At 47.9% G+C, this 69,343-nt stretch overlaps 6 protein-coding genes across 7 annotated transcripts in view; 4 read left to right on the forward strand and 2 right to left on the reverse strand.

Moving 5' to 3' along the window:
* Nucleotides 1–232: 232 nt before the first annotated feature.
* LOC120690258 (nucleolar complex protein 2 homolog) lies at nucleotides 233–5,406 on the forward strand. Its single transcript, XM_039972853.1, has 12 exons — nucleotides 233–627; nucleotides 751–860; nucleotides 2,026–2,097; nucleotides 2,173–2,688; nucleotides 2,798–3,112; nucleotides 3,207–3,263; nucleotides 3,485–3,814; nucleotides 3,892–4,098; nucleotides 4,181–4,267; nucleotides 4,366–4,460; nucleotides 4,684–4,818; nucleotides 4,926–5,406. Exons 1-12 carry the CDS (start codon nucleotides 606–608, stop codon nucleotides 5,227–5,229), a joined length of 2,250 nt encoding a protein of 749 aa, XP_039828787.1. The 5' UTR covers nucleotides 233–605; the 3' UTR covers nucleotides 5,230–5,406.
* Nucleotides 5,407–5,794: 388 nt separating this feature from the next.
* Nucleotides 5,795–7,707, forward strand: LOC120692425 (pH-response regulator protein palA/RIM20-like). Its single transcript, XM_039975713.1, has 2 exons — nucleotides 5,795–6,664; nucleotides 6,958–7,707. The coding sequence occupies exons 1-2, from the start codon at nucleotides 5,990–5,992 to the stop codon at nucleotides 7,474–7,476; spliced, it is 1,194 nt and encodes a 397-aa protein (XP_039831647.1). The 5' UTR covers nucleotides 5,795–5,989; the 3' UTR covers nucleotides 7,477–7,707.
* Nucleotides 7,708–16,776: 9,069 nt separating this feature from the next.
* On the reverse strand, nucleotides 16,777–17,774 carry LOC120688843 (protein FAR1-RELATED SEQUENCE 11-like). Its single transcript, XM_039971205.1, has 2 exons — nucleotides 17,309–17,774; nucleotides 16,777–17,213 (listed from the first exon to the last, which is right to left on the reverse strand). The coding sequence occupies exons 1-2, from the start codon at nucleotides 17,772–17,774 to the stop codon at nucleotides 16,777–16,779; spliced, it is 903 nt and encodes a 300-aa protein (XP_039827139.1).
* A 456-nt stretch (nucleotides 17,775–18,230) lies between these two features.
* On the reverse strand, nucleotides 18,231–20,393 carry LOC120691912. 2 transcript variants are annotated; one of them, XM_039975116.1, is made up of 4 exons: nucleotides 20,288–20,393; nucleotides 19,990–20,176; nucleotides 19,194–19,470; nucleotides 18,231–19,117 (listed from the first exon to the last, which is right to left on the reverse strand). In XM_039975116.1, exons 1-4 carry the CDS (start codon nucleotides 20,316–20,318, stop codon nucleotides 19,103–19,105), a joined length of 510 nt encoding a protein of 169 aa, XP_039831050.1. In that variant the 5' UTR covers nucleotides 20,319–20,393; the 3' UTR covers nucleotides 18,231–19,102. The 2 variants fall into 2 exon arrangements, with proteins under 2 accessions (XP_039831050.1, XP_039831049.1); XM_039975115.1 differs by having other exon boundaries at nucleotides 19,194–19,473.
* Nucleotides 20,394–58,667: 38,274 nt separating this feature from the next.
* LOC120688844 lies at nucleotides 58,668–62,323 on the forward strand. Its single transcript, XM_039971206.1, has 4 exons — nucleotides 58,668–59,213; nucleotides 60,393–60,464; nucleotides 60,881–61,171; nucleotides 61,447–62,323. Exons 1-4 carry the CDS (start codon nucleotides 58,668–58,670, stop codon nucleotides 62,290–62,292), a joined length of 1,755 nt encoding a protein of 584 aa, XP_039827140.1. The 3' UTR covers nucleotides 62,293–62,323.
* A 904-nt stretch (nucleotides 62,324–63,227) lies between these two features.
* LOC120687978 (vacuolar-sorting protein BRO1-like) overlaps nucleotides 63,228–69,343 on the forward strand; it is a 6,532-nt gene continuing 416 nt past the window's right edge. The window contains exons 1-8 of the mRNA XM_039970094.1: nucleotides 63,228–64,049; nucleotides 64,706–65,656; nucleotides 65,829–65,918; nucleotides 66,008–66,076; nucleotides 66,497–66,637; nucleotides 66,900–66,948; nucleotides 68,693–68,796; nucleotides 68,898–69,343. The exon at nucleotides 68,898–69,343 is cut by the window's right edge and continues 416 nt beyond it. Of these exons, the coding sequence (XP_039826028.1) occupies nucleotides 63,369–64,049; nucleotides 64,706–65,656; nucleotides 65,829–65,918; nucleotides 66,008–66,076; nucleotides 66,497–66,637; nucleotides 66,900–66,948; nucleotides 68,693–68,796; nucleotides 68,898–69,343 (2,531 nt within the window). The 5' untranslated portion in view covers nucleotides 63,228–63,368. The remainder of the gene's footprint in view (nucleotides 64,050–64,705; nucleotides 65,657–65,828; nucleotides 65,919–66,007; nucleotides 66,077–66,496; nucleotides 66,638–66,899; nucleotides 66,949–68,692; nucleotides 68,797–68,897) is intronic.

Raw genomic sequence — 69,343 nt, forward strand, 5'->3', positions numbered from 1 at the left:
CTATACTAAATGAACAAATTTTTGAGAAAATTTGACACCATTAGATTCGTTGCACCTTGAAGTATTTTTAAGAATTTTTTTGAAATTTTTCTATTTTTTGGAATTCAAATTTAAAATTTGAATTTGTACCGGTTTCTAACCGGCCGGAACCGGAACCGGAACCGGACCGGGCCGGTAAGACCGGTAACCGCGGTAACCGGACCGGTTCCGGCCGGTTTTTTTAACCCTGGCCCCGCCGCCCGCCCGCCCTCCACCCCTACCTCCCGCTGCGCCGGCCAGCGCCACCGCCCGCGCTGACCCGCGCCGCCGCCCGCCGGTACGCCCTCCAGCGTCGCCGCACCCGTCGGCGTGTGCCCCCAGCCGCCCGCCGCGCCACCGCCTCCCGCTACTCGCCGCCGGCGTCGGAGAAGAACGTAGTTTGGGCCTTCGTGGGCTTTAAAGGTAGATGGCTTGACCATCTTGTGGAGGGTATATAGGAGCCCCCGTCGGCGGCCCTCTCGCCTCTCTCGAGTGCCCGCTGCTCCTGCTGAGCCGCCTCCCTAGTCCCTCCTCCTTCCCCGCCTCCACAAGAGTATAGCCGCCCACCGCCGCCGCCGCCGCTCACCATGTCTGATTCCGACGACTTCGGTGAGTTCCCGACCCCACACAACCTCAATTCGGTATGCCACTCCTCTCTACGCTTCCGTCCGATTTGTCCAGATGTTTGATCGGTTTGGCCATTGTTTCGGTGTGGTTTTGGTGGGGGTTTAGTGGACTTGCCCGTCTCGGACGACGATGAGGAGGATGAAGACTTGGAGGATGCAATGGACGACGAGGAGGATGAGCAGCACGTGGCAGAGCTCAAGCGTATATTGGAAAAGGTTTTAATTCCGTTCCTTCCGATATCTGCTCTGTGTTTCCCGCGAACTTAAAATCTTTATATCCATTGTTTCTAGTTATTAAACATCAATTTCTAGTAGCGTAAGTGGATGGTTGATCGTTACTGGTTCTGGGCACTAAGCTTATCCATCTTTTAATGCTTTACTGATTGCCTGGATATGTGAGTGCTAGGCTAGATTGAGCCTTCGTCCTGTTTTTCCTTTGGATGCTTTTAAATTGACTCCACAAGCTGGTGTGGTTTTTGCCTAATAGCTGGCAGTTATTGGGTCTGTATGCATTCACATTAAAATTGTGTGGTCGACCTATTGATTCAGAAATGAATTATTGGACTGCAATATGATGAGCTATTCGAAGAAAAAGGGTGATACTAGGTATCACAGAAAAGAGTAAAAACTGACTCCATGGTAGCAAACTACTATTATATAGGAAGAAGCTCCTCCATAGGTGCATAACAGATTAACAGAGATTGATGTTTAGTTATGTTGGTACCGTAAGTGAGTTAATAATAATCATTTTCTATGTTTTGTTCTCATTTTTTCTGTACTGTAGCAGCAGTTATGCCACCTGGCCACAACTTTGTGCAAGGAATGCCTCATATTCAATGTTTTGACCTACACTGCAGTTGCATTAGATTTATGCATATCCATCCTCGAATGAGTGATCCCTTGAAGTTACACTTCCACCCTTGCTGTTGGTTGTATCTTATATGTGAGCTCTCTTTTTTTCTATCTTTATTTTTCTTTGTTCTTCCAGTTTGCTTCCCCTCTAGGAGCTTTGTAAATTGACTGGCATTTCTTTTGCTTTCTCTAATACAGTATAATGACAGAGCTCCCCTGGACACGAAAGCTTTTGCCTTCCCAGTTTCTTAGTTGCTCAAGTTAATCTGGTTGATTAAGTGCAAAACATATTCTTTATGGTAGATAGTTTTTGGCTAGTATTAGTGGTCTGCTTGATATTGACCGCTTAAATCCTGAACTGCGTTAACTTTAGTTGCACAGTTAGCCTCAGGCCCAGAACTAGATGCTCAATTTTGTTCTTCAAATTAACCATTTCTTTCTTTCCTAGTTTTCCCCTTTTTTTTTCTTTCCTGCACGCCACCATATCACTGTAGGCTGTTTTTAAGGCTTATTTACTTATTTGTTGTAGGATCCTGACTTCTATAAATATTTAGAAGAGAACGATAAAGGCTTGCTGGAATTCAAGGATGATGAAATCGAGGTAAGCTGATCCTTTTTTGTAAATTTTGTATAATAGAAGCATGAGAGTGGACTCATCATTGAATATTACCTTTAGGATGACCAGGAAACTGGGATTTCTGTTGATGAGGAACCTGTCCCCAAAGACGAACCAAAGCAAAGTGTGAAGCCTATTACAATGGAAATGGTTGATTCCTGGTGCGATGGAGTGCAGAATGAGAGGATAGGTTCTATTCGTTCTATTCTTCAAGCTTTTCGGCGAGCCTGCCATTATGGTGAAGATCAAGGGGACAATTCAGCTCCAAAGTTCAGTGTCATGTCTGGTAGTGTACTTGATAAAGTAATGCACTTTGTTTTGAAACACATGGATAGAGTCCTCCGACAATTACTTGGTGCCCCAAGCTTTGGAGGGAAGAAAGAGACAATCAGTGAACTGATGCTGAGTAAGCCATGGAAGAGGCATGGCAACCTTATGAGGATCTATCTTGCCAATGCACTTCATATGATAACAGAGATGACTGATGAGAAAATGATAGCATTTACTATTCACCGTGCCAGAGCATCTGCTGTTTTTCTGGCAGCTTTCCCATCACTCCTGAGGAAGTATGTTAAGGTGTGTAGCTTGTGATTCTGTTATGCCTATGTGGTTGCTTTCGGCATTGCCTCTGGTGTCCGTCTACAAAGTTTGTTATTTACTTCTCTTTTGCATGCTTCAATTATAGGCTCTGCTTCATACATGGGCTAGAGGACGCGGTGCAATGCCTCTTGTTTCTTTTATGTTCCTTCGAGACTTGTGCATTCAATTAGGTTCAGATTGCCTTGACACATGCCTCAAGGGTATATACAAGGCTTATTTGGTAAACTGCAAATTGTCCAAATCTATCAGTGTATCAAAACTACAACACATTCAATTCCTTGGGAATTGTGTCAGAGAATTATATAGTCTGGATCCACAAAATGCATACCAGCATGCTTTTGTTTTCATCCGTCAACTGGGGGTTATCTTAAGAGGAGCTCTTACTGAAAAAGGCCCAAAGGTATATGCTACTGAACTCATTGCCATCCACTGGAACTTAATTGTTTACCTATGATCTGACAGAGAGTTACGCGCCTCTTGTTTTATTTTGTAAGTCAGCGAAGGACAAAAGGCAGAAAGAAAGTAGCAAATCGACAAAAAAACAAATGGAGGTATTACTCGTATTTTATTCCTCAACTACCTTTCTGATATTGTTCAAGTCATTCTAATACTTGTTGCATTCGTAACCCCTTATTCTTGCACCTTGTTTATTGAGATCTCACTTTTCTGAATGTTATTTTATTCCCCCTCCCTCTGTTGATTAGAAACTATTTGTTGTACAGCACTAAAGCAGTATTCTGTTGCTGGCTGCTGATGAGTGCTTCTTGTGCAGAAATCTTACCAAAAGGTTTATGATTGGCAATACATATTCTGCCTTGAGCTTTGGACCAGTGTTGTGTGCGGATGTAGTTCTGAGGAAGAATTCCGACCTCTGGCTTATCCATTGACCCAAATAATTCACGGCATGGCATGTCTTGTACCTAGCGCGCGTTACTTCCCTGTACGCCTTAGGTGTGTAAAGATGCTTAATTGCATCGCTGAAGCCACTGGTACCTTCATTCCTGTGTCCTCTCTGCTGCTTGATATGCTTGAAATGAAAGAACTCAGAGGACGTCCAGATGGAGGTGTAGGCAAAGCAGTGAATCTGTTCAGTGTTAAACAGGTGTGTTTTCTTATATAATGTTATGTCATGGAACATGCCTTTTTGAAGAAGCTTGTAACAGTTATCTTGTCATGCAGGTTGACAAGAAAACGGTTAAGACACGTGCCTTTCAGGAAGCATGCATTTATTCTGTGGTTGATGAGCTTGCTAAACATCTGGCCCATTGGAGCTACTCCATTGCTTTCTTTGAGATGTCCTTCATTCCACTTGTTCGGCTCCGAAGCTTTTGCAAAACCATTAAAGCTGACAGGTTTAGGAAGGAAATGAAGGATCTTATTCATCAGGTTTGCCAAGCATGTGTAGAAGACTTAGATTTATAGTATTTGATCCATTGCACACATAGCTTATCATCATGTCTGATTTCAGATAGAGGCCAATGTTGAGTTCATTAAGTCAAAACGTGCGGGGATTGCATTTTCACCCAATGATCCAGGTGTAGAGTCATTTCTACAGGCATGAATCCTTCTACTGGCTTTGGCTTTTTGTGCATTATTATTTTTTACTACCATTCTTCTGTCATTGTGTGACCTTGTAATGTGCACTCCCAACAGACCGAAAAGGAAGAGCGTTGCAGCCCTCTCTCGAAATATGTTGCCACTCTACACCAGAGAGCACAGGACAGGATGGATGCTCTGGATGAGACGAGGTTGGTTCCCTCCATGTGACTATGTTTAGCTATGTTAATATAACAAACAAGTACCCTCTGCATTTTAGCTTGGAGCAACTTCTGTCATATTATCTGATAGAACATATTTCATTTAAGTGCTCTGTACAAACCACTAGAACATATGTGCCATGGTCACGTTGTAAGTACGGAGCTGCATACTGATTACTGGCCTTGGGTTTACTAATTTCTTCTTCCCATCCAGTGTTATCGTGGGGGCGGAGTCGTCAACCTTCTCAAGGAGGTTAAGTGAAGCACAGAAGCAACAGGATGAGCAGGATGATGATGAAGCCACCATTGCTTTCAGTAAGAACTGGCTGACTGAAGAGAAGAAACCCAAGTATGCTCTGCCTTCCTCCTTGTACTTTGTTTTTCTTCCTCATACTTTGTTTTTTCCCATTGTTACTTGGCATGAAAAACACATTAAACCTTTAGTTTGGTGTGCAGAACCGCGAAGGAGAAGAAAAAGAAGCGACCCCGGGAGCATGATGATGTTGCTGGTGAGGAGGATCGGGTTGAAGATTTAGTCTTGAGCTCAGATGATGATGAGGATGGTAACAACCAGGAATCGGATGAGGATGTCTCTGTTCCGGTTGAAGATGATAGTGATGATGACTTCGTAGATCCTGACAGCGAGTATAAGAAACAAAAGAAGGCAAAATTGAAGAAGAGGAACAAGCGCCAACCATTGTCGAACACGGCACCTTCTAAAACGAAAAGGAAGGCACATGCCAAGAAGGCCAAGCATTAGTTATGCTAGATAGGATTCATGGAATACGTTGCTGTTTGTAATATGCTTCCAGTTGAGATAAACATTTTGCAAGTGAACAATCTTGTTTTTATTTTCCCAGAAAACTTCAACTGCTGTGTCAACCATTTCCTGGAAAAAATACTTGTAGCTAGTGTTTGTGTCCATCTGTTCGTTCTACATGGGCGATATTGTTTTTGTTTGATCCATGGATTCCTTCTTGTTGGAGGATCTGTTCTCTGAGTGAACTGCCAAGTGCTTTCCAGGGAAATTTACCTGGGACTTCTCGTCGCAGACGATGCTGAACAAGAAACATATATGGCTGTATCTGATGATTAAAGTGTCTTATTTCCTGCGGTTTCAAAATTAAACGATCCCCTAATATTATTTATGTATTATTTTTTCTGCTAAGATGTGCGACAAAATAAAGGAAAACTCCAGCAACACCAGTTGACATTGCACTAAGCGGACATACGCGCCAAGCCGAACCGTGTGGGCCCAGCCCGCCTCCGCCCGTCGCCTTGACTCCGACGGCTTGATGATACTGTCTCGCGTCCGGACTCATCCTGCTCTCCTTAATCCGCCTCCATCTCTTGCTTAGCAATTAGCATCTTAATCCACCTCCGAATCGCAAAGCTTAAACCCAACTCCTTTCCTTTATCAATCCTCCCCCCTCGATCAGCTAGGAGGAGCATAGCTGCAAACGCCGCCGAACTTCTCGCCACGGACGCGCACCTCTCGCGCGACGTGGCCACGTAACGCCATGCACTCGCTGTTCCGACGAGCCAAGGCGCCGGCGGCGGCGTCCCCGCCGGCGCCGATGCCGATGCTGTCCTTCCCGGGCAAGAAGGCGCTGCGCTTCGAGGGGGACACCTCGGCGGCCGAGAGGGACGCGGAGCTCGCCGTCCTGATGCACGCCCGCGCGCACGTCGTGCGCGCCTCGGAGAGCGCCAGGACCGGCGCCGCCGAGACCGCCGCCGCGCTCCGCGCGTACCTCCGCGTCATCTACGCGTCGAACATGCTGGCCGGGCCCAGCCAGCAGAAGCTCTGCTTCGCGTGGCGCGACGACGCTGTCGCTGGGGACGAGGGCGACGGGAAGAAGGCCAGGAACAAGGCGGCGACGGGGCAGGGGCAGGGCCAGACCCAGCGGCACACGTCGCTGGTGACGGAGTGGGCGGCGGCGCTGGCCGCGCTGGCCGCGGAGCTGGCGCGCGCCGCGGCGGCCGAGGACAGGCGCGGGGCCGACGGGATACGGCGCGCGTGCGGCGCGCTCTGCGACGCGGCGGGCGCGCTGCGGGCGGCGGCGGGGCCCCGCACGACGGACGCCTGCCTCGCCGCGTTCGAGCGCCTCATGCTCGTGCAGGCGCTCGAGTGCTACTTCGAGCTTGCCGTCGCCGGTGGCAAGCCGCCAGCGTTGTGCTCCAAGATTGCGCAGCAGGTGGGTACTCATGCCAACGGAAATCGCTTCTGACTTCTGGCTAGTCGTCGTATAATGCAAGAAAAAAAAATATTTGCACTGTTCAAATCAAAATCACATTTTAATGAGCATTTAATAAATCCAGAAAGCCATGTGCTTGGAGTATTAGTTTACGACAAAGATATGTTAAGGAGATCCCTTTGCAAGTGAAGTTCGCTGCCAAAGTCTTGACCGACTTATTTTTTGAATTGAAGAAAAAGAAATAGTTATGCCAAATGATTTTCCTAACGATCTTCCGTTGCCTCGTTTTGCAGGTCAGCCATGACTACCATGAAGTGTTCATCAGTTTGGGCAGCCTCGAGCAGCAGCAGCAGCCGATCGACAAGTCGTGGGGGCCGCATGTGCAGGCCAAGGCCGCCTACTTCCAAGCCGAGGCCAATCTCCAGCGCGCGCGGGCGCTGCGCGAGCAGGGCCCCGGCTCCGTCGGCGAGGCGGTGGCGCGGCTCCGGCTCGCGGTGGCGGTCCTGGACGCCGCCGCCGGCAAGACGGGCCCGCTGGGCAAGAAGTCGTTGTCGTCGTCCACCGCGGCAGCGCTGGCGCCCGTGCGGGACGCCGTGGCGCGCCTCCGGAAGGAGGTCGAGGCCGAGCTGGCCGCCGCGGAGAACGACAACTGCCATGTGTACTTCGACCGCGTATCGGCCGCCGACGCGCTCAAGGAGCTGCCTGCGCTGCCGGAGCCGCTCGTGCGGGCTACCGCAGTGGAGAAGGTCCTCAGGGAAGCCGACGGCGAGGCGGCCTTGGCCAACGGCGGGGCGCCGACGATTCGCCATTGACCCTTTTTTTGTGGAGGAGATGGTTGGGTTTTTCTTTTTTCTTTTGGGTTTCTTGTTGCATGCGTTCGCGTGTTTGTTCGTTGGTTTGTTCGAATCCAATCATGTGCTCGTCGAGGAAATTCGCGCGGCCATGATTTGTGATTGACTCCTTCGTTTATTCTTCTGAGGTGATCCCCCCGTATTCCTCGTTTCAACTAGAAGCACGATAACTGTATTCGTTTTAACTTTTAAATAGAGAATGTGCAATTGTTCAAAAAGGTTTCAATTCAAAGATAAGAAATTTGCTTCAACTGTTCATCGGCGTTGGATATCGCTACTCTCTCCGTCTTAAAATACAAGTCATTCTAAAAATTTTAATTTAGCTCAAATCAACAAAAAAGTAAAATGATTATATCTTCCTCTATTTATTACCCCTATTTAGGGGTAACTGATGCTTACATGTACATGTATTTTTTAAATAGAGTTAAATAATTTGTTTTAGGATAAATTTTGAATCCTACAATATTAGGTATCGTGACCGTTTGCCTCCCATCTGACATTCAAAGGTTTTTTTCCTTCTCGCACCTCAATTTTAAATCTTTATTAGATCTATAATCGATAGGCCTGATCAACCTTTTCTATATCTACCTATCTCCTACCAACCCGATACCCACCCGATACTGTTGCTTTGCAAACCATAGGATTGAGACAGGTTGAGATCTACCTTTTGCTTTCTAATACCTACTCATTGTGTAACCCAATATTTTATTCCACAATGTCAAAAATGAAAGACACCTGGCTTCAAGTACATGGTCAAACTGACAGGCATGTGGTCATTTACAATCATAGGACAACCGTTTGCATATATTGAAGTGAGAAACAAAAGCCACCTACGGTCCAAGCATGCCCATCATCCATTTTGTAACCACACCATGACTTGATACATTTAGTTCATTGTAGTGCAATAAAGTTGTGCACCATCCATTCAACTCAAGCTCATAGCTTGCCGATAGATCAACATCCATAGGCCATACAGTACATGAATTAGTACCATACATTAACATAAACTAGGAGCAGCAAAATAAGACTACTGGTAATTGGGATGGGCTACCAGTACCATACTACAGAAACTAAAAATATATAAAATAGTTAATACAACCATCCACTTCAATCAGAGATCATATATTCAAATGGTTTAGAGCCCTCCAGCTTCAGCTACCACACTCAGACTTGCACAATTCACCCTTGCGTGCCCTGTCATCCTGCAGCGAGTGCATCAGCTTGGTGCTTTTACCTTGTCTAGAGCTGGATCGCATTCTGTGCATTGATCAGCTCTGTGACTAGGCTGACGGCATCTCTTGCAGCGCTTGGTCCTACTTGCACTCTTGGGACGCTCATATCTTGGACGGTCTCGTGCATTAGATGGCCTACCAAGTCCCTTCATTCTTTCAGGTAGCTTAACTTGAGCATGTAACTAGCTACTTCCTGTCGCACCACTTGTCTCTAGTGCAAGTGCCTTTTCTACCTGAGCCTCATGTCCGAGTCCATCCGGTTTGGGTCTCTTACTCTTCACTTCCTCTATTATCTCGCACATTGCTTTATAGCACATGTCATTGCATTCGATGTTCAAGTCACCCAAGTCAACCAACTCTCTTGCTTTGGCTGTCAGTGAGACATTCCGAAAAGTTCTCGAGATCTGCAACGAACTTGCAGTGGTGGGGCGACTTGGCTTGCCTGAATCAAATCTCCTTCCATTTCGCGACCACCTCTGCATCAGGTGTGCCTCTGGTATTTTTACGTACCATCAGCTGCATCATCACCTGCAAGGTATAAACCATAAATAATGCTTTATTCGTCATCATCTCCTGCCTGGTATTAATGTCAACTAGCACAATATTACCTCAACTTACCCTGATAGAATGGCAGCATAACATGCCCATATGCTCCCACAATCCGCACTCACAATGGTAGTACCCTCCATTCTCCCTTATTTCTACTTCATATGTACCACGACACCACTTCTCACGGTTTATACCATCGATATGAACCAACCTGTATTTACTCCTTGGCACGATCTCCTCTACAATATAGGATGCAGCCGCTTTAATGTGTTCGACAAACTTTCTGAGCATTGTCTTTGTATAGAATTCTGCTGCATGTGCCTCAAATGGCCAACCTGTGCAACTCTCATTCAAAGGCTGAAACAAGAGAAGTGCATTAGAAATGTGCAAAAATGTAGTTACAAAAAGACTGATGCTTCTATTATCAAACTTGCAGCAGCACTGCAACTTCATTAGTCATATAATATAGTGCAACAATATTTGCATTTCTGACAAAAAGAAATGAGACAGGAACAATGATGTTTATCCATACCCACACAGTCATTAAGTTTACAACTAGAGATTGTGTGCTTGGTTTCTAATGCTTATATAGCTTACAAATTAAGACACAAGACAACATGTGCCAAAAAATTGAATATCATACATACAAACTTTTATAGTTTACCAGATTATAAATAACCATCTCTATTCTTCTGAAGGTAACTCATTGGTTTAGATAATTGATTTTTTATGCAAACGATATAAACCACATCATCATCATTTCACCAATACAAATAGTGCATTTCACATTACCATTTTGTCCAAGTGAACCATACGGTCCTCCCGTTAGATATCTAGGCAATTTTCGGTATATTTTAATTCCAAATATTAATATCAATTTCATGATATAGATGAGTGATAATGTGTGTACAAGATATGTGCATGTGTTCATGTTATTCTCACTAATAAGCATGAACAAAGAATTAAACCAGAGTAGGTTTAGTAAGTACCCCAAGGCGGGACCAGTGCCGGAGACACCGGTTGCGCCGTTACCAGCTGGAATAGACATGCTATTCGACTGGTCTTGCTCGAAGTAGCCGAACTATGTCGATGCAGGAAGATGTTCGCAGTGCAGTCCCACGAACGGTTACGCCGGGAAGTAGACGAAGTAGTCGTTCGCACGAGCGGTTACGCCGGGAAGTAGACGAAGGAGTCGTTCAGGAAGCGAGCAGTCGCATCAAGACGCTTCCCAAAAACCTAATTGCCCGCGTCCCGTGCAGGACCTTCAGCGAGCAGAGGTTCCGGAGGCCCTGCTCTCGCTAGACCTGTGCGCGCAGTGCTAGCGGTGGGGAAGGCAGAAAGCAGCTGAGGGAGAAGGGAGAGGTCTCCTGAAGAGGAGTACCTGGATGAGTGCTTGAGATGAGTGAGGATGAGAGGAGAGGGTGCTGGTTTATATAGGCACGATATGCCTCAGGTTCAACGAACCTGGACATCATGAATGGCTTTGATGAGCGGCAGTTAATGTGCCTCAGGTTCAACGAACCTGGACGTCGTAAAGAGCCTTCAATATCCGGTCATTAGTGACGACATTAACCCTCTGTTTTAATACTCTTTACTGCAAAACATCCTTCTCATCTCAGCACATCACGTCGCACCGCACCGCACCGCACCGCACCGGCACCTGCACGTCACGTCCGGCCGCGCACGCGCATGCGCACCGCACCGCCCGTCCGGCCGCACCTCGCCTCGCCTCGCCTCGTCTCGGCCTCGGCCACGGCCACGGCCACGGCCACGGCCACGGCCCGGCCCGGCCCGGCCCGGCCCGGCCCGGCTCGGCGAGGCGAGCAAGCGCGCGCGCGTGTGTGGTTCACCGTCCTCCTCTTACCGGCTTCACAAGTGGTGTACACGAAGTCCACCTTTTAAGTCGGTTGAGATCCTCCTCAATTCCCGGTACGGAATTAAGCATTGATTCCATAGCATTAATAGTGGGCTTTAAATTCTTTTAATGCTTTAGAAGTAAGGGGCCAAGCCCATTACTCCAACAATCCCCACCAAGAAATTCAAGCCACACTAGAAATGCCCTCATTCCCTCATTGATATACCAGTATTCGACAGAGACTGTTAAGTTGAACTTCCATCTAGGACAAAGGCTACACTTATTTACAACTGTGCAATGGACTATGCCTTGAATTGCCGGTTTTGTGCAAACAAGTTTGACCAGAGCCCTACACCGGTACTAGGCTGCAAAAGCATCCCCGCGGTTTGGAGCTTATAAGTCATACTCCAGGCCCTTCATGAGTTTCTAGAGAATACCCAATTCTCATAGACCATGACCAGTGGTCAAACTCATATAGGTGTGTTCCTTTCAGATGTTCTGTAGGACAACATCTTTGTTTCAAGAAAACAACTCATTTGTTTAAAAGAAACCACCTGGCACACATTAAGGTATAGACCAACCTGCCATACATATTAGAAGAGAAATGCACCTTATACACGGAATGAGCCCTTTTCACAAAGGTTCTCTTCTCACAGTCAGACTTTAGTTTGTTTCACCATCCTAATTCACGGGATCTCCGATCACATAGGACAGGTTTCCACTATAGAATGACTCACGTGGGTCTCAAGCCCAATTCCATAGATGCATTGTCTATCACATTTCGTGAAAGACCATTTGTAAACTGATCTGCCAGATTTTTAGCCGTTTGAACATAGTCCAGGGCTATAACTCCGGAGTTTCTCAATTTTCTGACAGATTTCAACCGCCTTTTCACATGTCTAGATGACTTCATGTTATCCTTTGAACTATTCACCTTGACAATTACCGTTTGATTGTCACAGTTCATTAGGATTGCCGGTAACGGTTTTTCAACTATCGGCAAGTCCATAAGGAGCTCACGAAGCCACTCAGCCTCAACAGTGGCGGTATCTAATGCTGTGAGTTCTGCTTCCATAGTTGACCTCGTTAAGATGGTCTGCTTGCAAGACTTCCAAGAAACAGCTCCACCACCAAGTGTAAACACATATCCACTTGTGGCCTTTATCTCATCAGCATCAGAAATCCAATTTGAATCACTATACCCTTCTAGTACCCTTGGGTACCCGGTGTAGTGAATTCCATAGTTCATTGTCCCCTTCAGATAGCGCATTACTCTTTCAAGAGCCTTCCAATGATCATCTCCCGGGTTTGAAACAAACCGGCTCAGTTTGCTTACAGCAAACGAGATGTCAGGTCTTGTAGCGCTCGCTAAATACATTAATGAACCAATGATCTGAGAATATCTCAGCTGATCTCGCATTATCCTTTTGTTCTTTCTAAGAATTAAACTGGCATCATATGGTGTTGAGACAGGTTTATAGTCGCTATAACCAAAGCGACTTAACACCTTCTCCATATAGTGAGACTGTGTAAGAATCACCCCACCATTGATCTCTTTTACCAGTTTTATATTAAGGATAACATCAGCTTCTCCCAGATCCTTCATCTCAAAATTTTGAGATAAAAACTCTTTGACTTCCTTAATCACATTAAGGCTAGTGCCAAAGATCAGTATGTCATCCACATACAAGCACAAAATCACTCCTACAGCCCCACCATAGCGATAGTACACACATCTGTCAGCTTCGTTCACAACAAAGCCGACAGAGGTCAAAGTTCTATCAAACTTTTCATGCCACTGCTTAGGCGCTTGCTTGAGACCATATAAAGATTTTAACAACTTACAAACCATTCCTTCTTGACCCTTTGATACAAACCCATCCGGCTGATCCATATAGATCTCCTCTTCTAACTCTCCATTGAGGAAAGCCGTCTTAACGTCCATCTGATGAACGAGAAGACCATAAGAGGCTGCCAGGGAAAGTAACACTCGAATTGTGGTCAATCGAGCAACTGGTGAATAAGTGTCAAAGAAATCTTCTCCTTCTTTTTGGGTATAACCCTTGGCCACAAGCCTAGCCTTGTACTTTTCAATAGTACCATCTGGCCTAAGCTTTTTATTGAACACCCACTTGCATCCAACCAGTTTACATCCATAAGGACGTTCAACGACCTCCCAGGTTCCATTAGAAATAATAGAATCCATCTCACTCCTTACTGCTTCCTTCCAATAGTCAGCATCAGGAGATGAATATGCCTCTTCAATGGTTCTGGGTGTATCATCTATGAGGTATACAATGAAATCATCACCAAAAGACTTTACAGTCCTTTGTCTCTTGCTCTTTCTCGGAGCATCATTGTTATCCTCCTCAGGATTTTCTACAAGTGTATGTTCATTGTGTTCTATCGGCTCAGCAGAGCCATCATCCTCGATGAACTCTTGCCTAGATGAACTTGTTTCATCTCTCATGGGAAAAATGTTTTCAAAAAATGTAGCATCTCTGGACTCTATTATAGTACCAACATGCATGTCAGGTACTCCAGATTTCACTATTAAAAATCTATATCCAACGCTGTGAATAGCATAACCTAGAAAGATACAATCCACAGTTTTAGGTCCAAGCTTACGTTTCTTGGTTATTGGCACACTCACTTTTGCCAAACAACCCCATGTACGTAAGTATGACAGTGTTGGCCTTTTCTTCTCCCATTCCTCGAATGGAATTATCTCTTTATTCTTTGTAGGAACACGGTTTAGGACATGACATGCAGTCAATATAGCCTCACCCCACCATTCCTTGGAAAGTCCCACTGTATCTAACATGGCGTTAACGAAATCCGTTAGAGTGCGGTTCTTTCTTTCGGCAACCCCATTTGACTGAGGTGAATAGGGAGGCGTCCTTTCATGAATAATACCATGTTCCTCGCAGAATAAAGTAAATAAATTTGAGAAATACTCGCCACTACGATCTGACCTAACTCTTTTGATCTTTCTCTCAAGTTGGTTTTCTACTTCAGCTTTATAGATTTTAAAGTAGTGTAAAGCTTCATCTTTTGACTTCAACAAATAGATGTAACAAAATCTAGTACTATCATCAATCAAAGTCATGAAATATTTTTTACCACCTTTTGTCAACACTCCATTCATTTCGCACAAATCGGAATGAATTAATTCTAAGGGTGCCAAGCTCCTTGCCTCCGCGGTCTTACGAGGCTTACGAGTTTGTTTTGATTCAACACATACATGACACTTAGAATTTTTGACAAAAGTGAACTTTGGAATTAAGCTCAAATTAGCTAAGCGCATCATACAACCAAAATTAACGTGACAAAGCCTCGAATGCCAAACATTTGTTTCATCAATGTTAATAACATTGTATGCAATTTTATTACAAACATCTGACAAAGAAAGACGGAACAAGCCTCCGCTTTCATAACCTTTTCCAACAAAAGTACCAAATTTAGACAAGATATATTTATTGGACTCAAAGACTAATTTGAAACCATCTCTACACAGTAGAGAGCCGCTGACTAAATTCTTCTTGATGGTGGGGACATGCTGCACGTTCTTCAGCTGCACGGTCTTCCTCGAAGTAAACTTCAGATTTACCGTACCAACACCAAGAACACGCGTATGTGATCCGTTCCCCATCAGCAAGGAGGAAGTCCCGCCGGTTTGGTAAGAAGAGAACAAAGAAGCATCAGCACAAACATGAATATTAGCACCAGTGTCAACCCACCACTCGGGTGAACCAAAGACTGAAAGAACAGTAGGTAATAAATTACCGTACCCCGAAGTTCCTCCAGGCTCGCTAATAACCATGTTGGCGGAGTCGTTGCCTTTGCGGTTCGGACACTTTGCAGCAAAGTGATCCGTACTAGCGCACACATAGCAAGCTCCCGTCTTCTTCTTCTTCTTAAAAGTGGTTGTCTTCTTAGTCTTTGGTTGGTTCTGCGGTGGCTTTTTCTTGTTCTTGTGGGAGTTGTTCTTCTGAACAAGATTGGCACTTGAAGCACCAACAACTCCTTTCCCACGTATGTCCTTTGCTCTCGCCTTCTCCTCAACATCAAGAGTCCCTATGAGTCCATCTATTGTGAACTCCTGTCTCTTGTGTTTTAGAGAAGTAGCAAAGTCCCTCCAAGAAGGTGGCAGTTTAGAGATTATACCTCCGGCCACAAACTTATTGGGTAACACACATAGGGACTCTTTGCTGCAATTTTTGAGATCTTTTGCCAGAGTATGTATTTCATGAGCCTGTTCCACTACAGAACGGTCTTCGACCATCCTGTACTCAAGGAACTGCTCCATGATATACAACTCACTCCCGGCGTCAGATACTCCATATTGAGCCTCAAGAGCATCCCACAATGCTTTGCCAGTTGGCAGCCGGATATAAGAATCCACCAGGTTATCACCGAGAACACTAATGATCAAGCCTCGAAAGAAAATATCAGCCTCATCGAACGCACTCCCTTCCTCTGGAGAGAATTGTTCAGGCTTACCCTCTTTCACATGGATCACTCTCGATAGTGTTAACCATAGTATAAGCCGCTCTTGCCAACGTTTGTAATTTGAACCATCAAAAGGTGGTGGTTTGATTGATGCAGCAAAGCTAGATACCGAAAGCATATTAACACAATTAGGTTTTTGGATTGTTAGATATCTAGGCAATTTTCGGTATATTTTAATTCCAAATATTAATATCAATTTCATGATATAGATGAGTGATAATGTGTGTACAAGATATGTGCATGTGTTCATGTTATTCTCACTAATAAGCATGAACAAAGAATTAAACCATAGTAGGTTCAGTAAGTACCCCAAGGCGGGACCAGTGCCGGAGGCACCGGTTGCGCCGTTACCAGCTGGAATAGACATGCTATTCGACTGGTCTTGCTCGAAGTAGCCGAACTATGTCGATGCAGGAAGATGTTCGCAGTGCAGTCCCACGAACGGTTACGCCGGGAAGTAGACGAAGTAGTCGTTCGCACGAGCGGTTACGCCGGGAAGTAGACGAAGGAGTCGTTCAGGGAGCGAGCAGTCGCATCAAGACGCTTCCCAAAAACCTAATTGCCAGCGTCCCGTGCAGGACCTTCAGCGAGCAGAGGTTCCGGAGGCCCTGCTCTCGCTAGACCTGTGCGCGCAGTGCTAGTGGTGGGGAAGGCAGAAAGCAGCTGAGGGAGAAGGGAGAGGTCTCCTGAAGAGGAGTACCTGGATGAGTGCTTGAGATGAGTGAGGATGAGAGGAGAGGGTGCTGGTTTATATAGGCACGATATGCCTCAGGTTCAACGAACCTGGACATCATGAATGGCTTTAATGAGCGGCAGTTAATGTGCCTCAGGTATCATCTCAGCACATCACGTCGCACCGCACCTGCACGGCCGCGCCGCGCCGCGCCTCGCCACGGCCACGGCCACGTTCCGGCCCGGCGAGGCGAGCGAGCGCGCGCGCGTGTGGTTCACCGTCCTCCTCTTACCGGCTTCACAAGTGGTGTACACGAAGTCCACCTTTTAAGTCGGTTGAGATCCTCCTCAATTCCCGGTACGGAATTAAGCATTGATTCCCTAGCATTAATAGTGGACTTTAAATTCTTTTAATGCTTTAGAAGTAATGGGCCAAGCCCATTACTCCAACACCTCCTTCTCATTCCAGTCACACAACAACTTATGATACTGCTCCACAAATACATGCATCGGTGCCGCTGGCGGAACAAAAATTTTAAGCACATGGTTCGCACTTTCACTGCATTGAGTGCTTGTTTGCTTAGCACAAAACTTTCCTCTGAAGTATGCCTTTGCCCACATATGCCTGTTGTCATATCTATTTGACAAGTACACATTATCCTTAAGTCCATGCTTCTTGATCAGCTCGGCCCATCCAGCTTCAAACTCTTCATGTGTCAGCATATGATTGCATACCTTGTTCAATTCCTGCTTGAACTCCTTGGTATATGCCGGACCTAACTCTGACTTGATTGTCTGAAATACATGCCACTTGCACCATCTGTGTGTTACATCTGGAAATTTATTTGCTAGTGCAACTTCCATAGAACGAAAGTGATCTGCAAGTAACAGAGTAAAAACTTAATTGTTTTTCTCAATCTAAGTATAACCAGCCACAGTTTCATTAATTCATTTGCAATTTTAGCCCACATACCTGTTAGGATTGTCTTTGGTGCTTTTCCTCCCATTAGAGCCACGAACTGCGTGAAAACCCACTCAAAACTCTCAATGGTTTCATCCCTCATCAGCACACCAGCAAATATTACAGACTGAAAATGGTTGTTTACCCCAACAAATAAACCAAAGGGCATGTTATACTTGTTTGTCTTGTACGTGGTGTCAAAAGTGATCGCATCTCCAAAGCATAAATAATCGTGCCTGCTTTTACCATTGCTCCACATCATTGTTTTGATCTTTCCATCGTGATCCAAATCAACCACATTGGCAAATCCTGGATCCTCTTCTTGCAAACGGTTGAAAACAGCCACAGTCTTCTTTACATCTTCTTCTGCATTCTCTTTATTCAGTTGACCACACAGGTTACGTAATGCTCCTTTTGTCACCGGAGATGCAGAATTGTTGCCAAATGCACTCTTGAGAATGCAATACACCTTCGTCATGCTGACATTGTTTGCTCGTAATATCTTGATGAGTTCTTTAGTATGCGGATCAATCTGACGGTGTAATTTCCAGCATTTTTTTTCACCGCATGTTTCAGATAACTTATGGTTGTGATCTGCACAAAAATCCTTAATATACCAGCCATCATCATAAGTCCGGAGCAGGCGCATGAATGACGGGCACCCCTATTTAATTGAGTTACTAACCCCTGCATCTGGCACGCCCTGCGCATAAAGCAGCTTTTAGGCTGATTCCTGTGGCCCTGTTTGTTTCTCGCTTTTCTGAGAATCAGGATTCTGAGATAAGCTAGGTGCCTGGAGAATCAGCTGTCTGAATAAGCAGGGTGTTTGGCAATCCTGATTATTTTGACCTGATTATCTGAGTTGAGTGGTAAAATGTCTGAAATGCCCTTGAGCATGATGATATCTCATTTTTTTGCTGAGTTCGAGCACAATTCAATAATTCTTATATTTTTTAGTATCTTGACTACATAATTATATTACTATTACATCAAATATATTTTAAAGTTAAATACACTCATCCTATTTTTTTCCTACTAATCTTTGTCGAAACATATTTCTTCTATTCCTCCTTTTTTTCCCTACTCTATCATCCTTATCTCTTCTTCAATCTTCACGATCCACCACTCGTAGTGGTTCTGGTGGCTGGCTCACCACCTCCGCTTTTGGAGCTCCGGCGCCGGCCGGCCGCCTTCGGCCCCCCGCCTTGAAGATGAGACGAGCCTTGAAGACGAGCGCCCCCCCTGCCTCAAGGTCCCATCGCCCACGGCAGGGGAGGGCAGCGGCACGGCAGCAAGGGCGAGCGGGAGGAGCGGCAGCAGCAGGGGAAGGCGACGATGGCGTGATTCCGGGCGGCGACGGCGCGGTTCCGGACGGCTGCGGGCCGAGGAGCAGTGCGCGGATCAGGGAGGCGGCGCCGCGCGGATCCGGGCTCGGGTCCCCATGCGGGAGCCGCACTGTCTCCCCCGACGGCGGCCGGCGGCGTAGTTGGGGGCCTGACGACGGTAGAGTGGGGGCGTAGGAGGGGGGGCGCCGCAGGTAGTGGGGCGGCGGCGGCGTTAGGGGCGGAGGGGTGGAACGGGGAGAGGAGGGGTATCGGGAGACGGAGCAGGGGCAGTCAGTGGAAAATCCACTCGCTTCTCCCGTGCGCGAGTTCTGGGCCGTGGTGGGAAAAATCAGGATCCACGTTGTATCGGAGATCACTGGAGAAGCGGCGGCGGAGAGAAGCAACAAATAATCGATCTGTTTGGGTGGGATTCTCGCTTATTTCCATCCAGAATCCGCTTATAAGCGGAAACAAACACGGCCTATATATAAGGTACCTACATATAGAGAAGATACAGTAAGTTATATAGATTATCAGTTTAGTAAAATGTAGCCGCTGTTGTATTTACTTACCGCGCATGCGCAAACAAACAATTGCATGTTTGTATTGGTCTCTCCATTCTTCTTGTATGTCCGATTTGTTGAATACTGTATGCCAAAACCCATCTCCCATGATAACAGATTATAATACTCAAATGCCTCCTCACATGAATCAAACTCAAGTCCAACTCGGGGGACGATAATAGCACCAGAACCCCTATTGCTGTAATGTTGAAGAGCTTCCTCCAGAGGGCTTACACGGCCGGGTGCATATGCTCGTGAATCTGATCCAACTCCAGACTTCCAGCCCCTGCTATACAAAAGGATTCATTGGATCGTAAGAAGAATTATCTAAGACAACAAAATATGTTGGAAGCATGACAACTTGAAATTTACATGATAACTAAGCATTCCCGATGAAGCTATGGTAATTGCTCTCCATATAAATAGAACAACAAACTGGCTACCCTGCTGTCCTAATGCAATAGAAACAAAGCAATATTCACTAAGAAATCTCAATCTCAATTACTCCACAACCCCATTGCCACCTAACTAATACAGTTATACTGATTCAACAAATATTGTGTCAGGACTAGAAAATAATCTTTATTGGATTAATGTACCCTCATGAATTTTAAACATGAGCAAAAGCAGCTCAATTTCTGTTTAGAATAATCACCATGACAAGAAAGATGGCTATTTTGATCTCCGAATGAGCTGCTTCCCTTTTCTAGTTAACTGATTTTTTTTTCTCGTCATGTATTAACAGCCTACACTTCTAATTTGATTCTTCTCAAGAACTGAACAAAATAGAGTGCAGTAATCCTACCTCTTCACTCCCCATTTCCTTTTCCCTCCCGAGCTACTAGTTGTGTCCCCTTCCATGGAGGATGCTTCATCAGTACTGCTACCTTGAACTCCTGAAACGGCTGACTGAGATTCGCAGCTTGCCATGACGATTGTTGGTGGAGCTGTCGCCGAGGATTTGCTCCACCCATCACTCCAATCACCAGTACCTACGAATTGTGCAGCTCTGCGGTTAGGGATTTCACCCCTCGATCCCACAGAAAGTTCGTGACCATTGGAACAACAGATGGGTGCTAGCTACACGAGATATGGGTACATACCTTCAGAGAGGCTCCCCTGTAAAGCCATCATCGGTGTGGGCAGTGTCAATGGAGCCACCGGCCGGCGGCATATTGCAGCTGAACCGATCGGATCTCCCTGACCCCCCCCCCCCCACCCCCCCCAAGCATCTGCCGTTGGTAGAGGCTGAATGCGGCGTGCACGCCGTCCATACTGTTCTTTAGCGTGCATTAAAAAAAGAAGCTAATAAGAAGAAACTAGTTGCTACCTGACCGGCGTCTGCCCTGCTCTAGATAATTCGCAAGATTCGAACTTTCCATATGCGCAGCACGTTAACCGAAACATGTGATTGCTCCTGGTCTCGGTGTGAAATTATGCTGTTGTAGGTTGGGTTCCTCCGTTCCTGTAGTCAAGTGTAGTTGGGTTGGGGGCAGAGAGGGTGCCGTCAGGCCACCGTGTGAGGAGCTTCGATCCTGGCCTTATTTGCAGTACAAAAGCTTTCTTGCGGTAATTATTAGAAGAAAAAAACTTTCTTGAGGTTGACATAGTTGTGAGAAAAGACCGGGCTAACAAGTCGCACAACTAAATGAGCGTTTTTAGGTTGACATATGTAAATAAAAACAAAGAGAGTAAACAAACATCTTTAGGTGGACGAGCTCCCAGTCGCATTAAATAAACATCATAGGGCAAAGACTGTGACGTACAAATGGGCTAAAATCAAAGTTGAGCTCATGTAATGGCCTTATTTGATTTTCCAGAATTCTAGAAATAGTAACACTTTGACCGCTAATTACTGTATTAAATAAAAGTAGTTTATAAAACCAACTCCAGAACTCTGCGCTAGAAACTCTGACGAATCTAATGAGACATTTGATCGCGTAACTAGAAGACGTACTGTTTCTAGAATTCTAGGAAACCAAACAAGACCAATTTCAGAAAGAAATGTAACGAGTACTCCGTGCACTAGCTTCTCAGTTTGGTTTCCTAGAATTCTAGGAAATCAACACTTTGACAGCTAATTATTATATTAAATAAAGGCAATTCACAAAACTAACTCCAGAACCCCTGCGCTAGGAACCCTGATGAATCTAATGAGACTTTTGACCGCATGATTAGATGATGGTTACTGTAGTATTACTGTAGCCAATCATCGATTAATTACCGTCATTAGATTCGTCGCGAAAAGTTATACACATTTCTGAAGAGGTTTTGCAAATAGACTACATTCTTGACTTCATATATGATTCTTTTCTCGGCTTGCATTTTTTAGGATTCCTAGAAGGAACTAAACAAGGCGAGCGTATCCGTGTAGCCGTAGCAAATTTCTGTTGTCCCAGATGTCACCCTGCTAATGGTTTGGGTTGGAATGGGTTTAATGGATTGGATTTTGATATGAATTATGTTTGGGTGGATTCAAATAGGTTATATTATCTAATAGGGTGGGGTGGAGTGTGTTCTATGTAAATATGGATTGGAGTGGATTGGTATGGGCTGAAATGAATTCTTGATGCAAAACAGTATGATTATATATAAAAGTCGGTCCCATAAGAGCCGGACCTTAAAAATAAAACCTCACGTTCACATTCTAAAATTTTATCAAAATTGATTGAAATTTGTTGGTGATGGCTCAGTATGTGTTGATGCAAAAATCAACATATTGGAATCCGAGGACAAGTGTTCGCCGAGTCACGGAAAGTCAACCAAGCGTGCCAGTCAATTTGACCTGAAATTGACAAGAGAGAAAACAAAGTCAAATTCGAGAGCGTATCGGCTGGGATTCCGAATATCTCTTAGATGGGCGTATCGGCAAGCTTTGCCGATACTATAGACGACAAAAGGATATTGAAAAGACGAAGTCGCCGAAAAAGTGCAAAGGAATTGTAAAGTTGTGTTGTATTGGATGTGTATCAAGTTTTTCCGGTTCCTTACAACTGATATATATAGCCTAGCGCTATCAAGTCCTAGCCGATTACGACAAACATTACTTGACCCTAAAGAAAAGACTATCCAAAAGATAAACTACTTAAAATATTACAACCGAATCATCAAGATTCTCGTAGAGTCCGGATCCTCTTCTCTTTCCTTGACTTCATCGGCAACTCTCCATCGGCCGAGCACCAGAGCTAGTGGACCAGCATCTTCACAGAATATTCTCCTGGCCCATCGGACGGACTTCCATCGGCCGATTCCAACCCTGTGTATCTTTTGGTTTCTTCCAAATCGACCATCTTCCCTTCACAAGAATCAGCTTCCTTGACACGTGTCAAAAAACGGTGTCAACACATGCCCCCCCCAGTTTTGGAGTAATAGATCTATTGCTCCGAAATTAATGTTAATCATTATTGCTAATGTTCAAATTTATCCTCATCTCCCAATCAGACGGTGTATCGAATCCCCATTTTGCCCTCGAGCAAAGGTTATAAATATCTCCGTCTTCCCTTCTGCTGGTACATTTCCTGTAGCACCTCTGTCTTCTCCCTTACTCAAGAACACATCTGACCTGCCGCCGCCATCGCAGCCTCCTAGGGTTTCAAGGACCCAAGTCCAAGAACCACTCTCCTGGTAATGGCGTCCATCTCCGAGATTCCAGAGGTACGTCTCCTTTCTTCACCCACAGCATTTGCTTTTCATTCTCTTGCGTTCCTCATTTCCGCCTTTATTTTCAGAATCTTAGGGGTAATATGATTATTCTGCTAGAGAATCAACCCAGCATGATCTGTTTAGGCCCCATGGGTAATCCAGACCCCACCAGTATCATCAATCTGGAGACCAATAGAATACCCCTTAAATCTTCCGATATGAACCAAGATTGTTCTCAGGTCTTTAGATCTTGGCCGAGCGTCACTCCCAGATGGAGGAATTGGTTCCGTAGGATAGCCAATTCTCAGAGAACCAATTGGGAACAATACGATATCAGCCAATGTCTGAACTTATCTTTATCGGAGATGATCAGAAATGAGCCGATGCTAATATCGGCTTCTCACTTTTGGTCTGACGCCATCAATGCGTTTATGTTCAATCATGGGCCAATGAAACCTACCCTGATAGATGTTGTGATGCTCACTGGCCTGAATATTTATGTTGCCGATAGACCTTTTCGGTTGCTAGAAAAAGCATCTTTCAAGATTGAAACTAAAAGCATTGGCGGATGGAAAGGAAATATCGGCAAGAATATGAAGACCGGATCAGTATCTGTCAGAGAGCACACTACCTTTCTCAACATGTGCCTTGAGAAATTCATCTTCTGTGGCAAAGCAGTTGGTCCAACAAGCAATAATCTCAAGCTGGCAGAAAATCTGGCTACTGGCAATCCTGTCCCTCTCGGCAAACATCTTCTTGGGTCAGTTTACCACTTGCTTCATCAAGTATCATCCAGACTCAGAAAGAACCAGTCGATCACCAACTTGGGAGGCCCCTGGTGGTTCATTCAGTTGTGGCTGCACATGTACATGCACAAAACTATGATAGTTGAATTGTCAGAGATAGAATTCCCATCAGAAAACTTCTCTGAAGAAGAAGAAACCGTTACTCGCCGATGCACATCATTCGGTGAAGCAGCTATCATGATTGCCAATGATCCCAAGACCCTTGGCATTACTGATTTTTTCAAGTCCTTCTACAATGGTTTCCCAGAGATCTCCACTACTTGGTTTGCATACCAGGATGAAAAGGTCATATATGAAAACCCTTTCAAATTCCAGCTTGACTCGTGGAAAACTGATGAAGAAGCCACCAAGATTATGAAAGAGATAATCTCCCCAAGAATTCTGCCGGTCAACTTCACAGCTGGCAAAGATGTCCCCAGCTATGAGTTTTATAATCCATCAGTGACGGCCAGACAACTGGGATTTGGCCAAGTGCCACTTTTTTTCTTCGTTGGCAAAGTTCAGTTCAGAGGAGCTCTTGACAACGCTCTCTCTTATGGTCGACTAAAAGATTTGGAGCCTGATGTAAATATGACACTTCTAGCCGATTGGCAGATTGCACCTTTTGCCACTACTCCTTTCATCCAATGGTGGTCTGAATGGCAAGAGCATCTCTTTTGCAAATCGGCCAATCTATATTGCATGGCTCTGGACAACAATTACCAATCAGGCGAGAATGAGGTACAAGTCAAATTACCTCCCACAACATTTCTTAACATTTTTCAATTGCAACCTTTGACTTTTACTCTTTGCAGGATGATAATCGGAATCCTCCAACAATCAGCAGGAGTGGGCAGCTGATCAACTACGCCTTGCCAGCCGATAAACCAAATATCGGCTATGGTGCTCCAACTCTGATAGATGTGGCCACTGGGAGAAAACGCAAAGTATCTTACACCAAGGTGACAACTCGTAAGAAAAAGAAATCTCCAGGCCAATCTTCAGCAGCAACAACACTTTAAACAGATGTTCCAGTCAATCTTCCTTCTTCCTCTTCAGAAGATAAGAAAACTTGAATCTTTTATGACTTCACTTTATCTAAATGCTGATCATACTTTCGCCTCACAATCAAGATACCCTTGAACACCAATCCGAAGAAGAAGAAAATCTTCAGAACACGCCTCCTCCTCCATCACCCATCATTCAGGTATGATTCTGTTTACCCAGTAAGTATCTAAATTTTTTCATGATTCTAAATCTAGTATTATTTCCTTTTGGTTTCATCAGATACAACATTCACCTCCAACTCCCAGGAAATTCAGGGCGGACTCTCCATTGATACAGGTACGATTTCAGAACTTGCTCATGAACATATTCTGTATATTTCTGACAATCATCCTTCAGCTTGCCGACCATGCACTATCTGAATTACTTGGCCAGCCAAACACTGCAATCCCGAGCTCTTCATCGCAACCCTCATCCCTGCTGGCTCTAATCTAGAAGAAATACGCTTGAAGCAGGTAAACAACCTTTCTTTCTGTTGGCCGATCCCATCACTGTCGGTGTCCTGACCCGGCGGGCCGGACCCAACTAGTGATGATGCTGCGTGTTCCTCGTCCCAAATGTTGATGCAAGAGGCAATACAGTAACGCACGGGTTTATCCTGGTTCCGGCCGTGAGGCCGTACGTCCAGCAAAGGGGTGTGCGAGAGCACTGTACTAGCACTGTACTATCTTGCACCGGGAGTGCCTGTAGTAGGGGGTACAAGCGAGGCGAGAGAGGGAGGGAAGCTCCCAAGTCTTCTGCTAGAGGAGGAGTTGATTAAGGCGAGTGCCAATATCGGGGCTCAGAAGAGCGTATGTGCTCTGTGAGTAGTACTGAGCGTTGTGTTCTACCGAATGGGCCGACCCCCTTAAGGGAAAGCCTGCCTCCTCCTTTTATAGACACAAGGAGGGACGGTGTACATGCACAGGGGATCGTGGAAGTCGTCGTCCTCTCCCCGAATCGCGGGGGTGCAGTGGTCGAGCACTGTGGGAAGTACACTGTGGGGGTATGGCGCCGGGCATGGCAGTCGTCCTGGGCATCGTCCTTGGTCTTGCAGAGATCATACCGGCATCCTGGCGGCTCCAGCAGGCGGTGTGGTCGTTGCTGTGGGGGTACCGTCCTCCAGGCGTGGCGTGGCGGCGTTCCGAGGGTCCTACAGGCCAGGGTCTTGTCCTGGTCAAGGCCGGAGCCGCTTCCGAGGGTCGTGCCCATGCCGTTCGAGGGCTCCGCGGAAGGGAAAGTACGAAGGAGGTATGGGAAGTTGGCAGTATTGTAGCTGGAGTAGTGCCGAGCACGTCTTGCACTGCGTCGCAGGTTCCCACAGTGTCGCCACAGTATCCGGAATGGCGGGGCAGTGACCGGAGTTGGCGGACGAGACTTCGGTCACAGCCACTGTGGGGAATGGCGGCCTGACGCCGTCTGACACGGGCGCTGTGGAGGAGTGGTTGGCATTAATGCCTCCATACGACGGGCGGGTGAGCGGAAGGGCCGTTTGTCCTTTCCGTCGAGGGGTGGCCTCGAGCGAGGCGGAGATGTTCTGCTTTCTTGAGGGCAGGCTCGCTACCCTCGATCGAGGCGGAGACGATCTGCCTCCCCGAGGGTAGGCTCGCTACCCTCGAGCGAGGCGGAGGCGCGGGGCGCGGTCGAGGGCTTCGGCGGGGAGCCCTCGAGCGAGGCGGAGATCACCCCGCGGGTCCGAGGGGGGTACGGATGGGCCGTACTGCGTTCGTGGGCCGCGTGTTGGGCTTCTTTGAGTCCTTTCCTTTCTTCCAGATTGGAAGGAGGCTGTAGGCCTTCGTGGGCCCGGTTGCCAAACACGTGTTTGCGTTTTTAGGGCAATTTTAGTCCCCTGATTAGGGTGCCCCTAATTATGGTACCCGATAGTAGCCCCCGAGCCTTTGGTCGAGTCAGGGGATTCGGCCAAAGGGTATTTCGGCAATTTTACCCCTAGGATGTAATCGATCGGCGTTGCGCTCCCGCCAGGCGCATCCGGGTGCTGGCCTGGCGGACTCGACAACTCGTCGGTCGGGGTAGTGCGCCTGCGGAAAAAAGTACTCCGAGGCGCGCGCCCCTTCTTGTTTTGTTCTGGGGACGAGATGCGTCTGCGTGCTGAGCAGGTCAGGGTCGTGATGGCGCATGCTGCTCTGCAGCTGGTGCTATTGCCGCCCTGTCCCGCGTTCAGGGTCTCAGCCCTACTTTCCCTGGTCGCCTTGCGACGCGCCGTTCGAGGGCAGTCGGCCAGCGCCGATGCTGCGCTGCTCAGCGTCCAGGGGCTCGGCTTTGCATTGTTTGGTCACATCTCGTCACGGTAACCGAGGGCATCTTTCACTCGTGGGGTGCCGCACCGTCACGGGCGGTCCAAGCCTTCCCCCTGCGACAGGCTTAAGGCTTGGCACCCGACGCCGCTATAAAATAGGGGTCGTGGGACTTCTTTTCCTCTCCAACTTCCCCGCTCTTACTTCTAACTTCGTCTAAGTCTCGTAATGTGTCCCTTTGCCTTTCCCGGGCATCCCCCGGATGGGGTGGCCTGGTTTCTTTAGGCTCTGATGCTAGAAGAATGCTTGCGAGCGGCGGGGGAGAGCTGGAGAGGGCGTGCTCACTGTCCCTCAGCTTCAGTGGGATTAGCAGAAGAACATTGGGCCTGTGGGGTCCTGCTTCTGCGATGTCCCTCAGCCTGAAGGGGTGTTGAGACGCCTGATCATGGCGTCAGCGCCAGGTTTGGTGGCCGTTCTTCGCATCGTCCCCCTGGTGTTGACGCTCCTTAGTTCCCCAATTTGTATACCTCAAGTGCACGGATCGGGTAGCTTTTCCCTTAGAGTATCCCCCCAAGGTTTATCAATCCACGGAACCAAAGGTACAAGAAACAATCTACTAACATAGAGAATACTTTGTGTTGAGATGGTGTAAAATGAATCTAATCTACTAAAATCGGCAAACACCGAAGGTAGCAAAAGAAAGTTAGAGATAACCAATCTAGATCACCTAGATCATGCATATGTTGTAGTTCAAAGCTAAATGTAGTGAAGCAAGATAGATGTGAATCTCAATGAAAAGCATCTTTAAACCAAAATCTCCAATCCAATCCTTCGATAACCCGTCTTACTGAAGCAACGCCCTATCACAACTCCCCCTTTTGGACTAAGCTACCCCGAAGCATGATAAACAAGTCGAACCCCCTTTGGTAGTTCTGCCATGAACCTCCAGCTACCACGACTACAAGATCATGCTACGCGATCTACCTCGATAATAGATCTAGGATGAAGCAAACCCAAAGAAAAGAACGAAATCGAAAGAGAGAACATGATCGCTAAAGATTCGGAATCACAGGTAACTTCACCATGAATGATTGTACATCACAAGATCACAACCGGGGCCCTACCTTGATCTTGATGATCCTAGCTCCAGAACTCCGACGTGGTCTTCCTTGCAAGGTTCCCATGTCGGCTAGGGAAACCCCTAGACAACTAGCACGATCGTCGGCTCTCCGAAAGGTGTTTCTCTATCTTTTCTGCTCCTTGGCGTTGTCTCCCGAATGACTTGATGCATGAGCCTCGGGGAGGGGGCTTTAAATAGCCCCAAGAAACCCTAGGTCGAAGGGGAGGCCGAGGTCCCCTGGAAAGGCCCTAGGCCGGCCGGCCTAATGGGCCCAGGCCGGCTGGCCTGGCCCATTCTTTCGCCGCTTCGCGTTCTCCTTTCTCCGCAAGTCTTCTGGAGTCTTCTGGAGTTTATCCCTTTCACGATTGCACCCCGTTGGACGTCGTTATCTTCGAGATATCTTCGTGGGAAAGGATAGGACGGAGAATCCTTCCTTAAATTTCTATTTGCTTTGCTTAGCCTCGAAGTATCTTGATTTCATCTTGTGGGCTTTGTCCTTTGGGCTTCATTGGAGGGTGGATGTGCATGAACGGGCTTCTAGTCATCATGGACTTTGGTCCTTTGTTTGGGCTTTGGCCTTCGTCTTCCTTCGTGTTACCGCGTGATCATGGGCCTCGCCATTTCATACTCCAAAATAGGCCAAAAACCTGCAAAAATGAAGTACCTCCAAAATATATGTGCAAATGTGAAAACGACCAATAATTGGGCCGAGATTAGGATGGTTAGTGATTTTGATATTAAATTCATGCCATTATCAAAGTTAAATAGGGGATAAAATGGATATTTAAGGAGCGCCAACATTCCCCCCATGCTTAAACCTTGCTCGTCCTCGAGTAAGTCTTTGATAAAAAAATCAGTGTTGCCTTTCGGTGTCCAATCCCTGCACTTGATCATACACGAGAAAACACAATGCTCCCAAAATATTTTGCAGTTAATAGTTCAAGTTGTAACCAGCTTTTTCAATGTGAAGGTAGATACAAGTTAAATGCTTCCCCACAATTATTAAGCACATGCTCTCAAAATTAAACAAGTCTCAGAATTAAGAAAGTAAGTTCCATAAGTAATACTAAACTAAGATCAATAATTTAAACCTCATTGCAATTTGCTCATGGAAACTCTTAGCTCATCTTGTCTCTCAATCTTGCTAGAACTTTCTCCTTTCTTTCTCTCATATGTATGTGTGAGGTTTTATCTGGAGCTCTGGAAAGGTTAGTCCTAACAAAAGATATTATAATCAAGATATTATCAAAACAAGAAATACTTCTTATGGGTTTACCGAGACTCGTCAAAAAGACCATTGGAAAATAATTTCCTTGTGGAGAGGGAGAGAATGGAACACACACTTTAGATGGTGGACATGTGCAAATGGCAACGGTTGATCCCAAGGCACAGCTGAAGTCCTTGTTATCGGATTGCACATGGTTGGAATAATTGAGTATAGAATAATCTTCAAAGTACCTGGAGTTTAATGAAGCTAAAGGAACCGAGGAGCTTTTCATCATCATTCCTTTTTTTTCTTTCTTTTTGCTCCTCAGAACTATTGGCAACACAACGCACTTACTCCACCTCCCCCCATGCTTGAACGTTTGCTTGTCCTCAAGCAATGAAGTGATGATAACCTGATGGAGTGAGTGCACAAAACTCGTATCAATTCTCTGGACTCAACTTTGGAATTCAAGGGGGCATCTCCTCATAAAATATTGAAGCCAACAGAGGAGGAGAAAGGCCAGGCCGGCCGGCCTAGGGGTGTTGGGCCGGCCGGCCTACTGCCTGTAGGCCTCCACTTCTTCGGATTTTTCTGCTGCGAACTCTTTGATGCTTCCCAAGCTTATGTTTTACTGAAATTTGCTCTTGATTCCACCGTTTTGCCGTCGAAATAATAATACAAACTCAATATATAGGTTGTGGTCAAGGAGGTGTTTCACAAAAAGATGTTTTTGGTTAAGGGTGGATATCCAGCGAGGTTTGTGATATTCCTGGTGTAGAAACTCACAATGCATGGATAGAATGTCTAGCAAAAGAGAGGTACCCAAAAATATGGAATGGTCAGCTTCTTAGTCATGTACCAAAGAAGATAAATCTTGAATTAATTCACCTGAAAATAAATCTTGCACTATGGTTTGTCATGATATATCATTTAGGCTTTTAGAAGGATAGAGCAATTGCAAAAGGTATCATTGACAAGGTTAGTTCAAAATTAAATCCAAATTAAATTTTCCTTGATAAGCTTAAGTAAGAGAGCAAGAATAAAAAGATATGGGTCTTAATTTATCATAACCTCCACAAAAGAATTAGCCGGCATTTAATTAATTTTTCAGATCATGTTAGAGAGAGCATTAGTTTAATCTTGCATAAACCAAGCACAAGAAAGTAGACAAGGCAGCAACGATCATCATATTTTAACATGGTACAAACTTTCTATCATCATTACTAACCATAATATTAAAGCGTGGGTGATGCATTTATTTATCATGGTGATGAAAGCAAAAGAAAACAAAGTGCACACATGCTGAAAAATAAAACAAAAAATTGCTACGCACACACAAGCTTGCACACATGCTGAAAATAAATGAAAAGAAATAGAAAAATCCAAACCACACGTGCGAGTATTTTATTCATGGTCTTGTCGTCGATCACTCTCCTTGATTGCCTCTTGCGTTATATCCTTGGTCATAATATTGTTGAAATGCTACTCCATCAAATTGTTCCGGTGGCGCTAGGCCTAGTAGTCCCATTTGATATGCAATTCCCGCGGTTCCATCTTCTAGTTGGCTTGTGTGCCTCCGGATGGCATCTATGTCTAACATGTTTCTTCTTGCATAGGCACCCATGATTCTCATTCTTTGTTCCGGTTGAGGGAGGTCAAAAAATTGTGCTCCAAATGACGGGCTGGGCATCTCTCCTTGGTATGATGGGGTGGGTAGCCATAGTTGCTAAATGGTGGGGGTGCCGCCGTACCATGCCCCCATGCTTGATCTTGGTTTCCTTCCCATTGACTCGTCCATCCTTGCGGGTGTCCTTGTCCACTTGATGCACCTTGAAATTCATTCCTCCAATAAGCGGAACTTGGTGGTGGAAGCTTTACCTCCAAATCTTCTTGTCGTGCCAATGCCGATGTTCCTTCAATCAACTTTCCTCTTTTTGTTTTCTTCACCTTTGCTCCAATGTTTTCAACTCGCCAATCGGTCCTTCCTCTTGTGAATAATTTTAGCCTTTGATCGGGGAGGGAAATATCAGTCTCAGAAATAATGAATCCCTTCTTTTCATCCCCTCCGATATAATGGCCTTGCCTCAAATGTTCAATCCCTATATCCGTTCCCGGGACATAATATTTTTGGATCACCCCTAACTCCGGATTCATGGCTCGGGCTATTAGTGTGAGATAACACTCCGAACCAACTTCTCCCGTTCCAGATGATGCTTCACAAACCCATCTATCAACCATGATGTAGGTGGGATAAATCTCTTGCTTTTTCACCAATGCTGCATACATCCAATTTAATTCTTGGTCGGTGACCTTTGATTCTCTCATCCTCCCGAGGATTCTTTTCTCACCCAAGAGTGGAATATTTGGAGGATCACATTACTTATGTTCTTCCTTTGGCGATTGACATCTTTTGCTATCTTCGTCCAAAACTCATCGAGCTCTCCATCTTCAACTTCCACCATTTCACTTGCATTGCTTTTGAACCCGAGAAAACTCCCTATTGCTTCATAAGTGATGATTTTTTCTTCATTCTTGAGCCGAAATTTCAGACATGACACTTCTTCATCATCCACCACCTCTGTTATTTTCTTTAGTGTCATGAAAATCTCCAAAGCCACTTCTTCTTGCATGTCTACCGTAACACCGTTGGAAAATAGTTTCCAACCGATGTTCTCCAAGAGCTTGTAGATGTCATGATGGAATCCCAACTTTTCCAATGCTTCATCATCGAAATCATAGTTTGCTCGCAGCCTTCCCTTCATGAACTTGAGCCTTTCTTCTTCTTCCTTTGACAAGATGGTAAACCCGTATTCGGATTTCTTGGGCTTGTATGGCGGTGGTGCGGATGACCTTGTCGAACGATGTGGAGGAGGTGGCGCGCCTTCGGTGAATCTCATGGAGGAACTTCTTGGGTCTCTCATCCCACCAAGGAGTAACATGTCGCTCCTCGGTGCGGGGTTGTCTACCTCCATGCCCCGCGGAGATTCAGCGACCGAGTGCCTCCGCGAAGAACTTTCTGATGCGTCGGATGTTGATGAACACGTCCTTCTCCTCCCGGTGACGAACTTCATGAAGCCACTCATGGTGACTCTTTACTGCACACACTCAAAAACAAACACACCGGGGGTTTCTTGCCGGTGGGAGAACAATATATCGAAGAGTGGAGCAAACTAGGATTTGTGGCGAATTTTCGGAGATTTTTGGAGTTGATTTTGGTGGACGAATTTTTTCATAGCTCTAGCTTAAGTTTCTGGGTGATGAACTTGAAGAACACGAACAAGGAATTTAGTGAGGAGCATACCTGTGAAACGGAAGCACCAGAGGGAATAAAAAGAGGCCAGGCCGGCCGGCCTAGGGTCATGGGGCTGGCCGGCCTAGGGTGTTCCTGGCCCTCCTCGACTTCATCTTTCTCTGGTGACTTCCTGGTGCAATTCCTTGCCTCTGTCCAGTACATCTTTTATGCTTTGCACCATCCAAAACCCGTGCACCACTCCTTCCTTGTCTTTGTTGTCCACTTGCAATATTATTTCTTCACTTTGTGTCATTCACCTTGTCCCATACTTCATCATTCATCACATGGTGTCATCTTTGCTGAAAATTTCAAGTCCTTCCCATGCATGGCTGCTCCCTTCTTTGGATTATTTGCATGTGGTGGTAGGTAGAGAGCACAATCTCTTCCCGTGAACTCACTTTGATCAATATATGTTAATCAAGCACATAAACCTTCTCCAAATCATGCTTAGATGTTGAATCTTCCTCTAACTTCGAAATTTTAGAATTAACTCGAAGCATGCAATGAGCTTAAATAAATAATTAGAGTGGAATCAAAACATCTTTACATTTGTGAGTTGAAAAAAATATATTTTCCAACTACATTAATTTTGGTTGCACCGGAACCGTTCACTTTCATGAATTGATAGCGAACAATCTCGAATTCAACCGTGGCTCTTGGGTTTAGGTTCTAATTTTGCCAAAATGAGAGAGAAATTTTGAAAAAGGGAACAAATAAAGTTAGGAAAATTCTAGTCCTATGGTTATGAAACTGAAAATTCTCTCTATGTTTGCGCGAACCTACGCATCAAGAATTTAAATAATATACACAAAGCGCGGCTCTACTCATGTCTTTTTATCTCAACTTGGTCCGGCCATCATGGAGAGGACGGTCGCCAAAAATAGGTATGGAAATTAGGATGTGGCTTTCTCAAGAAGAGGCAAATAAATCACAGGATGGCTCATGTCATTGGTTTAAAAAAAGAGACAAAATCGAAATGACCGAGCGAATAAAATCCAAATCAAATTGTTCGACCGAACGACCAATTGTTCAAAAGTTTATCATGTTCTTGCGTCGCAAAATTCACGACTCACTTACCCAAACCTCTCGCGAGTTGTCCTCCTGACAGCTTATTCTTGACTCGACGAATGGGTTGAACTCCCGGCAGCTTTATTCTTGACTCGACGAACGGGTTGACTCCCGCAAAGCGCTTCGTTTATAGTTTATAGCTAGACTTTCTTCTTCTTCACTTCGGACCAACGCTCGGTGATGGCGCTGCAGTTTTGGGTATCTACTTCCGCACACCCCTTGGTGCGGGTTTGTCCTCCGGCTTAGTCATATTTTTGGTCTTCACAGGCGGGCTTCTAGCTTTTATCTTGACGGTTGCAGCGATCTTCTTCGTCGCGATAGACGCGACGACTTCTTTCTCCTTCTTCGCTTCCTTCTTGTTCGGCTCCTCCTCTTTCTTTGGCTTCTCCTCTGTGACACGGCGGTGAGGCGGAACATATTTGACATTGACCATGTTGCATACCTCGAGGCGTGGATGAAACTTGAACTCGCTTGTGGTGCCATTGATGTCGAACTTGATCTCCCCCTTGCCAACGTCGATGTTCGCCCTTGCGGTCTTGAGGAAAGGCCTCCCAAGTATGAGAGGCACCTTGCCCCCTTCTCCCATATCGAGAATCACAAAGTCAACGGGGACTAAGTGTTCTCCAATCTTTACGGGCACGTCTTCAGCGATTCCCAAAGGATAGCGAACGGAATTGTCCGCTAACTCTAGGCACATGGCAGTGGGCTCTGGCTCCGGTAAGCGTAGCTTCTTGAACACGTTCTTTGGCATGATGCTCACACTTGCGCCGGGATCACAAAGTTCTCTTTCGAACATAAGAGATCCAATGGAACACGGGATGGTTGGACATCCGGGGTCCCTCTTCTTCTCAGGAACTTCATTAATGATTGCCGCGCTACACTCCTCGGTTAGCTTGACGGTGCTTGGCGGTATCTCGCGCTTGTTTCCCATGATGTCTTTGAAGTAGCGAGAATATGTTGGAACTTGTAGAGCGTCCAAGAGTGGCATGTTGATGCTCAACCTGCGTACCACGTCAACAAATTTGTCGAAATGCTCATCTTCATGTTTACCTTTGCGGTATCGTGGCCTTGGCGGAAGAATCTTGGTGTCTTTATCATCTAGCTCAAACTCCGGCTCTTCGGTGACTATCTCCGGCGTAGGAGTTGGTGCCTTCTCCTTGATGATTGTCTCCACTTCAACTCTTGGCTTAGGTTTCCTTGCTCCCGCCACGTGTTTGGGTTCTTCGGTCTATTTTCCCGAGCGAGTTTGAATTGCCTTTGCCGTCTCCAGACTTTGAGGTTGCCCGGGCAATTTCCCTTCGTTGCTAGATAAGCGTCCGGTTAGCTGGGCTACTTGCGTCTCTAGCATCTTCATCATGTTGAGTACTTGAAGGTTAGAGCTCCCGACCTCCGTCATCTTGCCATCAATGTTCTCCAAGACCTTGTCCATAGCCTTGAACTTGGTGACGGTGTCCTTGTTGATCTTGCCTTGCTCCTCCATGAACTCCTTCAATTGTATACGAAGAGGCACCAAGTTTTGAATGGAAGAGCTTGCATTAAATTGAGGTCTACCTTGCCCGTAGCGGAAGTTGGATTGCGGGATCCATTCTCCCTTCTTCATGTAGGCGAGCATCTTGGCTTCCTCCGGGCAATTCTTTTGGACATGGTCGTACTCTCCACATTCTTCACATGTAGACCTTGCTTCGGCCGCCTTCAAATCAATAGCTTGGGCTTCTCTCTTTTCCACCTCCATCTTCTCCAACCTCCTCATAAGCAAGTCGATCTTCCCTTCTAGCACTTCTTCATGTTCCACTTGCAATACACTCTTCGTGGCGCCCAAGGCTTGGAGTGGTTGTAGGCGCCCCGATGATGCCCATGCGTCATTGTCCGCCACCTTCTTGAATAGCTTGAAAACTTGAGTCGGCGTGAGCTCAATGATCGAACCTCTGGCCGATGCGTCAATGATCCCCCTTGATGCAGTAGTGAGGCCTTGATAGAACTTCTGGACCACATCCTCCCTTGAGAACTTGTGATGAGGTACGGCGCGGATGTAGTCGTTGAAGCGCTCATAGGCATCCGCAATAGTCTCCGTCGGGGCTTGCGTGAATGTAGCAATCTTGTTGCGCAAATCTTGGGTCTTGCCCGGCGAGTAGAACTCCGTCATGAACTCCTTCATCAAGGACTCCCAATTTTGCACCGTGTGCGGCGGTAGAGAATGAAACTATTGCAACGCTCTCCCAAGTAGAGAGAATGGAAAGAGCCTCGCTCTCATTTGATCTTGAGTCATCCCTTGCATGTCGAAGGTGCGGCACAGTTGGAGGAACGCTTGAAGATGAAGGTTAGCTTCTTCTTTTCCAGTGAAGGGCGAGCTTTGCACCATCCTTATGATTGAAGTCTTGATCTCGAACGGAACTCCGATGTCTTCGAGGTTTTGAATCGGCAAGTCCCGAACGTCCGGAGTGCATAGCTCTCAGATCATACGCTCCGGCTCCGGTAGCGCCATCCCTTGGTGAAGTGGCGCCTCCCTTGGACTTGTTGGTGGAGTCACTTGAGGTGAAGATGATGAACCGTCGGCTTCGTCTTTTGGATCTACTAGTTCCAACATCCTTGATCGTGCTTCGCGTCTCCTTTGCCTGTAAAGTTTTTCTGGATCATCCACAAAATTTTCGGGTTTGTTGGAGAGGCTCCCATCCATCTCCTGTTAGGGGTTAGTGAAAAAAAAAGAAAAATATATACGAGATCTAAAAGATGAATATACAAGATCTAAAACATAAAAGAAAAATAAAGCAAACTCTAGATTAGATTGGTTTTCGTGGAGTAGATCAGTTTTTGTTTTTTAGTTAGCACAAAAAATAAGAGATCTACAAAAAAAGGTCAAAAAGAAAAATCAAGAAAAAGAAATATTTACGAATGCAAGTAAGATTGGATCTTAAATCGATGGTTCCCCGGCAATGGCGCCAGAAAAGCTTGTTGACGCTCCTTAGTGCCCCAATTTGTATACCGCAAGCGCACGGATCGTGTAGCTTTTCCCTTAGAGTATTACCCCAAGGTTTATCAATCCACGGAACCAAAGATATAAGAAACAATCTACTAACATAGAGAATCCTTTGTGTTGAGATGGTGTAAAACGAATCTAATCTACTAAAATCGGCAAACACCGAAGGTAGCAAGAGAAAGTTAGAGATAACCAATCTAGATCACCTAGATCATGCATATGTTGTAGTTCAGGCAAACACCGAAGGTAGCAAGAGAAAGTTAGAGATAACCAATCTAGATCACCTAGATCATGCATATGTTGTAGTTCAAAGCTAAATGTAGTGAAGCAAGATAGATGTGAATCTCAATGAAAAGCATCTTTAAACCAAAATCTCCAATCCAATCCTTCGATAACCCATCTTACAGAAGCAACGCCCTGTCACGACGCCCCCTTTTGGACTAAGCTACCCCGAAGCATGATAAACAAGTCGAACCCCCTTTGGTAGTTCCGCCATGAACCTCTAGCCACCACGACTACAAGATCATGCTAAGCGATCTATCTTGATAATAGATCTAGGATGAAGCAAACCCAAAGAAAAGAACGAAATCAAAAGAGAGAACATGGTCGCTAAAGATTCGGAATCACAGGTAACTTCACCATGAATGATTGTACATCACAAGATCACAACCGGGGCCCTACCTGGATCTTGATGATCCTAGCTCCAGAACTCCGACGTGATCTTCCTTGCAAGGTTCCCATGTTGGCTAGGGAAGCCCCTAGACAACTAGCACGACCCTCGGCTCTCCGAAAGGTGTTTCTCTATCTTCTCTGCTCCTTGGCGTCGTCTCCCAAATGACTTGATGCATGAGCCTCGGGGAGGGGGATTTAAATAGCCCCAAGAAACCCTAGGTCGAAGGGGAGGCCGAAGCGCCCTAGAAAGGCCCTAGGCCGGCCGGCTTAATGGGCCCAGGCCGGCCGGCTTGGCCCATTCTTTCGCCGCCTCGCGTTCTCCTTTCTCCGCAAGTCTTCTGGAGTTTATCCCTTTCACGATTGCACCCCATTGGACGTCGTTATCTTCGAGATATCATTGTGGGAAAGGATAGGATGGAGAATCTCTATTTGCTTTGCTTAGCCCCGAAGTATCTTGATCTCATCTTGTGGGCTTTGTCCTTTGGGCTTCATTGGAGGGTGGATGTGCATGAACGGGCTTCTAGTCATCATGGCCTTTGGTCCTTTGTTTGGGCTTTGACCTTCGTCTTTCTTCGTGTTACCGCATGATCATGGGCCTTGTCATTTCATGCTCCAAAATTGGCAAAAAAACCTGCAAAAATGAAGTACCTCCAAAATATATGTGCAAATGTGAAAACGACCAATAATTGGGCCGAGGTTTGGATTGTTAGTGATTTTGATATTAAATTCATGCCATTATCAAAGTTAAATAGGGGATAAAATGGATACTTAAGGAGCGCCAACACCTGGCGACAACGCCGCTCTCGGGGAGATGGTGCAGAGGGTGCTGCCCGCCAGCTTGACCCCCCGCAAGGTCTTCGGTGGAGGAGACGCTAGAAGAAAGCTTGCGAGGAGGGCATCCCACCGGACCCCCACGCGAGGAGGGCAATCCCGAGCAGCTTGGTCGTCATGCCGGCCAAGGACTCGGTGCTCTTCATCGGCGCTTGCTCCTCCCCAAGACAGGGAAAATTGCCACGCAGGTGCAATGCGTTTGTACTTTTCGACGGCTTCGAGCCGGTAACCCTTTGTAATCTTTGTTTGTAAAGAGCAATGAAGTCTCCTTCTCCTCGCGAAGAGGATGACCGAGGGTGTAAAGGTGTGCATCAGCCCCGCAGAAGCTTAACCCTTCGAGGGTGTAGCTCGAGTACTGACCGCGGTGGCCTTAGTTTGCCCGGCGAGGGCACAACGGTGTTCCGGGGAGCATTGTTGGAGGAGTTTGATCCAGAGTCGGGGTTTGTCACTGGAGAAGCAGTGAGGTGGCCTCTCCGAGTTGTCTATGCAGATCATAGTCGCCTCGAGTACCATGGTGCCGCCGCTGGGCATGTCGACGTCGTGCTGCTGAGGGCGTTCGAGCAAGCCTGCAGAGGATTTTGGTCCTCGAATGTGTGAAGTTTCCTCCATGGGGGCGTGCCAGCGCACCTGCGGGTGTAGCCCCCGAGGCCTTGGAGGAGTGTTTGCACTCGTCCAAGGGCTATATGCGTCACCCTGCTTGGTTGCTTTACTGGGGTGGCTGTCCAGGGTCTTTTTCAGCCGGCATCGGCATTTCTTTCAGCCGGCCTCGGAGTTTTTTGTGCTGGCGCAGCGACTCAGAGTCCTGCTGAACCATCTGGCAGGCACGCGTTAAGAGTGGGGGTTTTGGTTAAACACGTGGAACTTCATAATCGACGGTTGTCGATCCATTCGAGGGTGCGGCCTGAGCCGCGGTGTGCGAGGAGCCCCCGAGCCCCGGCCTGCGTTAAGGCGTTCAGGGGACCCTCGACTTTTATTATGATCCTCGTCGCCCTTCCGCAGGGAGGAGGGGTTAAGCGCACCATACTACCCATGCCCGGGCCGCGAGCTATGGCTGCTTCAGTGAGCTACTAGCAGGTGGTTCAAGTGGATGTCCGTGCCATATTCGATAAGGGTCGGCTCATGGTCCGTGGACACATCACATAAAGTGCTCGCAAAGGTTCGCTAGGCGGGGCTTGGACCCGTTCGATAGGGTCCGAGGGCTCGATGCTCTCCCTCGAAGGGATCCCCCTTCTAGGCACCCTCGACTGGCCTTGAACACTACGTAGTATGTCTCGAACTCCGCGTTCGAGGGTAGCTTGTACGACACATCCATGCAGTCCCCGACTCTGGTGATCTGGGGCGCTTTTCGAACCCTTGACGGGCCAGGCTTCGAACCCCTGATCAGTAAGGCCTCGGAATAAGGTTCCTTCGAGGGTGAAGAGCCCCCGAAAGGAATATTCCGTCACGGTTCACAAACGGCGCGGAGTCGCAGGTCGTGCGCGTGGGTCTTTCGCTGGTTGTGGGCGACGTGGCCCGGTACATGCGGTGCAGTGCGGGCGCACCTTTTCAGGCTGCTGCCTTGGGTAGACGAAGCGGCATGGGCGGAGGCTAACGGATGGAACAGTGCTACAGTTGTGCCGCGCCCGTCGGTTACCGCGCCGTAATTATTGCCGAGTGCGTGCGTGGGGGACTCCGCGGTCATGGGGCCCAGCCGTCAGCGACGACAAAATCTACTGCATTCAATGCGGTGGATTCGGGCTGTGGCGGCAAATCCGCCCATCTTGATGGATAAAAGCAGGAAAGGGGGATTGTTTGGGCTCACCTGGCCACTTTGCCTTCGTCTCCCCTGCCTTCTCCGCCTCCCCTGCATCCTGAGCCCATAGCGGAGAGCGAGAGGAGGAAGAAGGAGAGAGCGAGAGCGCACCTTAGCCACCATAGAGCTTAGCCCATAACCTTCGAAGCGATGTCGGATGTCCAGGAGCCGTTGTCGTGAGGGAAGTCCACCGCCACCGCGGCGGTTTTGGAGCAGCTGGTCGCCGACAGGCTGCTGCCGGTGAATATCAACTCGGAGCGGCCGGCGTGGATTCCCCCGCGGCCGGAGGAGACCGAGCCGAATCCCCCCGAGGGCTATGTCATGAGCCTCGTGCGACTCCACGAGCGGGGATTCGGCGTCCCCGTCGGCAGATTCATGCGGGCGCTATGCGAGTACTACGGGGTGGAGCTGCACAACTTCGGCCCCAACTCCATCTCGCTGGCGGCGGTCTTCGTCGCTGTCTGCGAGGGGTATCTGGGGAACGAGGTGCACTGGGATCTATGGATCCATTTGTTCCGCGGTGAGCTCTTCATCGAGAACGTGCGGGGCCAGCCGAAGAGGTTCACCCGCGTCGGCGGTCTGATGCTTCACTTGTGCCCAACCCGGAGGAATTTGTACATCCCCAACAGAATGACGACGAACAACGCCGGGTGGTCCCGAGGGTGGTTTTACCTACGCAACTTCGGCAACCGGCTCCCGGCGTTCACCAACAAGGTGCTCTGGGAGAGGCTGGAGAAGTGGGACTGGGGGGGTATCACCCCCACCGCATCAGGATAGGCTCGAGGTGCTCACCAATGCGTTGCGGCATCTAGCGAGGAGGGGGTTGACGGCGGCAGCCATCATCGCGAACTTTCACCGGCAGAGGGTGATTCCTCTCACGGAGAGGAGCCTGCCAATTCTCGACCTCACCCCCGAGGCCCCGGACTCAGGCTCGAGGACGTCACTCGTGCTGCTCCCCTATGACGTCGCTGCCCGGAGGGCGAAGAACGTGGTGGCGGAGTTCCCCGACAACCCGAACGATCTCTGGGAGATCAAGATGCGCCCCGAGACGGGGTACCTTTCTGTGGTAAATTCCAGTTTCAATTCATTGCCGATTTGTGCTTCTCCTCTCCCCACTCCCTGATTCTGACTTGGTTGCGTTTCGCAGGGGGTGAGCCACAGGAGCTACACCTCGAGGCCTCCGGTCCCGGAGGAACGCGCAGTCAACCGCCTGCACACAGAGGAAGTGAAGAAGAAGAAGGATGCGGCGGAGGCAGCCACCGCCAGGAAGAGGAAGAGGAAGGAAAAGCACGGGAAGGCGTGCAAGAATGCACACGTGGAGGGAAAGCCCCGGCCCGCCACGCCCGAGTCCACCAAGGAGGAGGGGGAGGACTCCTCGGACACCGAGCTCAACTTCTCGGATGATGACGAGGCGGCGACAGGCGCGAGTTCCCCGCCGGTCTATCGAGGGGCTGGCGACATGGATGTGCCAGTGACACTGGGTGAGGCAAGGCTCACATCGGGGTTGTTGGTGGATCCGCCCCTCATAGGGGCGGGGCGGAGGTCGCCCACGCCAGCGGCGGGACGAAGGTCGCCCATGCCGACAGCGGGAGGGAGATCGTCTACGCCTGTGACAGGACAGAGGTCGTCTCCACCAGCGACGGGTAGGAGGACACCCGCGCCCGCGGTGTCGACGGGTGGAGGCGGGTCCGTGGCGAGCGCGGAGACGTCCGCGCAGACGGCCTCGAGGCTCCAGGCCGATCCGAGGACAATGCCCTTGGGTCAGTCGTCGAGAGGTGTCAGTGTACCGCGGGCCCGAAGGAGCGGCTCGGGCAAGCGCAGCATGAGCGCCCGATTAGGGTAAGTGATTTTGATTTTATTCTTCGCATTCGTTTAATCGACCCCTCAATCCTGCTGACTTCAGCTCTTCTTCCCCGATTACCAGCTCCGGGGCCATCACCAGGGATGCAGCCTAGCTTGTGCCGACCAAGGCCCTCAAGACCGGGGCGCGCGCCACGGCGCACATGGCACCGCATCCTCTGCCCGTCGTGGACAATGTGGCGGAGGCCGCGAAGCTCCAGGAGGCGATGGCTCGAGGGGCCCAGAAGGCCCAACAGGCTCAAGCGCCGGAGAGCAGGGGCGACGCCAGCCAGGGCGGGGCTGTAATGGCCGCTCAGGCTGACGCCGAGGGGGAGGTCGATCGGGGCGGCGCAAATGACACCACCTGGACGGACGTCGAAGTCGAGGCCGATCGGGGCGACGCGGATAGCGCCGCTCGGCCGGTCGCAGGAGAAAGAGCTGGTGGGGACGCCCAGGAGGGCCGCGCCAGCCAAATAGAGGTGGAGACCCTCATCCTCGAGCCCCCGAGGGCTGGGGTCGAGGGCGTCACGGAGGAGGAGGCGGCGCCAAGGGCGCCGGCAGTGGAGGAAACCTTCGTCCAGGAGCCTGCGGGGGCCCGGGACGACTGTGTTGTTGCAGCGGTGATGGCGCAAATGGCGCCAGAGAAAGTGGTGCCGGTGGTCCAGCTGCCGGAGAGAAGCGAGGAGTTCGGGGACTCAAGGGACATCGACCTTGCTACTGCGGCCAGCACCGCCGATTAGATTGCCGAGTTCACGTCGGCCTCCGAGGAGGTACTCAACGCGGGGATGTCCGAGGGGCCCCGTTACGGGCCGATCATCTAGTCCGGGGTCCCATTGGAGTTTCTCCGCAACGAGCAGGAGGAGGAAGCCGTCTGGAAGGCGCAGTTTGAGGCCGGCTCTCAGATTCTAGGCCACCTCCACCATGCCTTGGAGCTCCATAGAATGACGGATTTCCAGATCAGCCAGGTAGGTGGCTCCCTCCCCGGAATCGTTTGTATTTGGCCTTGATTTTGTGTGTTTCATTCACGCTCTTCCACTTGCAGCGGCTGAGGGACATTTTGTGCAAAAAGAGCGACGAGCTGACCCGGCTGTACTCCCAAATGCGCTGGATTGGGCAGCACAATGCCGACTTGGTGCTCCAGAACATTGACGCCAACACCAAGATGACAGATCTGGGGGTGCGTCAGCGGGCGCTAGAGGAAGAGCTGGCGCGGACCACCGGCGAGCGCGACATCCAGAGGGCCGCGGCGGAGCAGAAGGCTCAGGAGGCCAAGGCGCAGACTACCGAGCTGCAGCGTGTTAGGACGGCGCTCGAGCAGAAGGAGGCTGAGCTCCAGCACAAGGAGGCCGAGCTCCAAGGCAAGGAGGCCAAGCTCCAACGTGAGAAGGCGACCGTCGCCACACTCTCTGGGACACTCGAGGAAAACGGCAAAGCCCTTGAGGAAAATGAGGTGGCCATCCGAAATGCGGAGGCCGCCCTCAAGGAGAAGGAGGACTCCTTGTCCTCGCTCGAGGAGGCCGCCCGAGTCCAGCAGGAGGAAGCTGTAACAGCCATGGGAACAGTGTCGGGACAGCACTGTAGCAGACGGGGGTACTGTAGCTCGGGTACTGTAGCCGAATTGGGCCGGGCCTAATGTCGGTTACTGTAGCTCGAGAACTGTAGCACGTCGGGTTACTGTAGCGTCGCAACACTGTTCACCCGCGTGAATTGTCCCATACTGAAAACCGATTGAGAGCCAGACCAATTTAAATACCGAGCCCCGGGAAGCGTATTAATTCCGGATCGATCCTTTTTGCGCGAAGCGAGGACGAAAGCGCAAGAGAATTAATTAGCAGGTGTGGTTTACTCAATGTGTAGAGTAGATCTTAGCCGTTTTCCCGGGCCGGGTCGTTACAGAAGCGTAGATGAATATCGCGGGTGAGTGCTCGAGATTTAACTGTTGTTGGATTCTAATTTATCGCAGCTTATCTTGGTTCCTTTGATCAGAGCTGAGGCAGCGAGTGGTGGACGAGACTGCGGCGAAGGAGGCGGTCAACACCGCGCTCATAGCGGCGCAGGCTGAATACACTGACCTGGAGCGGACCGCTGTGAGCATGTGCTAGGAGCTCGAGGGGGAGGGCGCCGTGTCTGGTAGCTCGGTGATCAGCCGCCTGCGAGCGCTAGGTGGCCGGATCGCCGAGCACGCCAAGAGCACCTTCCGCCTTGGTGTCCTGCGAGCCCTCGTCGTGGCCTCGACGCACTACATCATGGACCTCCAGAGAGTGTCATTGGGGTACGTGGTCCCCAACGATGCTAGCTCGGACACTGTGTCGGCCATCATGGACGATGCCGACGCCATCGTCCTGGCCGCGAAGCTGGAAGCCGACATCCCCCCATAGCCAAATTCGATGATGTAGAAGACCTGCAAGGGGAGGATGATAACCTGTAGGTAGTCTGGGCCTCGGAGCCCATGTAATAAGTTAGTACTTTATCGTAATAGTACTTGTGGATGTAAGAAATTGGTAATTATAAATCGATAGTGCGGCCCATCGTGACCTTGTGCATTCGAGCCCTCGTTTTCTTTACTCTATTTCCGTGTTCTCGTATGCGACTTTGGTAAACTTCTGCGAGGACTTTCGTGTTCATAAGCGACTTAGGCGTGAGGTGCTGAGGGGGTGCCGTATCCCGGAGGTGTAGGCGGCCCCACGGCTCGGCCGGCCCCGTACCATAGTTGCTTATGCCTCGCGTCCATTTTTCCCAAGTATACGAGAAACTTAGAAGCGGGAATTTTTTGAAAAAACATTGGCGATTTTTTGGGGACGTTCGGGGGTTCCCCTCGTAGTAGCCCCCAAGGGAGGCTTGGCTTTGCCGAGGGTAAAGCCAGGCATAACTCAGTGTTCGTGCGCCTCCGAGCCCCCGAGGGTCCGGAAAGTTCCCAAAAAATAAACAAGTAAAGCATACTCCTTTATTGTTTCGGGAAATCGTAAATGCGAGTACAAACGATGCACAAATAGCTTGAAACTCTAAGGATAGAAGCGACGTAGCTGCTGTATGTTCCAAGCATTGGTGAGGACTTCGCCGTTTTCATTTGCCAGCTTGTACGTACCGGGCTTGAGCACCTCGGTGATGATGTATGGGTCTTCCCATGGTGGTGTAGTTGGGGATGGCCATGAATTTGGCGTAGCAGGGACGACCAAGGATGGCGTGGTAGGCTCCCCGAAACCCCACCACCTCGAAGGTGAGCACTTCCTTGCCAAAGTTGGCTGCCGTGCCGAAACAGATAGGTAGGTCGATCTGGCCGAGGGGTTGGACTCGCTTCCCAACTGTCGGTGTCCTGACCCGGTAGATCCTCGTACTCGGCGAAGTTGGTGCTGGATGAAGAGGCGTAGGTGGCAGCATTGCGTATCCCGAAGGGAAAGGGCGACAGCGCAGTCGCGCCCCCCTGGGAGGCACTGGGGCTGCAGTCGATGATGGCTCCGGCGTAGATGACGCCGAGACACGTGATGACGAAGCGGTGGCCCCGTCGGCCGCGACGCTGAGCTGCGACATGGCAACCTCAACCCACGTGGGGGAGCTGAGGCGTGCCGCCTGGCGCCGCTCCATGCGCGCTTGTCGCGAGTACTGGCCCGAGCACCTGTTGCGCCGGGCTGGTGAAGTCGGAGTGTCAGGGTTGCGTCTGGACGAGAGGAGCTCCATGAGGTAACTGTTGCCGGTTGCTCTGAACTCAAGACTCCCGAACCAAATCACGTATCCCGCTGGAAGCGGATTCGAGGCACCCATGGGGAATGGGTTGGATATTCTCGCCATCACTGGAGATCAAATGGGAACAAAAGAGATAATATCATGCAGCGTCCCCTACCTTCCCCCTACCTGGCGCGCCAACTGTCGGTGTCCTGACCCGGCGGGCCGGACCCAGCTCGTGATGATGCTGTGTGTTCCTCGTCCTAAATATTGATGCAAGAGGCAATACAGTAACGCACGGGTTTATCCTGGTTCCGGCCGCGAGGCCGTACGTCCAGCAAAGGGGTGTGCGAGAGCACTGTACTATCTTGCACCGGGAGTGCCTGTAGTAGGGGGTACAAGCGAGGCGAGAGAGGGAGGGAAGCTCCCAAGTCTTCTGCTAGAGGAGGAGTTGATTGACGCGAGTGCCAATATCGGGGCTCAAAAGAGCGTATGTGCTCTGTGAGTAGTGCTGAGCATTGTGTTCTACCGAATGGGCCGACCCCCTTAAGGGAAAGCCCGCCTCCTCCTTTTATAGACACAAGGAGGGACGGTGTACATGCACAGGGGATCGTGGAGGTCATCGTCCTCTCCCTGAATTGCGGGGGTGCAGTGGTCTAGCACTGTGGGAAGTACACTGTGGGGTATGACGTCGGGCGTGGCAGTCGTCCTGGGCATCGTCCTTGGTCTTGCGGAGATCACGCCGGCGTCTTGGCGGCTCCAACGGGCGGCGTGGTCGTTGCTGTGGGGGTACCGTCCTCCAGGCGTGGCGGGGCGGCGTTCCGAGGGTCCTATAGGCCAGGGTTTTGTCCTGGTTAAGGCCGGAGCCGCTTCCGAGGGTCGTGCCCATGCCGTTTGAGGGCTCCGCGGAAGGGAAAGTATGAAGGAGGTATGGGGAGTTGGCAGTATAGTAGCTGGAGCAGTGCCGAGCACGTCTTGCACTGCATCGCAGGTTCCCACAGTGTCACCACAACGTCCGGAATGGCGGAGCAGTGTCCGGAGTTGGCGGACGAGACTCCGGTCACAGCCACTGTGGGGAATGGCGGCCTAACGCCGTCTGACCCGGGGATTGTGGAGGAGTGGTTGGCATTAATGCCTCCGTACGGCGGGCGGGTGAGCAGAAGGGCCATTTGTCCTTTCCATTGAGGGGTGGCTTCGAGCGAGGCGGAGACGTTCTGCTTTCTCGAGGGCAGGCTCGCTACCCTCGAGCGAGGCGGAGATGATCCGCCCCCCCCCAGGGTAGGCTCGCTACCCTCGAGCGAGGCGGAGGCGCGGTCGAGGGCTTCGGCGGGGAGCCCTCGAGCGAGGCGAAGATCACCCCGCGGGTCCGAGGGGGGTGCGGATGGGCCGTACTACGTAGGTGGGCTGCGTGTTGGGCTTCTTTGAGTCCTTTCCTTTCTTCCAGATTGGAAGGAAGCTGTAGGCCTTTGTGGGCCCGGTTGCCAAACACGTGTTTGCGTTTTTAGGGCAATTTTAGTCTCCTGATTAGGGTGCCCCTAATCATGGTACCCAACAATCACTCTTTTATTTCCATCGGCCATCTTAACTTTATCTTCCTTTCAGGCACAGGAATCCCCGGACAACAGTCTATTCTCCTTCCAAATCGGAGCTACTTCTCAGGAAGAAGGAGAAGAAACAACATCGGCCGATTCAGCTATACTATCAGATGAAATCAAGGCCATACTCCAAGAATCCCTCCAATTTCTGAATCAAGACATCGGCCACCTGATCAAGAATGCACAGCCGATCCGCGCCATCTTGGAAGAACTGGAGGATAAACTCCCAGAAGCAATCGAAAATGCACTAACTCCTGCAGCCTTCATCGAGAGTCACCGCGCACAATTCAACAAGGCTCAGAAACAACTCGCCGATCGTCGTCAGCAGGAAGAAATCATCAACTAGAGGGACGACTTCAAAGCTTTAGCAGAATCAGCCATCGGCGAGATCAAATCCCTAAATGACACCCGAGCCAGCATTCTGATAAACAAGGCTGCATTGGAGGCTAAACGTGATCGTCTTCTGTAGGAACTCAGTCAAGTAAATCAAGCAATAGATACTATAGATCATGATCTCTCTCAGATTCCACCGGCCATCACTAGACTCGAGAAAGAAAAGAAGAAATATGCTCGCCAAGCATATCAACTCCACAAGAGTCTGCAGCCGATTTCTAGCTCATTAGTAGACAACAATCAAGTAATCGAAAACATTGATCAAATCCGCTTGCGCGCGATAAAAGTAATCCGGGAAGCTCTAGGATTACTGTAAAATCATTCATGTACTGTAACCTCCAGAATTGCCAGACAACTTGATCTTAATCTAGAAATTTGTCTTTATGATTTATTGCTCTAAGGGCGACTCATATCATGTCGGCCATGTTACAACCGATGCATCTGACTTGCAAATCGGCTTTTACATATTTTTTGCACTAAAGGCAATACTTCCTAGTATTGGCTATAACTTACAAAATCCGGCTGATACTACAATCGGCCATATCCCTCATTGATCAAGATTCTTCCGAAGAATCTCCTGACTTTTTCTGACGTAACTTCATAATCAGCCATCCGAAAAAAATCTTTCTCCCATGCTCGACCAGAATGATAATTCATCCGATCATAACTCACTATATGGGCTTCAACCGATGCCACACTGAATGACGAATCGGCCGATACTATTTCAACAGTATCGTCAACCCACTGAATCAAACATTGATGCATAGTAGATGGAATGCAACAATTGGCATGTATCCAATCCCGACCCAATAGCAAACTATATGAACCTTTGCCATTAATAACGAAGAAAGTAGTGGGAAGGGTCTTACTGCCAATTGTGAGATCGACGCATAATGCCCCCAAAGCAGGAGACACGACTCCTTCGAAATCCTTGAGCATCAAATCAGTCTTCGTCAGATCATCTTGATTCTTCCCAAGCTTGCGTAGCATAACATAGGACATTATATTCACAGCTGCACCTCCATCAACCAACATCTTCGTAACAAGCTTGCCATCAATGAATCCATTCAGGAACAGTGCCTTAAGATGCTGCCTCTTATCATCTTCTGGCTTCTCAAATGTTGCTGGCAATGGCTCCAAATTCAACTGTGCCATGGCTTCCTCTAATTCTGGTTCATGATCTTCGTCGCCTGGCGCCATAAACTCTTTCGGTATTATGAAAACCATATTAATCAGCGCAGCTGATGATCCAGAATCTTGATCACTATCAGCCCTGGGCTTAGCACGCCAAACTTGTGACTTGATCCCTTTCTTGTTCAGAGTTTGTTCTTGTTCTTCCTCAATGATCTCCAGCTAGCGTAACCTCTGAACACGTCGCTTCTGAGACCCGGTCAAACCCCCTGGGCACCATTGAGATTGATCCGTGCGATTAGGCTCGCGTTCTGGATCTCTCCGCATTGGCTGATCATCTTGTACTCTGTCATCGGCCATCTGCTCTAGCCGATCGTGTGCAGGCACTCTTCTCCCAGCAGGATCACGTAGCATTGTCCTGCCCCCCAGTCGACCATGCACCGATATCCTTTTTCCTAGCCGATCATGCACAAGAGTGCGCTCACACCGATAGGGCTCATGACGTGACCTTTCATATGATCGGCTGCCTTGACCATTGCATTCGGGACAATCATATACTGATGGCAATGTCAATCCTTCTTCCCAGCAGTAGACAAAGAAAGGACACCTCCAATGATCTTGCTCGCATCGTTCCTCTTCTTCTCTACGTTGTCGTCTTTCACGATCACGCTGAAACTTGTTCAATAGCATCTGAGACGTGACATGTCTACGTGGTGTCGATGAACGCCCAACATCCTTCATCAGACCCTTTCCTTTGGCCTCATCGGCCGCTATCTGCGCCTTAGGATCAACAGCCCCAGATCTCTTGGCCGATGACGACGTCAGAATCTTGGCTTGAGGAGAACCCTCATCTCTGGCCACATCAACCATGTTTGTGGCAAAAGGATGCCCGTCGATCTTCATCATCTTCTTGGGAGCCTCAAATTTCAATCTCCCTTGTTCGAAAGCCATCTGAATCTGTTGTCGGAAGACCTTGCACTCATTTGTGTCATGCGATGTGGTGTTGTGCCACTTGCAGTACTTCATATTCTTGAGCTCGTCCTCCGACGGAATCTTGTGATGTGGCTTTAACTTGATCAACCCTTCCGATAATAACAAGTCAAAGATCTTGTCGGCTTTGGTGATGTCAAATCCATACAACTCAGGCTCTTTTTTCCAAACAGACACGTCACCGGCTTCTTGCTGTTCTGTATCCACTCAGCCGATGCGACCGTTTATTGCTCCTTTTCAGACTCATCATTGGTAGAATATTCCACATAGTTGATCTTTTTTTGAAAAGGCTTCTTGGACTCGTAGGATCGAGTCTCTCATGTCATCCGACTCGCGATCTAGCTAATACTTTCAAACTCCTGTGATGCATATTTATCTTTAATGTGCGGCAAGAGTCCATTAAATACTGCATCGGCCAACTGCTGATCGGATAGAACCAAACTGTAACATCGGTTCTTGACATCTCTGAACCTTTGGATAAAAGCAGCAACTGATTCATCGTTTCTTTGTCTCAAGCCGGTCAAATCGGTCAACTTTAACTCAGTAATCCCAGAGAAGAAGAACTAATGAAATTGTTTCTCTAGATCGGCCCAATATAATAAGGAGTTTGCCGGCAAAGTGGTGAACCAAGCAAAGGCCGATCCAGACAAAGACAAGGAGAACAAACGGACTCTGAGTGCATCATGGTTGCCCGCTTCTCCTAACTGTAGAAGGAACCTATTAACATGCTCCATCGTAGAAACTTCTCCCTGCCCTGAGAACTTTGTGAAGTCAAGCATCTTGTACTTGTGTGGGAGAGGAATCTGATTGTAAGCCGGAGGATAGGGAGTCTTGTACATAACAGATTGTTGCTTCGGCCTTAAGCCAAACTGCTCCCTCATCACTTTAGCTATCTTCGTGCTCCAATCAACTTGTGTTTCAACATTTGGCGTCTGTTGGGGAGAAGCCACGCTCGCTGCGTTAGTCATCATTGCAAGTTGCTGAGCTACATGATTCATCGGCTGTTGAGCCGATTGCATCTGTTGTGCTTGCTGGGACATCTGATTGGGTATCTACTGAGTCATCGTCGGCTGTGTAGCTGATGGATTAGCCGGTTGTTGACCAGTAATATCCATGTACGGCACATAGACATACCGTATCTGTCCAGTTGCTAGATTATGGAATACCCAGTTGATTCCCCTCTGATGCGGAGATTGCGACAATAACACTTCTAAAGGAGACTGGGGTTGGAGCAGGATAGCAAGACGCTGCTGCGGGGTCATTGGCGATGGCGCCGATGCATTAGCTTGTTCCATCTGTTGTGGACTCCATGCGCCTTGTACATTCAGCTGTGTTGCCGATGCATCCTGCTGTGCACCCATCGGCTGAACGGCCGATGGATCAGGCTGAGAGGCTATCGGCAGAGAAGCCGACGCATTAAACTACATCTTGGGTGGCGTAGAAAAGAAATCCGGATGCATACCATACCCAGTAGAAGGATTCCATCTTTTAGGAAATACGGACGCAGATCCATCTTGCACAGTTGTAGCAATCGGCGGCGTGGTTGAGTAGATAGTATCTGCTGTACCCGCCGATGCTGCAGTAGTCATCTGGGGTGGAATTTGACTGTTGCTTGTTCCTGCCTGACTATTTTGAGCCGATAGGGCTGCTGACATAGACACCTCCAAGGGAGTATATTGCATTTGATCTGGTTGTATATAGCAAGGACTCATGCACCCTGGAAACGTACCTTCAGCAAAAGTCTTAACCACCGCATTATGCACTGTGTTGCCCCTAACTGTTGCACTCTTGATGAAGGTTTGTGCCACAGTTTGGCCAACTGCGTCTATCATCTTGCTTTCATGTTGAGCCTCTGTCAATGGCTGGAAAGATGGAAGATTAAACTTTTTGATCACCTCACCAGGTCTCTTGACGCTGTACGACTTGTGGCATTCATGTTTGAATTTCTCCACCAGCTCTTCATATTCCTTCTTTTGTTCTTCTTTGAGCTTATCTTCAGGAACAGGAATCTGGTTCTCTTCACTGAAAGCAAATTTATCAGTAATGTCCACCATGTTGAAGCTTTCGGTCCCATCAGGCGTGACAAAAGATGTGTTGATGCAAAAATCAATACACTGGAATCCGAGGGCAAGTGTTCGCCGAGTCACGGAAAGTCAAACAAGCGTGCCAGTCAATTTGACCCGAAATTGATAAGGGAGAAAACAAAGTCAAATTCAAGAGCGTATCGGCTGGGATTCCGAATATCTCTCAGATGGGCGTATCGGCAAGTTTTGCCGATACTATAGACGACAAAAGGATATTGAATGCAAGCGCGTGGTAAAAGAGCGCATCGGCAGGATCAGCCGATGCACTAAATGACAAAACCGGCTTTGAACAGCCGATCGTGTATATATGACAAGATCTAAGCTACGAATGTGTAACTCAGATGATATGATGCTAAAAACAGATCTAAACCGGCTCTTGAGATAACAAAAGTGTTACTCCAAAACCTAAAGCCAATCTAGTATGTTTTTAGATGTGATAATGGCCAAAAAGCTTAGGAAAACCTACAAATCTAGCCGATATCGATAATTGTTGAATAAATCTAGACGAGACGACAGCGATGCGCCCGAAAGTCAAAGTCTAGATAAACTCGATAACTTTTGAATAGATTTGAACGAAGCCACAGCGAAGCGCCCGGTATCTAAAGCTCAAATATACTCGGTAAAACGAAAACTCACCAGCAAATCAAGTCGCTCGAATGTGAGGCGTCCTTGATCAACTTGAAAGAACTCGTCGAAAAAAGAAGAGAAAAGGCGAAGTCACCGAAAAAGTGTAAAGGAATTGTAAAGTTGTGTTGTATTGAATGTGTATCAAGTTTTTCCCGCCCCTTATAATTGATATATATAGTCTAGTGCTATCAAGTCCTAGCCGATTACGGCAAACATTACTTGACCCTAAAGAAAAGACTATCCAAAAGATAAACTACTTAAAATATTACAACCGAATCATCAAGATTTTCGTAGAGTCCGGATCCTCTTCTCTTTTCTTGACTTCATCGGCAACTCTCCATCGGCCGAGCACCAGAGCTAGCGGACCAGCATCTTCGCAGAATATTCTCCTGGCCCATCGGACGGACTTCCATCGGCCGATTCTAACCCTGTGTATCTTTTGGTTTCTTCCAAATCGGCCATCTTCCCTTCACAAGAATCAGCTTCCTTGACACGTGTCAAAAAACAGTGTCAACAGTATGACTAGCAGCTACTCTGTGCAAAACAATGTGGCTAGAATTACACGTGGGTCCCACATCAAGAACCGGACCCTAGAAATAAAATCTCGCGTGCACACTATAAAATTTTATCGACTTGACTGAAATTTATTGGAGATGACTCAGTATGACTAGGTGCTACTCTGTGCAAAGCAGCGTTGCTTGAATTACACGTAGGTCCCACATCAAGAGCCGGACCCGAAAAATAAAACCTCGTGTTCATATTATAAAATTTTATCGAAATTGACTAAAATTTGTTGGAGATGGCTCGGTATGACTAGCCGCTACTCTGTGCAAAACAGCGTGGCTAGAATTACACGTGGATCTCACGTTAAGAGCCAGACCCTAGAAATAAAACCTCGCGTTCACACTATAAAATTTTATCGAAATTAACTGAAATTTGTTAGAGATGACTCGGTATGACTAGCAGCTACTTTGTGCAAAGCAGTGTGGCTAGAATTATACGTGGGTCCCACATCAAGAGCCGGACCCTAGAAATAAAACCTCGCGTTCACACTATAAAATTTTATCGAAATTGACTAAAATTTGTTGGAGATGACTTGGTATAACTGACAGCTACTCTGTGCAAAACGGTGTGGCAAAATCTACACTATAATTTATTTTTTGGGAAATGAGTTCTTATTAGGGTCAGTTGGATCCATGCCACTACAATTTCACGATTTTTGATTTCATGTTGAAATCGATGCCATTGAGTGGCATGATTTTCAACGTGAAACCCAATTTCACGGAGTTGTGGTGGCATGAATCGAATTTTCCCTTCTTATTAGGTTGTAACCATTTGACTTATAGTTTATGGTAATGACTTCCATCTGGCCGGCCGTAATTTGGTTAAATCGTACGCACACTGCTCCCTCCCTCCTCTGTGTGTCGGGCAGGCAGCTACCCCAGGGGCGCCACCAAACCCTAATCGCTCCGGGTGGCCTCGATCCACTCCATCGGTCGGCTACCGGGGTCGGACGCAGCGGTGGTGGTTGCGCTCATGCTTGGGGTGCGGGTCCCGCGATAGGGGCTCGAGGAGGGCGCAGTGGGTCCGCCCCAGGCGGCGCGATGCGTGTGTGAAGGCGGGTGGCTAGCTGCTACGGCGTAGCAGGCGAGGCCGTGAATGCGAGAGGCGGGGCGCTGCGGGTGACGACTGCACACAAGTCAGGAAGGCGCTTTGGCTCATCAGCGTCGAGGTGAGCTGCAGCCTCAATCCGGTGAACGGAGTGCTCAGAGTTGGTGGATTTGGGACGGGGTGGTGCTATTCAACTTCGGTGTCTCCAACAGCGACACGAGCGGCGTGGCAACAGTGATGGGGATCCGCATCGCGCCGCCGGAGGGGCAAGCCTACTTCCACCACCCCACGGTGTGGCTCTCCGACGATAGCATCATCCTCGACTTCATCTGTGAGTAGTGCTTCGTTCCCTACCCCAATCCCTCCCACCCGTTCGTTCATCCCGTGATTCCCAGCAACTCCTGGATGAAGTCTTCCTCCTCCTCCCCCTCACTCCTGGATTGAGGCATGGATGGTGTTAAGGCAACTTATAATAATTCAATAGGCAAATTATCCATCTTAAGTTAGCATTTTTGTGTTCTCCTCTAATATTTTTGCTGTATTTGGATGATCACTTCTGCTCCTAGGATAAAGATTCTATAGGGAGACAAATCTAGATAGTGCAGCCTGGTTCCACACACCTGATTTTACCTCTTAACTATGTTGTTAAACCTGTAGGCAAAATCCTGGTGATGATTCCTATGCTCCTGGTCCCGATGATAGTGTATATGGCTACCCCTACGCCTCTAGAAAAATTGGGAGTATCATTGGCCATGTTGGAGAGATTGCAAAGTAGTAGAGGACCGAGACTCAAACTAAGATTAGGATTGGCGAGAGTGTTCATGGCTGTGAAGAGCGAGTTATCACAATATTTAGCTCAAGCAGGGAAACTAATACTATTAATGATGGTGAAGATAAGGTTTGCCCTGCTCAGAATGCTCTCTTTAGAGTTCATGAGAGGCTTGCTTCTAATGAGGGTCCTGGGAATGAAGACAGTGAAGAAGGTGTACCTCAAGCCTCAAGTTACTCTTCGTTTGCTTGTGCCATTAGACCAGATTGGATGCATTATTCAGTAAAGGGCAGAAAGATTATTCAGTAAACTTACAACTCGAAGTAGTTACTAAAATAAGAAACCATGGTAGATATTTACGGTTAATGTTTTCTATGTACTCTGTAATGCAAATGAAGTCTTCTATTACCTAGGCATGCACAATATATTAAGTTCATCTATAATATCCTTTTTGTTCCTAGCATTAGCTGTTGTGTTCAAAATTTTTGGTCCATCAGCATAGCAGCTGTAGCTATTTTTTTACCTAGGCATGCATACACGGGTGTTCTATTTTTTTCTAGAAATTATGGTTTTTTCTGTCAAGCAATTTTATAGCTACAGCTATAAAATCTAGTGATTTGTAGAGCTGATGCACCATACAACTTGGTAATGCGTCATCCTGCTTATGTTAAAAGGAAAAAATTTGCTAGGAATGAATTTAGTTTTCTCTATTAAGTCTCTATTTATAACTATTTGGCGAAATTTCAACATGTGTTTAGTAATTACTAAAAATTACCAGGCAGCGTTATGAACTGATGGTTTTTAGGCCTTTTCCTCCAAAATATTTTTTTGGTTGATATCATTCCTTGCTTTTATCGCTGGCTTTTGATCCTTTCCAGCAATATACTATAATAACATTAGTAATATGAACATCTTTCTTTTGGCTCTCACCAATACATAGTTGATGTTCATATCATCTTTAGATATTTCCTCTTGTTTTTTTTTGAATTGAATGTTATGTTTATCTATTCTGAGTAAAAAATAATAATATAAAGTGATGCTAAATAGTAAGACATCCATCTCTTGCTATGTTCAGTTTTCTTTTCATGATGAGTATGCTGTGTTCAGAAGGTTGGGGGTACAGCTGCCACAAGTGCTATGTGAAGTGGACGGTCTGGCTATCTAGTATTTTTTTCAGTTATTACTAATGTTATTATAGTATATAGCATTATTTGCAATTATAGTCTAGCACTCTAGCATATTTCTAATTACAGATAAGCATTTTATTTAGGGTCAGTTGGATCCATGCCACTACAATTTCACGATTTTTGATTTCATGTTGAAATCGATGCCATTGAGTGGCATGATTTTCAACGTGAAACCCAATTTCACGGAGTTGTGGTGGCATGAATCGAATTTTCCCTTTTATTTAAGGCATATTAGCAATTTAGACTAATATATTGTACTTTCGCAATTATAGCTTGGGACTTTAGCATTTCTCCGATTACAGTTAAGCAATTTACATATCATGGTTCGACGTTTATTTCAAATTGAGCTATGGAGGTGAACCTGATCTGTTACCAGAAGATTTTTGGTATATCAAACTGTATGTCCCTGACAGACATAGTTCAAACATTTATTCTAGCATTTTCATGTGTTCCTACTGATTATTTTTTGGATTTCATGTATGCAACTTATGCTAAACCAGCATGCAAATTAATCATACTAGCTAAGCACTTTTGTGTTCTGACTTTTTAGCATTTTTTGCGAATTGTGGCCCTCTGCCATTTTTCTATCGTAACAATAAATTTGTTCGATTCATGTGCAGAGAACCTTTTCTAAATGAACAAGAAAATTATTCATTCAGTAGCATATTTCTGGACTATACAATGACTAACTTTAAGATTACGTGTCAACCTCACAGGAGCTGGGAGCAACATTTCCATCAGCAGATAGATTGAAAGAACACACAAAAAGCTTGAGGCAGTTTAGATTTCTCTTGACATGATTGCTTTTTCTAAATCACCATTGGTGCTTCAGGAGATTATATGTGACATGGCTCTGCTATTGTAGTTGTGCTCGCTAGAGATATGCGTGCATGTTGAACGATGATTGCCCCTCTTTAATAAATGCCGCAACATCTTTCTCACTAGGCAACAATATGGTTTTCATTAGGCAATAACATGGTTTTCACTAGAAAATAATATAACTTTCATTCGGCAACATTATTGTTTTGTGTTAGTCCATGCTGTTACTAGTTAGGCAAAATTATTGCTCTCTTCTTGGTCAGGCAGAACACTGTTTTTATTTTCTTGCACATTTATTCTAAGTTTTGTTATTTTGCTTGCGCATTTATTCTAGGGTGCTCGTGAGTTCATAATAGCAAGCCTACAATTTTAAACCAAGTGCTTACTACTGTATGAGAAAATTAGTTCTTCAGCTTATCCAACCTTTATAGCATCACCATCAGATCTTTCTTTTTTGTGTGTATTCTGTTAGTTTTGTTCTGTTGTTTCTCTCACCCATAGATCATTGATGTTCATATCATAGTTGGAAATTAGGCAAAATGATGTAATCCTTTAGGCAATATTATGCTACTAAATTAGGCAAACAAATATACTTTAGTAGGCAATAATATGATTCTGAATTATCAATAATACAGGTGTGTTCTACATCTGTTCTATATTAGCAGTTTTGTATTTTTCATTGGGCAAAAATGTGGTCAGAACCAAGCAAAACAATGCAATCCAATAGTCATTTTTTTAATTTTTCCATCAGTAAAAAATGTGGTTAGAACTATGCTAAAATGCAATTTAGTAGGTATTTTATTAGGCAATAACATGGTTGTATCAAAGCAAAACAATGTAACTCAACAGGTTATTTTTCCATCTTTTTTCGTACTATAGGTTCTCTAATCATCTTCATTTCCCTTGTTACATTGAAGGTAACCATCTTCAGACAGTGAGAAGGGGGCCAGATCAGGTTATATGGTAGTAGATATTAGGCATTTCAAATTTCAACCCATTAAGAAGGGAAGGAAATGCTATGTGCAGTCTGCGTGGTAGTACATATTGCCTAGTTCATTCAGTTTTTGCCAAGCCTGATGCGTGCAGCCTGAACGGCTAGATATCTGTTTATACAGTTGTTTAAGAACAACAATCGATCTGCATCTATTTTGTGATTTTTGCTGAAACCAATGTGTGCTATATATGAGGCAATAATGGATCTATTTGTGAAATCCTGATTCAAATTGTGAATTAGATCATCAGATTATAGAGAAAATAGTGGATTTGTGATACATATGTACCATGAGTAACTTTTCTGCATTTTTATCAATTTTCTCTGTTTCATCGGCGAGAACCTGGTTGTCGTCACCGTTGTCTAGCAGAGAAATTTTGTCTATTTCTGAGGGCAGTAAGCCTATGTGGGCCCACTTGGATAACAAAGAGCAGAAACAGGATTTGCATATTTATTTTATGTTGCTTCCTCTGCCCGCTGACACCTGTGCAGAGTTTTGTCATAAAAGGAAAGCTAAGTTTGCAGAGTTTGTCTACTTTTCTAAAAAGGAGCGGCCGTGTATTTAGTCTAAAATACGGCCGGCCGTAGGTTAGTCGACTCCATAGTTTATTACATCATGAGCTGAAATGTTTGGGTTGGATTGGTTTGTGGTGGTGGTTTGGAGTGGTGTAGGTAATATTAATTTCCTTAATGAAAATGGATTGGTGTGGATATAGTTTGGTTTCCAACCCATTTATAGGGTGACCCAGATGAGACCTCCACCTGCCTCGCTCCCAGTCGCAGCGCAGGTCAGCGCGTAAGCCGGAGCCTTCCTGCAATGGCAGCCGCCTCAGGTGGACGCTTGCCATCCTGCGATCTCCACGCAGCCATCAGCTTCCTCCCTTCCAGAGTCCCAAGCTACGGGCGCCGGTTGACTGTTGACGTATGTGTCCGCTACATCTCCTTCGGTTTTCTCCCTCCGCTCTCCATTCCCTCGCGCCGCCGCTCCGGCTCGCTGTTCTCCTCTTGCATTGCCCGGCGCCACGCCATCACATGCATGAGCCGATGAGTGGCTGCTGCTCCTCGGAGTAGTGTTCACGGAGAGCACACCGTGCATGCGCCGGCGATGAAGCCCGCCGCCGCGACCTCGCCCGGCGAGCCGGCGGGCCACCTTCCGCACGGAGGCTCGCGCCGGCGCCGCCTGGCCGCGGTGCTCGCGCCGCTGCTCCTCTTCCTCGCCGCCGAGATTGCCTTCCCCTCCTCGACCCGCCTCGACCAGCTCCTGGTACCCACGCCTCGTGACGGCGCCACTGCTTCATCCTCAACATCGTCCCCGTTGCCGCCGCCTCCCCCGCCGCCGCGTCTGGAGGATGAGCAGCCGCAGCCGCAGCCCCAGAGGGTGGCGGTGTGCCTGGTGGGCGGCGCGCGGCGGTTCGAGCTGACGGGCCCGTCCATCGCGCGCCACGTGCTGGGCGCGCTCCCCGCCGGCGCCACCGACGTGTTCCTGCACAGCCCGCTCGACGCCGACGCCTGGAAGCTCTCCGTCCTGGCCCGCGCCGCGCCGCCCGGGGCCGAGCTGGCCGCCGTGCGCGTGTTCCGGCCGGGGCGCATCGCCGTGACGCCGGCGCGCGAGCGCGCGCTCACGGGGATGAACTCGCCCAGAGGCATCCAGGTCAGTTCGTTCGATTCCATGACTAATTCCTTGCCTCGCTTGCATGCCATGCCGTGGCCGGCGGCCCGGCTGAACGGCTCGGCTAACGCCCCACCGCGCGCGAGCGCACATGCGCGTGAAGCGAAAACAACACCCCGGTATCAGCGCCTGTGGAAGCGTAACAACGTTAGTTGCTAGTACTAGAATAATACTGGTTCTCGATGACGCATTTTGTTACTCCAAATACAGAAGATTTGCAGGCTAAAGCACGTGGTACATCCGCACATGTCACGGTGGCTTACCTAATGCGTTTCTGAATTTTGCAGAAGCATACTACTAGTGTCATTTGTTTGACTAATTAAGGTTTTCTGATGTGACTAAACATTTTGCTAAAATACCATGCTACTAATTTGCAGGATAAACCCTAAATTGTTCTGTTAGTCTAAAACATGATGTATTTTGCCTTTCTTCCCCCTTCCACACCACCCCCTAGTGAGCTTAGTAACATGATTGACATGTCTTCTATTTCTTCCTTCACCTGCCATCTCCTTCCCGACTTCAATGCTACCTCATGCTGGCTCCTTTTGCTGAAGTATTTTTTGTTTGATTTAAGACCTATTTGGAGAAGCAGAAATTGAGTGCTAAATTTTAGCACACATATTAGCACTCACACATATGCTAAAGTTTTAAACCTTGGTTAAAGTTTAGTCTACCTCCTTAACACTCCCGTTTGCATTGGATGAGTTAGTGCTAAAGTTTAGCACTTTGACTCATTACATTTGGGTACGAACGGAGCCTTAATCCCCTTAACTTATCAACTTGTTCAATCTACCTCTGATAGGGTTTTTCTTTTTATTCCATAGTCCATACACAATTGAAGTTTAAGTTAAAACTTCTGTATGTTAATTGCAGGCATCATAACTTATGTTTTGAAAAACGCATAATGATTCTTTTTGTCATTCTTTTGATAGGCTAGGCCATTTTAATACAATTAATTAATCCTACCTACACAAAATTGCACTTGACCATGTACAACCGGTTTATCCAACGCTCCATTATACAGTATGCATCTCGGCACGAAGCCGAATGCTCACCTACTCCAAGTGGAAGCTGCTAAAATATTGTAGTGAAGAAAAAGTCTACAGCCGCGTGTTTTTCAGTTGTCTCAGCTCGGATGAGACCTGCGTTGCGTATCTGCAGGAGTGCAGCCAGAGCCAGCAGGAGCCTTCCTGCAACAACAACGCCATTCTGAAATGTCCAAGAGGCATGCCGGTGCCAGCAGCTTTGCTGACTTCCTTCCACCTTCCAAATTCTCAAAGAACTCGGGGTGATCGTTTAGCATGTGTCTGCAAGCTGCAACCTTGGCCGCCTCCGGCCTCTCCTCCCCGCGACGCGAGTGATCGTGTGCCCCCTCGCTTCACAAGCTCCGCCGCCCCCTGTCCTCGCCACACTCGCAAGCCATGAAGGCCGTGACCTCGCTCGGGGAGCCTGGCTTCCTCCCCGCCGCCTCGCGCCCGCGCATCCGCCGCCGCCTGGCCGCGGCGGTGCTCGCGCCGCTGCTCGTCTTCCTGGCCGCCGAGCTCTCATTCCCTTCCCTCGTGCCCCGTAACGACGCCGCCACTTCTTCTTCTTCTTCTCCCTCCTCCCCCTCTTCCCCTCCGCCGCCGCGTCGAGACGGGCGGGCGCAGGGGCAGCGGGTGGCGGTGTGCCTGGTGGGCGGCGCGCGGCGGTTCGAGCTGACTGGCCCCTCCATCGCGGGCCACGTCCTGGCGCCTCTCCTCCTCGCCGGCGCGTCCGCCGCCGACGTGTTCCTGCACAGCCCGCTCGACGCCGACGCCTGGAAGCTCTCCGTCCTGGCCCGCGCCGCGCCGCCGGGGGCCTCGCTGGCCGCCGTGCGCGTGTTCCGGCCGCGGCGCATCGCCGTGACCCCGGCGCGGGCGCGCGCGCTCACTGCGGAGCACTCGCCCAGAGGCATCCAGGTCAGCCCCGCTGGCTCGCTCCTCCCTGTGCCCTCCTCGCGTGCATGTGACGTGAGTCGAAGCATGCCAATTTGGCCAGTAGAATAGTGTGCTTGCTCGGATTCTCGACGCACGGCGCGATGATGGCAACTTCCAAATCCGAACGTGGCCTGCTCAACGAGACGACTTGGAACTGCAGGCCGAGCACGACAGCTCGTGCCACGTGTCATGTCTGTATAGTGTAGCACCAGAGCTTGCTGTCTTGCTGACCATTTTGATTTTGGGACACCACGCAGGGCTTGCTGCAATTCTTCCATCTGGTGGAGGGATGCCTGGACCTGATCCGGGAGCGCGAGTCCCTGGGCAACTTCACCTACGCCTGGGTGCTCCGGACGCGCGTCGACGGCTTCTGGTCGGTGCCGCTGGACCCGGCCGGCACCTTCCACCCGGCGGCCTACGTCGTGCCGGAGGGCTCCCGCTTCGGGGGCCTCAACGACCGCCTGGGCGCCGGGGCCCGGGAGGCGTCGGGCGCCGCGCTCGCCCGCCTCTCCGCGCTGCCGCGCCTCGCCGCGGCGGGGTACCGGGACCTCAACTCCGAGTCCGCGTTCCGCGCGCAGCTCCGCGCCGCGCCGCGGGGGTGCCGGCGCGGGAGCTCCGCTTCCCGCTGCGTGCTCAGCGACCGGGCCTACTCGTTCCCGCCGTGGGCCAGGACCGCGGTGCCCATCGCGTCGCTGGGGTCGCCGGGGCCGCTCAGCGGGGCCAAGTGCCGGCCCTGCCGCCCCTCCTGCAGCGGCGGGTGCGTGGCGCGGCACCTCGCCAGGCTCCAGCGCGGGTGGAGCTGGACCGAGTGGCGGAACGGGACGCTGGAGCTCTGCAACGCCAGCGGGCCGTGGGAGCGAGGGTGGGAGGCGCTGTTCGACGAGGTCGCCGGCGCCGAGGCCGCCGCGGTGCGGCGGAGCGTGGCGCGGATGGGCGCGGCCGAGTGCGTCGCAGAGGTGAAGGCGCTCCGGGCTCGCGCGGAGCGGTGGGACGCGCCCAGTCCCGCCGAGATATGCCGCCTCCGGTTTGGAGTCCGGTCGCGGCCGGCGGAGCGCCCCGGCAATTCTTCGGCAGACGGTGACACTGACGCTACTGAACACTGAACAACCTGGAAACGGATACAATTATACAAACTTCTGATCTTCTTTTGTTTTTTTTTTTCAAAAACCGAAATCTTCTTTGTACAAAAGTGTTGGTCTTAAAGTTTACATAAGAAATGAACACCAGGTAATAAAATCCAGCGGCGTCCATCATCATTGACACAATTTTTCCTCATTTTCGTAACATAGCATGAGCATCAAGACTCCGCATCGAGCCTCACCGATGATCATGGTTTTTGTGTTGACATGAAATATGTATTTTGAGGCTGTCTTTAAAATGCAGGGATTTCACAAGGACAAACTCAATTCATGTAATACTTGGTGCAAAATCCTGCATTTTTTTCACAAAGGGACATGTAATACGGAACAAACATTTTGAAAAAGACTAGGTTACCAAGCCTTTACTTTGATTTCCAAAATAAACCCTTGCAACTTAATGCTACATATGCTACCTCCAGTCAAAAATAGTTGATGTTGTCCGTCTTTTACTATTTACATTGTAATATGGTTATGATATATATATATATATATATATATATATATATATATATATATATAGTGCATGAGATTAAACAACGTACATGAAAATTTTATTTTAGTTTTCGTAAAAAAAAGGTTGTGTTTTGAACCAAATATTAAGAGCCACGTTAGTCAAACTTTTCTAAAGCTTGACCAAAATTCAATCAAATCGTTTTTTTAGCATAAATTCAATCAAATCGTTGGGACTGCTGGACCGGCAAAAGTTGGGCGTGAACTGCAACAAGGCAAGATGGGTGGAGGAAAGAGGTATACAGCGACCATGTCACCACGCGTGCCCGGCAGCCCGGGTGTGCCAACAACCACCCGCCGGCTGCCGGTCGGTGGTCGACTGGTCGCCGCAGCGCCGCAGCGCCGCACCAATCTCAAAGCACCCAGCGTCCCTGAGTCCTGACGCGGCGAAGCCATTCTCTTCCTGCTGCCCTTCCAGCGTGTCAACTCTCGCAACTCCCCCCAAATTCCTTCACCCCGAAGCACCCAACCCCACCCCGATCCCCCGATCCCCTCCCCCACCCGCCTCCGGCCACTGCCTCCGCCTCCCGATGGCGTCGGCGGCGGGGTCCTCCAACGTGATGCTCGCGATCCACGAGAAGAAGACAACCCCTACCGACCTCTACCGCCCGCTCCGCCTCTACATCGCCTCCGCCTACTCGGAGCGCGAGGCCGCGGCGGCCGACGACGACCTCAGCGCGGTGCGCGACCTCCGCGCCGCGGTCGAGCAGCCCTCCCTCCCGGACCCGTCCTCCCTCGAGCAGCGCCGGGACGCGCTCCTCGCCTACGCGCGGGCGCTCGCGCTCGTGGAGCCCCGCTTCCCCATCTCCCCCGACCGCGCCCACGTCCACTCCCTCACCTTCACCTGGCACGACGCCTTCAAGGGGAACAAGAAGTGCGCCCTCGCCTCCATCCACCTCGAGAAGGCCGCCGTGCTCTTCAACCTCGGCGCCGTCTACTCCCAGATCGCGCTCGCCGCGGACCGCTCCACCGATGTCGGGATCAGGACCGCGTGCGGCGCGTTCCAGAGCGCGGCCGGGGCATTCGCGTGGCTCAGGGAGAGCGGGGTCGCGGCCAAGGTCGTCGCCGCGGGGGCTACCACCGTCGACGTCACGCCTGAGTGTGCAGGCATGCTGGAGAAGCTCATGCTCGCGCAGGCGCAGGAGTGCTTCTTCGAGAAGGTTATTGCTGGAGGGAAGCCGCCCGCGCTGTGCTCCAAGGTGGCGCGGCAGGTGCGTGGTTACTGCCTCTTGTTGCCCAGGTTGTTTTGTCGCTATGAACTCAGAGCTATGTGAGCGTAGTTTGTATTGGTGTGGAATGGAGCTTTGAATGTTTCTGAAGTTATTTGAGCACTGACAATAAGTTTGCCAGCCATAATTAATTTTGTGATTATGTATTATTCAGAACCTAACTAATTAAGAGACCAACATAGTATGCCGAACCCTAAGCTAGTGAAGTCCATATTATAGTAACATCATGATAGATCGAATTATGGAATAATCTTATAGGTCTATAGGGTGGTTAAATTGTTTGATTCAAACATATTTAGGACTTAGGAAGCAATCGATGTAGTAGTAGTAGGTTTGGCTTGCTAGAGTTCTAGTGTGTATCATGATGTTAGTGATATTAGTTCCGACTATTGATTTAATTTGGATGTATATTAGGACTTGGTTATATGTCTATTGCATGGTTGATGTTTATGTTAGCTACTGTTAATACAACACATTCTTATTCGTGATAATGTCACGTTTCTTCTCTTCTGTTTGATGTTGAGCTTCTATTAATACAACACATTCTTATTCATGGTACCGCCACATTTCTTCTCTTCTGTGAAACTTTGGTGTCGATGCCTAATTCTTGGTCATTACATGTTCACGTATCTTTTCAGGTGGGCATATTCTACGAAGAAGCATATGCAGCTCTCAGTGCACCTCCTCTAAGTCAGCACTTCGATAAGACATGGGTGTCTCATGTCCAGCTGAAGGCAGCTCAATTCTATGCTGATGCTTGTTATAGATATTCACTTGATCTTCATGAGAAAGAAGAAATTGCTGAGGAAATTGCACGGTTAAAGATTGGAATGAGTGCCTTGGCAGATGCTAAGAAGGCTGCAAAGGGAGTTGCTGCCCAGCTTCTGGATTCTGTCAACAAGCTGGAAAGCAACATGAAAACCAACTTGGAAAGGGCTATGAAGGAGAATGATCGTGTTTACCTGATGCGGGTTCCAGCTGCTGGTTCCTTGGGTGCCCTCCCTGCGGCATCCCTTGTAAAGCCTACCTCTCTGGCTGAAGTTTTAGATGCCAGCAAGGAAAGGCTTTTTTCATCGCTTGTGCCTGATGGCAGCATGAAAGCACTTTCCAAGTACACGGAGATGGTAGATAATATTATCCGGACCCAGGCAGAGAAATTGCAGCAAGCTAGTGAGATCACTAGAGTCAGGTTGAAGGAAATGGACTTACCAGATTCTATCCTTTCACTGGAAGGAAGTATAACATTACCCGTCGATCTGAAGGAAGACGTAGAGGCTGTGCAGATAAGTGGTGGACCTGCTGGCTTGGAGTCCGAGTTGCAGCAGCTTAGGGATTTGAGGAGGGTCAATCAGGAACTACTTGTTCAGACTGAGGAGCTTCTGCAGAAGGAGGCGAATGAAGATGCACAATTTCGTACGCAATTTGGGAGTCGTTGGACTAGACCTCAATCAAGCACCCTAACTAAAAACATTCAGGATCGATTGAATCTATTTGCTGCTAATCTTAAGAAAGCTGCTGATAGTGACTCTTTGATCGAACGAGGCGTGAAGGAGAGCTATCCCTTGATGTCTATTCTTGACAAACGACCGGTGAGGGTTTAACATTTGTATATAACAGAAAACTTAAAATACTGTTAGGATTTGACATTTGAGTGGATTACCTCTCATTATGTGCTTCACAATGAACCATGATCTTCTTTTCTGTTATCATCATTATATTCTTCATATCTAGATATTTATACGTTCCTGTTATATGTTGCAGATAGAGTCTGCACTTCCAAGTATTTCTAGGCCTATCATGTCCTTGGATGGGAATGAAGATGCCATTGTTGGAGCCCTGAAACAAAGCTTGGTAATGTACATTAGTTTTTGTAGATGGTTAAACATGCAGTAAGACTATTTGTTTTAAACTTGGCGAAATTTTTTTCTATATTTCAACAGAGACAACTGGAATTTCTTGGAGCACAAAGGGCAGGTCTTGAAGACATGCTCAAAGAGATGAAAAGAAAGGTACAACTATTGTTCTTGTGATTTTTCTTGATAGTTTTTCTACGTGAGATTTTTCTTTATAGTTGTGCGTGCAGAATTCTTTAAGTCTGGCACTAGCATTAAATTACAAGCAACAGTGCAGTTTATCTTCTCAGTGAATAAATTATACTTAAAATGTTAGTGTGCTTGGATTCCTGTATTAATTACTGATCCGTCATGAGCTCCTATGAGTGCCTTTTGTGTGCGCGCGCTCTACTTTGCTGTACTCTACTTAGTAAATCTTATGCTTTGCATTGCCCTTTCCAAATTCCATTTCATAATATTTACGGAGGTCCTGATGGATTGTTTTCAAGTTTCTTAGTCCTTACAATAGCTGAAATAACTGGTGTTATGGTGATATACTGTACTACTGTGTGCGCTGAGAGGATTCATTTCTGCCAGGATGATATACTGCCTAAGTTAATGGCTGGTGTTGGATCACATGACGATCTTTTCAAGAAGGAGATTGCTAAGTATGATTCTATCTGTGCTGAAATTGCTGATAACATTGTGGCACAGGAACAATTATTGCTGCAAATACAGGTAAGCGGACATACCTGATAAATATTGGTTCAGTCCGCTTTGAGACTTTCTTTGTGCTAGAAGTTATCGTAAAAGCATATATCCTATCAACAACATGTGTATTCAAACTGAATGAGTGGTAGTATAATTATTTTGCAACGAGTGAGTTAACTCAAGGAGAAAAGAAAGAAACAGTGGGAGAAGTATTGATAAGAACCCAATGTGCTATATTTTGTTATCTACTTCTTTTTGTATGACAATTACATATTGGATCTTTGCACAGGCACAAAACGAGCAATTCGCTACTGTATTCAATCTAGAGGATTACAAAGGTAACCTTTCTAGTGTTCCTATTCTCGTCATAGCTATATTAGATGGCTGCACATATTGAATTTTGCAGCTTGCTTTATAGTATCCCTCCATTCTCTTTTGATAGTCCTATTTCCAAAACTCAAATATTCACAAATGATGTCTTATTTGGTATTGATAAGGACCATGGCAATAAATAGCACAAGTAACGAGGAGTTTCTAGCAAATACATTGGGGGAGTAGCAAAAAGTTTTGTGTTACATTAATTAGATGATAAGCAAGGTTGCTTTTTCTTGTCATTGTGTAAAGGTGAAATAGGACTATCAATAGAGAATGGAGGGAGTAATACATTGAGTCCAAAAGTTACAACTCACAAATGTGTTTAGAATTTAGATTACTTATTCTAATTTGCCTCATGCAACAAGGTTCTACAAACCTTTCGTCACTTTCCACTTTTATACTCTCTTCTAAAATATAGGTTGTTCTGGCTTTTCTAGATACATACGCTCTGTTCAGTTGGCTTGTATCTAGACACAGAGTGATAGTTTTTCTTATGTATCTAGACGTGTATATTTAGGTGCATAGCAAAAACTATGTACCTAGAAAAGCCAAAATGACCTATATTTTGAAACAGAGGGAGTACTTGTTAACATTTTTTTTTTGGAATTTGTTCGTCCTTTGTATGGTAGCTATCATGCACTTAATCACTTCGGTAGTGGACTTTCCATTCTTGAGCCCAACAATTTTCAGTGATTCCCTAGATTTTTTCTGATAGGTTGGACAACTATTGATTTCCGGGCATTTCTTTGTAATTTGCAGCAATTTTATCTTTTTCAGTTATATATAAGCTTGATTACATTACTTGCATACTTATTATAGCAGTCTAGGTGTTTTTATGCATGCCTTTTGCTGCATGTTCATCATTTTCTGGAGTTACTTCAAGTTGAAACTGTTCTGCTTAAATTCTACTACCTCCGTCCCAAATTACAATTCGTTTGGGCTTTTATAGATACATATATTTGCTATGCACCTAGATGTACACTATGTCTAGACACATAGCAAAAACTATGTATCTAAAAAGCCAAAACGAATTGTAATTTGAAATGGAGGGAGTATTTGTAATCATTATTGAATGGAAATAAAGTCACAGTCAGGTGTTATTTTATTTTACTATATTAGACCTGTGGAGTCAAATCTTCTAAAATGTATTGTCTAATTCCTTTTCTTTGTGTTGTATTCAAGAGAAAAAATTCCTTTTCTGTGCGGGTAATGCAACTGAGTGTAACTGAGTGTAGCAGAGATGCGGATGTTGCGGTGGTTTTGCGGGCACACAAGGAGGGATAGAGTCCGGAACGAAGTTATTCGGGATAGGGTCAGGGTGGCACCAATTGAGGAGAAACTTACCCAGCATCGGCTGAGATGGTTTGGACATGTCCAACGAAGGCCTCCTGAGGCGCCGGTGCGTAATGGGGTTCTTGAGCGGGTCGATAATGTAAAGAGGGGTAGAGGTAGACCTAAACTGACGTGGGATGAGTCGGTTAAGAGAGACCTTAAGGATTGGAATATCTCTAAAGAGATAGCTTTGGATAGGAGCGCTTGGAGACTAGGTATCAATGTGCCTGAACCTTGAACTTATTTCTTTCGGGTTTCATCTCTAGCCTACCCCAACTTGTTTGGGAAAAAAAACTATGCTGTTGTTGTTGCTGTTGTTGTGCGGGTAATGCAATGTGTAATTCTGATTTCTGAAACCTTTGTTCTTTATTTCAGCTGCTCGTGAGAGATGTTACAAGCAAATTGCTGCTGCTGTTGCTAAATACCGGGAGATTAAGAAGAACATCAATGAGGGCCTAAACTTTTATGTGACTTTACAGGTGTGTTTGCATTTCCATTTGGTTCCATTTGCATTGAACATAGGAATGCTGATGTCTCTTCTTGGATGGGCTACTGATTCTCTGGTGATTCCTGTGTACAGGAAGCAATAGGCAAAATAAAACAGCAGTGCAGTGACTTTATAATGACCCGAAACATTCAATGCCGCGAAATGATTGAAGATGTGCAGAGGAAGCTAGCGGGTTTCAACTTCTCATCCTCCAGCCACTCGTCTATGCAGAGGAATGCTTCTGTACCGCCTGATCAGAGCAGTCCATCACCACCACCCCATGCTCAGGCCCCCTATGCTGCTCCACCTGGGGTCGACTCTAGGCCTGGATACTCTCAACCGGAGCCAAGACCTGCATACTCACAGCCATACCCCCCATCCTATGGTGCACCACCGCAACAGCCCCCATATGGTGCGCCACCCCCTGGTCAGTACCAGCAGCCACCGCACCAGCTGGCTCCTGGTCACGACTACAGTCAGCCGGCATATCCTGGATGGCGTGGGCCATACTACAACGCCCATCAGCCGCAGCCACAGCA

Source organism: Panicum virgatum, chromosome 9N, assembly GCF_016808335.1.
Source record: "Panicum virgatum strain AP13 chromosome 9N, P.virgatum_v5, whole genome shotgun sequence".
NCBI lineage: Eukaryota > Viridiplantae > Streptophyta > Magnoliopsida > Poales > Poaceae > Panicum > Panicum virgatum.

Coding starts and splice junctions, on each gene's coding strand:
- LOC120690258 (XM_039972853.1), top strand. CDS start 606: ATGTCTGATTCCGACGACTTCG. Junction 2,098..2,172: donor TCAAGGATGATGAAATCGAG/GTAAGCTGATCC, acceptor TATTACCTTTAG/GATGACCAGGAAACTGGGAT. Junction 4,268..4,365: donor GTGTAGAGTCATTTCTACAG/GCATGAATCCTT, acceptor CACTCCCAACAG/ACCGAAAAGGAAGAGCGTTG.
- LOC120691912 (XM_039975115.1), bottom strand. CDS start 20,318: ATGATGGCTTTACAGGGGAGCCTCTCTGAAG. Junction 20,177..20,287: donor ACAGGGGAGCCTCTCTGAAG/GTATGTACCCAT, acceptor CACAATTCGTAG/GTACTGGTGATTGGAGTGAT. Junction 19,474..19,989: donor AGGAAATGGGGAGTGAAGAG/GTAGGATTACTG, acceptor CCTTTTGTATAG/CAGGGGCTGGAAGTCTGGAG.
- LOC120688843 (XM_039971205.1), bottom strand. CDS start 17,774: ATGACGAAGGTGTATTGCATTCTCAAGAGTGCATTTGGCAACAATTCT. Junction 17,214..17,308: donor ACCAAAGACAATCCTAACAG/GTATGTGGGCTA, acceptor TGTTACTTGCAG/ATCACTTTCGTTCTATGGAA.
- LOC120692425 (XM_039975713.1), top strand. CDS start 5,990: ATGCACTCGCTGTTCCGACGAGCCAAGGCGCCGGCGGCGGCGTCCCCG. Junction 6,665..6,957: donor GCTCCAAGATTGCGCAGCAG/GTGGGTACTCAT, acceptor CTCGTTTTGCAG/GTCAGCCATGACTACCATGA.
- LOC120688844 (XM_039971206.1), top strand. CDS start 58,668: ATGAAGCCCGCCGCCGCGACCTCGCCCGGCGAGCCGGCGGGCCACCTT. Junction 59,214..60,392: donor ACTCGCCCAGAGGCATCCAG/GTCAGTTCGTTC, acceptor GCGTATCTGCAG/GAGTGCAGCCAGAGCCAGCA. Junction 61,172..61,446: donor ACTCGCCCAGAGGCATCCAG/GTCAGCCCCGCT, acceptor GACACCACGCAG/GGCTTGCTGCAATTCTTCCA.